Source organism: Vicia villosa, linkage group LG6 (genome assembly GCF_029867415.1).
Source record: "Vicia villosa cultivar HV-30 ecotype Madison, WI linkage group LG6, Vvil1.0, whole genome shotgun sequence".
Classification (NCBI taxonomy): Eukaryota; Viridiplantae; Streptophyta; class Magnoliopsida; order Fabales; family Fabaceae; genus Vicia; species Vicia villosa.
The window spans coordinates 18,422,891-18,494,979 of NC_081185.1; the positions used below are offsets into that span (position 1 = coordinate 18,422,891).

The window sequence follows — 72,089 nt, forward strand, 5'->3', positions numbered from 1 at the left end:
TCTACTAATTAAACTTAACTACCACGTAAATTTTCATCAAATTCCGGACAACCAAATATACGGCTTAATTCGGCTATTTCGGTCAAACGGGACCGGTTATAATATATATATTAAGCTTACAAGGGGGAGGCGGTTATCAGCACGGGTAATAAGTCTCACTTTGCCAATTTACCATTCACTAATTAAAATATAGGGTAGTGTTATTCCCTTATTCATTCAATTAAGCATATGTATAGTTTATTTCCATTTAACTTCTCTTATGATGCATATATATCTATATATACTCATGGTTAAATATGTTATACCAGCAACAAAAACTAAAAGAATGCTTTCAATTACCACTCACAGTTACATACGTAGCAACAAAAAAAAAAAGGAAAACTAAAAGGATGCTTCAATTACCAGGTTCACGTTTCCATACACACAGCGACAATAATAACACCAGCATAATACATTTTTCTTAATTTAATTCAATCAAACAAAGACAATAACAGCAATTAAAGAAGGCAGCATTTCAACTACATATTACTACTGTTATTCGTGGTAGATTTTCTATTTATTTTTTTTCAGCAACGATTAACACAGCAAAAGCAATAAATATGCACACCCAATTCCCCCACATACAAAGTTTCATAATCCCCATTATAGGAAGAGAATCCCACCCTTACCTTATCAATAGAAGCAACTCAAAGGGTCTCTAATTGCATCTTTACTTGACACCATGAATGAAAAATCTTCAAGCTTCTTCTTCTTCTTCTCCATAGTCTTGCCTCTTTCTCTTCTATTCTTGTTTCTCCAAAAATGACAACTACTCTTTCTCACCTCTAAAACCCTAATTTTATCATTCTAATTGGGCTTAGTCTTTCACTTCCTTTTTATTATCCTTCACAAACTAATTTAGGCCCAATAAGAGATATAACTCAAATAATCAATTATATCACTTATAATAATAATTTCTTCAATATAATAATTCCGACTTATAAATAATATTATTCTTAATATTATTTTCCGACTATCCGACTTCAATTTATATAATTCCAAATACGCCCTTAAATAACACCGACAATCCAAATTCGACTAAATCAAATATTTAAATCCTTCAATAATTTAATTAAGTAATTTAATTAAATTCGGGGTGTTACAACTCTCCCCCACTTAGAATATTTTCGTCCTCGAAAATTTGCTCAACACGATCCAAATACAAACCTCGTATCCAAATCTCAAATCTCCAAATCGCGCTTAGTAACACTTCGACCACTACATCTTCGTCACAACAATGATTCCAATGAACACAAACACAATACAGTTCTTACCAGTTTTGCAATAATCAACGACTCAATGTTGTATTCCTGGCGCATCACACGTATTCCAACAGTCCGTCAATCCAAGCATCAAGATAACTCATCTTTACCGACTTCTGGCATATAGTTTCATACTTCCTCAAGTCTTACAATAATAGTGCCACATAAGCTTCCGCTGCTCAATTCTGATAATTCTCCTTTAAGTCAACATTCTCGATAAAATTTTGTTAACTTATATGGTTCACAAATTCTCGATCCAATACAAACTTTCTTCAATACTCATCCTCACATCGTTGTTTACTTGATAATTCCAATCTTTCACTTTGTGACACTCGCTTGCATAAAACGTACCACACCGATTGTTAATCTCATCTAATTCTAACTCAACCATCCCTCTTACCAAGCTACACAAACTAATGGGCGACTATCTTCACGATAAAATATAGATATTCTTTCAACACTATTAAGACAACAAGACAAATCTATAACGTCCAACACGAGTTTCGTCTACCATTAACAATAGATTGAGGGTGATCAGTTCCCCAATTTGCCAATTAGTATCCGACAACCTTAGTGGAGTATAAATCGTTGTTACATCAAAATAACGTCCTTTCCGAATTTCCACTTAAATCCATTAACACGACGTAATCCAATGATTCACTTTAGGTTTTTACAATTCCTACAACATCTTACCTTATCAATCGATCTTGTCAATGAGACACCGACGTCCAAACATAATAAAAAAGTCTAATTCATAATCACTTAGCATCACACAAATTTTTTTTTGAACCGAAGTCATCCTCACGATAAACTGGCGATAGAAATTCCATACAGTCCTTTTATACACACCGCCACTTTTGGTATCCCAAATACGACTTCTATCATCCCTAAGTCTGAATTTTTCTTCACTACTACTTCACTCTTCCTTAAAAGTCATCAGTACTCAAATCATCTGTAATACCGAACATCTCGTTCTCTCATCTTAATCATCAACAACAAGTTCTGCTTAACTTCGCTTCAGACATTTGCGGTTATAACCATTCTTATTCAACAGGATTACACATTTCCATAAAGTAGAATACAACTTCACCTCTTCGTAGGCTCAAACGGTACGTCCAACTGATACTCGAAACCCAAGATACAAATCTCTAACGTTATTCGAATTGTAAACATCAACGTCAAGCATCGACAATTTTTATGTTATCTCCCAAACTCCTCAAATAACTTCGACGACAAACTACACCCCATCCCAACATCATCACGTCAAAATCAACTCTATTACGGTTGCGACAATCATTCTTATAATACACTTCATCTCGTTATCTTTCTGATGCTTCAAACGGAGTTCAAATCAGATATCCGAAACTCAAGCTACGCGCATTCTCGAGTTCCAACTCGGATTTGCGATTCACAACACTTCACACATCGACTACGTCCATTAATCACTTATGCGAGTCTAACATAAAGTCTACCGCAGCTTTATCACTTTAACACTTGTCAAACACCGGCATCAGACGCAAAGGTTAAACACACCGACAAGTTCTCAGTCCTCAACCGTGCTGAACATCGCCACTCAGCATACTTGACCATCCCTTACAACAGAAACATCTTCAAGAAGTAAAACTTCTCCCCCACTTGTAATCAAACCAATCCCTACAACAAAGCAAACAAGTACTGACAGTGTTTCACACACATGTCGCGTACTAAGGAATAAAACACTGACAACATTCAACTGTCACACAACTCAACTGACTCGACAACTTGGCCGGACGGACCGACCTGCTCTGATACCACTATTGTAACACCCCATTTCTACCCGACAAATATATATAAATCAGAGTTTTCAAAATTTCTCAATAAACAAATGAGGCGTCACATAATAAAAACAAAACAAATCAACTCGTCGCATAAAGCGGATACATAGCACCTTTGAAACAGAATAACTTATTTTATTAAAACACAGCGGAATCACTTAAACGAGTATTCAATAAAATATCTTCAGTTAACTTATTATTTTGTTCAACCAAGATAACACAATTAAACAACAACATCATGAATGACATAAATCGTTCCCCCCAGAGTGCTACGTATCAGAGCGACAACCGACTCGAGTAACGGCAACTAAATCTTCATACTTGAATACCTGCACGTTACCAATATAAAGGCAACGGCGAAACAAGAGAAAAGGGTGAGATATCAAATCATATAAGTGGGCATATGATAAATTGCATGCTAGGATTCAGACATATAAAATCATCACATCACAAGTATCAATAGCTACTATACACATCATACTTCTACAGTTCATTAATCTCACATACTTTTCATCACACAACAAGTCATAATCATGTAAATAGTATCCTCTAATAAATTTCACATATTCAAGTAAGCACAAAATTCAATAGTATAATACTCAAAAGATTCAATACTATTATCCCAAATATATACACAATCCATCATTATCACATATTCACACGTTTAACCAATTATATATCAAAACATCACCAATTTCAATTATCGCATCTCATGTACACATGACAATCACATAAATGCATATATTCAAACATCACTTAACCTCAATGTGACTCAATGCAAGACATGTGACCCTATGCATGTGGTACCCAATGTGGACCCAAAGTTCCACCGCTTCCGATTCATATCGAATCTAGCCACGCTTCAGATCCGGACAAGACCAAAGCCACCAAATGTAAACATATAGTTTACCGCTTTCCGATTCACTCTAGAATCCAAGCCACGCTTATGTTTCAAAGCAAACCACCTTTGTTTCAAGGCATCCATGATATGAATGTATGTACAATGTTAATCAAACATATGCAATTAAGATCATCTCTACCATCTTAATATTTAGCATATCACAATAATTCAACTCGATGAATTATCCACCAATTGTACACAACATTCACAACACATACATATCATTCACATATAAAAGGTCAATTAATCAATTACGATTCACAAAATCCAATTAACACTAGTAACCATACTATCTCATGTTAATTCTCATTTTGCCCATTATATATGAACATACACATTTAAAATCAAGCAATTAATCATTAAAATTAATGCTATCCAACTACCCACAGAGAATCAATATCAAAACAACATCATTGACATAATAATATATATTTCTCAACATACATATTCAATCAAAACACAATTACGGATAAATTCTCAAAATATCGTAATTTATCGACAAACCAAATAGTTAATCTAATTCCAAATTATATTCTAATCAATTAAACACATTGAAATTGATTCAACTATTAATTTAATCAACCAATTAATAATCACACTATATTAATTTAATTAACTTCTATTTCTACTCCATTTCCAATTTCTAGCATTCTATTGCTCAAAACCTTTTTTATTGAAAAGAATATCACGCTAGCTTTCTAACGCCTCGAACGGAGACTCAAACGGAGTTACGGTTCAAAAGATATGAATTGTTAAGGTTCTAATGAAAAAAAAACAAACACCGACGTTATACACTGACAACTCTAAACATGTCAGAATTACTCAAAACAAATAAAAATATGACTCTTAATAATTCAAAACAACTTCAACAATTTATTGTCGACTCTAACAACTCTATTGACAACTCTAACAACTCTATTGACAATTCTATTAAATTATTATAATTTATTTATAAAGAATATTTAAACCAAACACAATTTCAGTCGATTCGTAAAATATCACAATTTCAACAAAATAACACCACCATGTTAATCTACTAATTAAACTTAACTACCACGTAAATTTTCATCAAATTCCGGACAACCAAATATACGGCTTAATTCGGCTATTTCGGTCAAACGGGACCGGTTATAATATATATATTAAGCTTACAAGGGGGAGGCGGTTATCAGCACGGGTAATAAGTCTCACTTTGCCAATTTACCATTCACTAATTAAAATATAGGGTAGTGTTATTCCCTTATTCATTCAATTAAGCATATGTATAGTTTATTTCCATTTAACTTCTCTTATGATGCATATATATCTATATATACTCATGGTTAAATATGTTATACCAGCAACAAAAACTAAAAGAATGCTTTCAATTACCACTCACAGTTACATACGTAGCAACAAAAAAAAAAAAGGAAAACTAAAAGGATGCTTCAATTACCAGGTTCACGTTTCCATACACACAGCGACAGTAATAACACCAGCATAATACATTTTTCTTAATTTAATTCAATCAAACAAAGACAATAACAGCAATTAAAGAAGGCAGCATTTCAACTACATATTACTACTGTTATTCGTGGTAGATTTTCTATTTATTTTTTTCAGCAACGATTAACACAGCAAAAGCAATAAATATGCACACCCAATTCCCCCACATACAAAGTTTCATAATCCCCATTATAGGAAGAGAATCCCACCCTTACCTTATCAATAGAAGCAACTCAAAGGGTCTCTAATTGCATCTTTACTTGACACCATGAATGAAAAATCTTCAAGCTTCTTCTTCTTCTTCTCCATAGTCTTGCCTCTTTCTCTTCTATTCTTGTTTCTCCAAAAATGACAACTACTCTTTCTCACCTCTAAAACCCTAATTTTATCATTCTAATTGGGCTTAGTCTTTCACTTCCTTTTTATTATCCTTCACAAACTAATTTAGGCCCAATAAGAGATATAACTCAAATAATCAATTATATCACTTATAATAATAATTTCTTCAATATAATAATTCCGACTTATAAATAATATTATTCTTAATATTATTTTCCGACTATCCGACTTCAATTTATATAATTCCAAATACGCCCTTAAATAACACCGACAATCCAAATTCGACTAAATCAAATATTTAAATCCTTCAATAATTTAATTAAGTAATTTAATTAAATTCGGGGTGTTACAACTCTCCCCCACTTAGAATATTTTCGTCCTCGAAAATTTGCTCAACACGATCCAAATACAAACCTCGTATCCAAATCTCAAATCTCCAAATCGCGCTTAGTAACACTTCGACCACTACATCTTCGTCACAACAATGATTCCAATGAACACAAACACAATACAGTTCTTACCAGTTTTGCAATAATCAACGACTCAATGTTGTATTCCTGGCGCATCACACGTATTCCAACAGTCCGTCAATCCAAGCATCAAGATAACTCATCTTTACCGACTTCTGGCATATAGTTTCATACTTCCTCAAGTCTTACAATAATAGTGCCACATAAGCTTCCGCTGCTCAATTCTGATAATTCTCCTTTAAGTCAACATTCTCGATAAAATTTTGTTAACTTATATGGTTCACAAATTCTCGATCCAATACAAACTTTCTTCAATACTCATCCTCACATCGTTGTTTACTTGATAATTCCAATCTTTCACTTTGTGACACTCGCTTGCATAAAACGTACCACACCGATTGTTAATCTCATCTAATTCTAACTCAACCATCCCTCTTACCAAGCTACACAAACTAATGGGCGACTATCTTCACGATAAAATATAGATATTCTTTCAACACTATTAAGACAACAAGACAAATCTATAACGTCCAACACGAGTTTCGTCTACCATTAACAATAGATTGAGGGTGATCAGTTCCCCAATTTGCCAATTAGTATCCGACAACCTTAGTGGAGTATAAATCGTTGTTACATCAAAATAACGTCCTTTCCGAATTTCCACTTAAATCCATTAACACGACGTAATCCAATGATTCACTTTAGGTTTTTACAATTCCTACAACATCTTACCTTATTAATCGATCTTGTCAATGAGACACCGACGTCCAAACATAATAAAAAAGTCTAATTCATAATCACTTAGCATCACACAAATTTTTTTTTGAACCGAAGTCATCCTCACGATAAACTGGCGATAGAAATTCCATACAGTCCTTTTATACACACCGCCACTTTTGGTATCCCAAATACGACTTCTATCATCCCTAAGTCTGAATTTTTCTTCACTACTACTTCACTCTTCCTTAAAAGTCATCAGTACTCAAATCATCTGTAATACCGAACATCTCGTTCTCTCATCTTAATCATCAACAACAAGTTCTGCTTAACTTCGCTTCAGACATTTGCGGTTATAACCATTCTTATTCAACAGGATTACACATTTCCATAAAGTAGAATACAACTTCACCTCTTCGTAGGCTCAAACGGTACGTCCAACTGATACTCGAAACCCAAGATACAAATCTCTAACGTTATTCGAATTGTAAACATCAACGTCAAGCATCGACAATTTTTATGTTATCTCCCAAACTCCTCAAATAACTTCGACGACAAACTACACCCCATCCCAACATCATCACGTCAAAATCAACTCTATTACGGTTGCGACAATCATTCTTATAATACACTTCATCTCGTTATCTTTCTGATGCTTCAAACGGAGTTCAAATCAGATATCCGAAACTCAAGCTACGCGCATTCTCGAGTTCCAACTCGGATTTGCGATTCACAACACTTCACACATCGACTACGTCCATTAATCACTTATGCGAGTCTAACATAAAGTCTACCGCAACTTTATCACTTTAACACTTGTCAAACACCGGCATCAGACGCAAAGGTTAAACACACCGACAAGTTCTCAGTCCTCAACCGTGCTGAACATCACCACTCAGCATACTTGACCATCCCTTACAACAGAAACATCTTCAAGAAGTAAAACTTCTCCCCCACTTGTAATCAAACCAATCCCTACAACAAAGCAAACAAGTACTGACAGTGTTTCACACACATGTCGCGTACTAAGGAATAAAACACTGACAACATTCAACTGTCACACAACTCAACTGACTCGACAACTTAGCCGGACGGACCGACCTGCTCTGATACCACTATTGTAACACCCCATTTCTACCCGACAAATATATATAAATCAGAGTTTTCAAAATTTCTCAATAAACAAATGAGGCGTCACATAATAAAAACAAAACAAATCAACTCGTCGCATAAAGCGGATACATAGCACCTTTGAAACAGAATAACTTATTTTATTAAAACACAGCGGAATCACTTAAACGAGTATTCAATAAAATATCTTCAGTTAACTTATTATTTTGTTCAACCAAGATAACACAATTAAACAACAACATCATGAATGACATAAATCGTTCCCCCCAGAGTGCTACGTATCAGAGCGACAACCGACTCGAGTAACGGCAACTAAATCTTCATACTTGAATACCTGCACGTTACCAATATAAAGGCAACGGCGAAACAAGAGAAAAGGGTGAGATATCAAATCATATAAGTGGGCATATGATAAATTGCATGCTAGGATTCAGACATATAAAATCATCACATCACAAGTATCAATAGCTACTATACACATCATACTTCTACAGTTCATTAATCTCACATACTTTTCATCACACAACAAGTCATAATCATGTAAATAGTATCCTCTAATAAATTTCACATATTCAAGTAAGCACAAAATTCAATAGTATAATACTCAAAAGATTCAATACTATTATCCCAAATATATACACAATCCATCATTATCACATATTCACACGTTTAACCAATTATATATCAAAACATCACCAATTTCAATTATCGCATCTCATGTACACATGACAATCACATAAATGCATATATTCAAACATCACTTAACCTCAATGTGACTCAATGCAAGACATGTGACCCTATGCATGTGGTACCCAATGTGGACCCAAAGTTCCACCGCTTCCGATTCATATCGAATCTAGCCACGCTTCAGATCCGGACAAGACCAAAGCCACCAAATGTAAACATATAGTTTACCGCTTTCCGATTCACTCTAGAATCCAAGCCACGCTTATGTTTCAAAGCAAACCACCTTTGTTTCAAGGCATCCATGATATGAATGTATGTACAATGTTAATCAAACATATGCAATTAAGATCATCTCTACCATCTTAATATTTAGCATATCACAATAATTCAACTCGATGAATTATCCACCAATTGTACACAACATTCACAACACATACATATCATTCACATATAAAAGGTCAATTAATCAATTACGATTCACAAAATCCAATTAACACTAGTAACCATACTATCTCATGTTAATTCTCATTTTGCCCATTATATATGAACATACACATTTAAAATCAAGCAATTAATCATTAAAATTAATGCTATCCAACTACCCACAAAGAATCAATATCAAAACAACATCATTGACATAATAATATATATTTCTCAACATACATATTCAATCAAAACACAATTACGGATAAATTCTCAAAATATCGTAATTTATCGACAAACCAAATAGTTAATCTAATTCCAAATTATATTCTAATCAATTAAACACATTGAAATTGATTCAACTATTAATTTAATCAACCAATTAATAATCACACTATATTAATTTAATTAACTTCTATTTCTACTCCATTTCCAATTTCTAGCATTCTATTGCTCAAAACCTTTTTTATTGAAAAGAATATCACGCTAGCTTTCTAACGCCTCGAACGGAGACTCAAACGGAGTTACGGTTCAAAAGATATGAATTGTTAAGGTTCTAATGAAAAAAAAACAAACACCGACGTTATACACTGACAACTCTAAACATGTCAGAATTACTCAAAACAAATAAAAATATGACTCTTAATAATTCAAAACAACTTCAACAATTTATTGTCGACTCTAACAACTCTATTGACAACTCTAACAACTCTATTGACAATTTTATTAAATTATTATAATTTATTTATAAAGAATATTTAAACCAAACACAATTTCAGTCGATTCGTAAAATATCACAATTTCAACAAAATAACACCACCATGTTAATCTACTAATTAAACTTAACTACCACGTAAATTTTCATCAAATTCCGGATAACCAAATATACGGCTTAATTCGGCTATTTCGGTCAAACGGGACCGGTTATAATATATATATTAAGCTTACAAGGGGGAGGCGGTTATCAGCACGGGTAATAAGTCTCACTTTGCCAATTTACCATTCACTAATTAAAATATAGGGTAGTGTTATTCCCTTATTCATTCAATTAAGCATATGTATAGTTTATTTCCATTTAACTTCTCTTATGATGCATATATATCTATATATAATCATGGTTAAATATGTTATACCAGCAACAAAAACTAAAAGAATGCTTTCAATTACCACTCACAGTTACATACGTAGCAAAAAAAAAAAAAAGGAAAACTAAAAGGATGCTTCAATTACCAGGTTCACGTTTCCATACACACAGCGACAGTAATAACACCAGCATAATACATTTTTCTTAATTTAATTCAATCAAACAAAGACAATAACAGCAATTAAAGAAGGCAGCATTTCAACTACATATTACTACTGTTATTCGTGGTAGATTTTCTATTTATTTTTTTCAGCAACGATTAACACAGCAAAAGCAATAAATATGCACACCCAATTCCCCCACATACAAAGTTTCATAATCCCCATTATAGGAAGAGAATCCCACCCTTACCTTATCAATAGAAGCAACTCAAAGGGTCTCTAATTGCATCTTTACTTGACACCATGAATGAAAAATCTTCAAGCTTCTTCTTCTTCTTCTCCATAGTCTTGCCTCTTTCTCTTCTATTCTTGTTTCTCCAAAAATGACAACTACTCTTTCTCACCTCTAAAACCCTAATTTTATCATTCTAATTGGGCTTAGTCTTTCACTTCCTTTTTATTATCCTTCACAAACTAATTTAGGCCCAATAAGAGATATAACTCAAATAATCAATTATATCACTTATAATAATAATTTCTTCAATATAATAATTCCGACTTATAAATAATATTATTCTTAATATTATTTTCCGACTATCCGACTTCAATTTATATAATTCCAAATACGCCCTTAAATAACACCGACAATCCAAATTCGACTAAATCAAATATTTAAATCCTTCAATAATTTAATTAAGTAATTTAATTAAATTCGGGGTGTTACACATATCAAGGTCATATCACAGTGGGATAGGATCCAGTTTCCTTTTCAGGCAAAAACCCTATGAGTAGGGGCAAGACATGCCATAGAGGGGCAAGTTCTCCTCATAGTTTCAGACAGCTCGAGCGAGCCTTGATCGCACTTCAACAATCGTCAAGTTCGAAATGAGTATCGGGAAATCAGAATCCCCATAGGCCATAAGTAAAATCATTCAAAGTTGAATCACTACCAAAATTTTAATTCATGCATCATGACACGCATAACATATCCATGAGCGTGGAGTATTATGCTATACAAACTCAAAACATACATAGAAAAACATACATTCATAGCAAAATATGCACTCATAGCAAAACATGTAGGGGTGTACATGGGTTGGGTCAACCTACAAAATCCGGTCAAACCCACCCAAAAAATCCATAAAAGTGGGTTGGATCGGGTGATTGGGTGGATATGGGTTTAAAAATTTAAAAACTCATTAAAAAATTCGGGTTTTGGGCAAAATCAGACCCAAACCCAAAAAACCCATAGACCAATTAATCAAACATTTATTTTTACAATTTTAATAATTTTGATGAATAATAACTTAGTTGTTGCAATTTTATTCTCTTGAATAGTTACTATTTTAATGAACCATGATTTTAACTAATTTTAGATATTCCACCCTTTGGTTCTTTTAATGTTAATACGATTTTATGTCAATTTAGTTTGTTGCTAGTCTTTTATGATAATTTTTACTAGTTGATGTTGTCATTTATTAATTTGTGATGCTAAGAAATACTAAAAAATGTTATATATATATTTTTTAAGAAGATAAAATATCGAATAATTTTTATGAAAAAATATAAAATGACTTATCATTTAGTCTGAAAAATTATTTGGGCAACGCACAACCCAACCCAATCTAACCCAAAAATTAGTGGGTTTGCCCAAACCGGCCCATTGATGTAGTGGGTGGTTATTTTACCTTACCCAAATCGGAGTATCATATATGGATTATGTAACACCCCTCTAATAACCCGCGGCAATAGAATAAATATGAATCAGAGTTAACATGCAAGAGGTGTCACAATTCATAAATAAAGAAAAATACACGTTCGGCACATATCATGCATTCACTGAAAACACCTGAGATTATAACTCATTAATCAATTCATGTTTTACACAGTGGAAATACTTCATCAAGTCAAACATCCATCATTAATGTATAAGACTACAAATAACAAAACAAAATAGAGTTATAATCAAACTCCAAAACAACGCGTTCCCAGTGTTACATCTACCAGAGCATGACACCGACACTATAACTAAAAACCGACTTATGAGCTAATCCTCACCAAGTCGCGCCGCTATCCTCAATCTGAAAAAGACAACAAGTAAGGGTGAGTCTCATCACAGTTAACCAATGTTATTGCATCATAAATAATAACATATCATAGTGATATCATTCACCAACTGTTTCATATTCAGGCAATCATCATTCACACATCCACAGATAAACAGACAAGTCATCTTAAAACATACACCATCATGTTATAAACAAATCATGCACATGTATGAAACTGACACTATGCATGTGGTACCAAACATCACCAGTGGACATCATCCACCGACCGTTCTATCATCATCCAGATACGGCACTGCCAGCACAGATTCCACACAATGGGAATCCTGCCCTTCACTGCATCCTCTCATCTTTAGGATACAACCCTCATACTATGACTATGAATGCATGCAACATATATACAACATACCATCATCATCATCACACAATGAGTAGCCTCGTCTATACTCATATATCATCATTCATCATCATCATCATCATCAACAAGTATGTTCGTATACATATAAATTAGATTGCATCATTCAAATAATCATATAATAATAAATCATACAGATATACCAGCTCGAAAGTTACACGCCATTAACCTTCCAAAAATCACAAAACAGCAAAATCTGTCAATCACGCTGGCCATACGCGTACCATACGCGTACCAGCAGAGCCAGAATTTCACAAAAACACACACCATACGCGTATCATACGCGTATGGACAGAACCACATTTCCACACAAAACACAAGCATACGCGTATCAGCCTGCCATACGCGTACCTGCCAGACACCGTACGCGTACCATACGCGTATGAGCAGATGGTGCAACCTGATGCACACTAGGGAAACGTATCATACGCGTATCGTCCCCTCCATACGCGTACCGTACGCGTATCATACGCAAATGGGCAGCAGTTCACAAAAACCTGCAACTTACCCATTCGTTTTCCTCGCGAATCCACCTGCACAGTCTGCGATTTGGGTCTAAAACCAGCAAATTTCACATATCCAGACACACAACATTCATCCAACATCAATAGTATATGATCCTCTATTCGATTTTACTCATCACAACCTAATTCTACTCAAATATTAGGGAATTCAGATTCAATTCAATGATGAACACAACAGTAAAATCAGAATACATAACCTGTTGATCTAAACAATATTCCCAATCAATATTATCATTCACAACACGATAATAGAGATTAAATGGAGAGTCTCCCCTTACCTTAGACAATTGTTCTTGATCCTTGATCTCTCCCTCTACAGTTCTCCTTCACGTTCTTCGTGTTCTCAACCCTCTATTCTTTCACGTTCTTTCTTCCTTCCCAAATCCCAATTGTTTTATGAAAAATAATAATAATTTAGTAAAAAGGATTACAAAATCACTCCCCCTTCTTTTACTATTCCCTCATATGGCCCAAATGCCATAAACCATTATTTCCATTATTTTCCACAAAATTCTTAATAATTCTAATTATTAATTCAATGTTCCAATTAAATTAATATTAAAATTATACGGGTGTTACAGATTAGGTATCGGGTTTAGCCAAACCCAACCCGAACCGGCCCATGTACACCCCTAAAAACATGCATGCATGGCATAACATAAGGGTCCATGATCCCTTGAAAAATCCAAGATCAGTCCCTAGCTAAGTCGATGACAACTCTCTAACTAGGTTTATCCCTTTATTATCTTTCATCCCATTGAGTATGTGTTTCAGACATTCTCCAGCGAAACTAGTTACAAACCCCAATAAGCTTATTTCAGCAAGTAGGCTTATTGATTTCCCTAATAGACTTCCTCACAGAGTCTCATCTGAATTGCTCCCCAACAACCCCTTCTCCCGAGGAATTCTTCTAGAACCTTCCCTAGTAAAGGATCATCCTAAAGTGTTAGAACAATATTTGATTCTGCACTCTATCTTTAGGTTTTGATGATAACATCACATATATTTTATATGTAAACAATTTTGTTTCTAATGGTTTCTTGAGTGTGCAGATTAGAAATGCTTATTGATTCAGGACTGTTGTCTAAAGAATCATCAGATATGCTTGGCACATCAGAAAGATTATTCTCTTCTACTCCTGAAGAAACATCAATAGTTCTGAAGAATGTTGAATGTTAACTATAAAGAAGATCTCCTATGTACTTCTCAAGAAGTTATTGCTTCAGAAGTCTCAAGTGTCTCCAGAAGAAATGATTCTATAAGAAGTTGCTGCTTCAAGATCAGACAATAAGTCTACATTAAATGTCAATATATGTTCGTTAGAAGAGCTATTGCTTTCAAATCTGATGACATAGTCAAGATCAGCTGATAAAGATCAAGATAAAAAATAGAGATTAATTGTCATGACTCAAAGTTCAGATATTATGACTTGTCTTTAGAAAAGGTGTTGCTTTAGATATCTGAAAACATTGTTCTATTTCTGAAAGATTTTGACACTATTGCATATAATGTTATATGGATTCTTTCTCACTCCTAAAATCAGTTATCTTAGACTTTAGATACAAATTTGATCTAGGAAGTTTTGCGTTGTATTTCATAAAAGTTGTTGCTACCAATTCTGAAAGACAAGGTTCCGTTCCTAATGGCTATGATGTTTTCATGCTATCATAACATAGTAGTTTCTAAAATACTTATAAGAAAACTCATCAGAAAAACAAAGACAAGAAGTTGGTCTCTTCCAAGCTTATTAATTCATATCAGAAGTACATCATTTGAAGATAAGATCAAGAAACTTTCTCAAGAAGATTTCAGTACAACGGTATGCTTAAACAAATTTAAAATACATTTATACTATTGAGAAGTTGTCTTCCACATTTTTATGATAAAGCTGCAAGCTACTGCTTTAGCAGGTTATACTCACAAACCCTTCTTATACAAGAAAAACTGAAGTTTAAGGTTGACATTTAACCAAACAATAGACAATGGAGTGAAACAGTGAGTCTTTCTTCCAAATGGTAGATCGATGTGGTTTGTTGATGATAGAAGCTTTGAATTCGTTGGATGATGTTGAGAGAATGTGAGTTAAGAGAGTTTGAGAAACTTAAGAGACTTAAAGTTTGGTATTTTCAGAAGTGAGAAAGGAGAAGGATCTGTTACATTTTTTATTAAAGCAACGCCAGAAAATGCATCTCCAAAATATACACAAAGATGCATTTCGGTCATGTTTTTTAACATAAACTTAGAGCATGGTTCATGAACATATGTGTTTAAGTGCATCCGAAAATATATATACGAATTCTAGGGATATTTTTATTTTTCTCGAGGGTGTGGTAACAATTTTAATTATAAACACTTGTAGATCAAATTAGACCAACTCCCAAATAAGCACTATCAATAAATATTTTACACTAAAGTCTCTTGCTAGTTACACCCCCTAATTGGACATGATACCAATTTATACCTGAGATTTTGCTAGTTACACCCCTTAATTGAATACGTTACCAATTTCTAACATCACATGTTATTTACAAATATTATCCAATTATAAACTATAATCTACATCTCAATAAATAAATAAATGTCCATTCATCAAATTATCAACCATACACCTAAGAATAGTAAAAAGTTATTACCATCCACATAACATTCTTGGTCAACCGTTTAATGTGTCTCTCCTACAAAACATCATAACCTAAGAAACTTTCAAACAATATTAATCTTCCACGTAGCACCTTAAACATGTGGTAACAGTTTGAGAAACTCACATATAAATATCATAGTGCATGAGCATTAACCTTCATCTCAAACTTGAATTATCATATCTTATCTCACTCTTCAACCTTCAATCTTCAATACTTTCATTTCATTACATTTTTGAAAAATGGATTCCCAGAAGTTGAGCCACCAAGCTGGACAGGCCCACGGCCAAGCTCAGGAGAAGTTGAGCCATCACACTGGACAGGCCCAGCAGAGCTTGAGCCATCAAGCTGGACAGGCCCAGCAGAGCTTGAGCCATCAAGCTGGACAGGCTCAGCAGAGCTTGAGCCATCATGCTGGACAGGCCCAGGGCCAAGCTCAAGAGAAGGGTAGCAACTTGATGGACATGGCTAGCAATGCTGCTCACACTGCAAAAGAAACTGCTCTAGAGGTTTGAATTCAAAATTTATTATATACTTGATCTGCATGTGAAATAATTTTACACTGTCTTCTCGTCTACGAAAAAATCATCATTATGTCAGTGTAAAATTATTTTATGGTATTTTTGTTTTATTTTGTGTAGGCTGGTCACCAGGTGAAGGCATCAGCACAAGGAGCAGCTGAGGCTGTGAAGAATGCAACTGGCTTGAACCAGAATCAGAAGTGAAGCAATAAAGCTTAAGGAACCCTAATAAAGCAGTTTTATTCAGTTTTTTTCTTTTTGTTTTCTAGGGCATTATGTATGAAATGATGCTCTAATTTAGTTTGTTGCTCCTTATTAGGAGTCATGTGAATAATTCTTTGTTTAGATTAGAGAACTATGATTTAGTTCTCTTTTTATTCATTGATCAATGAAATATATATATTAGAATACTCAAGTGTTTTTTTATTTATATTTATGTGTTTTAATCATGAATGGAACTTTTAAAATGGAACTAAGTCAAAAATGTGTTTATAACAATCCTTGAACATGCAACAAGAAGGCAATTGAAAGAGTGGAACTAGTAGATCATTGAATCATTTACATGTATAACATTAACAACTAAATATGATGTAATAAGATGTAAGATGAAAGGCCAAAGCATTCTAAAATATCAATTACTATAGTATTTAGGGTTTTAAATTGGGGTCCGTCGTAACTGCAATTGCTGTCGCAATATTGTTGATGCGGTAGTCTCTACATTATGCATCGGATGCAATCACATTATGAACCGCATCAGACTATTTTGCCCAAATTTTTTTAAGTATTTTTGTCAAAAATCAAAATTTAAAACTCTAAAACTCAATTTAATTCAGAAAAATCTTGACATTAACTATTTTTTAATGGTGTATTTTAAACTCATCTCAATTAAAATTCACGCTGCAATAACTGCAATATCTGCATTGCATCAATTGCAATAACCGAATGACAATATATTAAAAGACATAATAAAGTTCACAGATCTCATCTCAATCGGTCGAAATCGATATTGTTAGATTGAATGTCTTCAATGAGATTCGAATCCTGATGTGTGTGAGTTTCTAGTAGTTATTATCCCTTTCTGTATAAAAAAAATACACCACAAATAATTCACCTATATATTATTCTCAACTATTGAATATTCCATGGAAGCCAAACAACTATATATCTTAAAATAGGTTAATTAAAAGTATTAACTTAAGAACAACCTATATATAACTTTATTCCCAATTATTTTTTCTTCACTTAGGATCTTGATAGATAAAACTCATAACACTATTTCCAGAAGTGATTCCACCATCAACAGAAAGATTATGAGCAGTTACAAATCCAGACTCATCACTAGCCAAAAACAAAACAGCCTGTGCAACATCCTCAGTTGTTGCACCTCTCCCTTTAAGCAAACTTGCATTCATACCAATAAACTCACTCAATTGTTCACTAGTCATATCAACCTCACCAAAACACTTAAAAGCATTCAAGAGCATCTCGGACGGAACGCCGTGCGGCGAAACGCAGTTAACGCGAATCAAATGGACGCCTAGTTCGCACGCGGCGCTTCTCATTAGTCCATCCATGGCTGATTTTGACATTGTGTATGCATGTGAAGCAAATCCACCTATAGTTGCAGCTGCACTTGATGTGCAAATGATTGAGCCTCCTTTTTTTCCTTTGATCATTGCTTTTGCTGCATGTTTGATTCCATGGATTGTTCCAAAGAGGTTGATTGAAAGTAAATGAGTTAGCTTTTCCATGTCAAGTGTTGTTATGCTTCTTCCTTCAAAGCCTACAACAAATAAAACCACACGAATTCGAAGATTCGACCCAAATTAGTTAACTTTCGTTATTTTTTCATGTTCCGATTTAAACACGAACTTTATTAGTTTAAGTATCGGTTTCAACTTATTTAAAAGCGATCACCTAAAACAAGATTAATTTTTTTAAAACACGATATCCAGCACTAGCACCGATTAATTCAGGAGATCAATTTCACCGAATGCTTGTGAGCTCATTTAAACCAGAGTAAAATTCTATATGAACTTATCTAACACATAAAATTTTAACACTGAAGTTTTTCAAGCAAAAATTTGAATGAACTGATCCAACACATAAATTGTTACACCACTTAAGCTGCACAGACATAAATTGTCAGCACTTAAGTCGCAAAAGCAAAATTCTATATGAACTGATCCAACATATAAATTGTTAACAGTTAAGTCTTCAGAGTAAAATCTTGAATAAACAGATCCAACACATAAATTGTTATCGCTTATGTTGTCGAACACATAAATTATTAGCACTTAAGTCGCAAGAACAAAACTCTGAATAATTTTACTCAACGCATAACTTGTAACCACTTAGCAGGATTTGAACCTGAGACATTGAAAAGTGAAGGCAAACCCTATTAAAGGTAACTCATTACACTAACTAACTCGATCTACCTGCGATTCCTGCATTGTTGAACATTATGTCTAATTGACCTTTCCATGACATTGAAAGATTTATTGCTGATTCAATGTCAGATTCTTTGGACACATCACAATGTATGTAGAGTCCTTCAATTAATTCAGCAACTTTTGTTCCTTCTTCATCTAGAACATCAGCAATGATGACATGTGCTCCATTTTCTGCAAATAATTTTGCTGTGGCTGCACCAATTCCTCTTGCACCACCTGTTATAATTGCCACCTTACCTACTAACCTTAACAAGATATAAAAAGAAAGAAAAATTATGGAATTGATTACATGAAATCTAATAGTTTTAGTTGAAATTTTTTATCATATGATATAGGTAAATGAAAGCAATCTTTTTAAATTGTGGTTGGAGTGGACCGGTTTTGAGGGAGTGCAACTGCAAGTTGAATTATTGCACGGAATCTAAAATATGTCTCGGTTTAACCGTGATTAAATAGGACCTCATCGTTTGTAAAAAAAAAATAGGACCTCATAAAATATTTATCATGGTTAAACCGTGAAAAAATAAATCTCATTTGTTTTTTCACGGTTGAATCATAACGAACTTACATAGAACCTCCAAAAATTTAAGATGACTTTGAGTACAATGGGTGATGCCGTCATATTTGTTGCGATATATGATCACAATGCAATTGCAAGATAATGCGGTTGCAGACACTACCACAAATACAATAAAGTAGCTGCATCGCGTGATAAGCTTCGCAAATTAAAACTCTAAACAAGACTATGTATCAACAAGATTACTAACCTTTTTGAAGCTGAATTTTGAGCTTCTACATTCTGAATCATAAGTGGCTCCATTTTGTTTTTACAATATGTCGTTTTTTTTAGTTTTATTTATTTAATAATAGAGATGGATATTGTAAACGGATCAATGAAATGTTATAGGACTGAATATGCTATAATGGCCAAGAAATGCTTTGTTCTTTATGTAAACAATGAACATGCTTTTTCTACTTAATAACTACTTCTCTCTCTCTCTCTCTCTCTCTCTCTCTCTCTCTCTCTCTCTCTCTCTCTCTCTCTCTCTCTCTCTCTCTCTCTCTCTCTCTCTCTCTCTCTCTCTCTCTCTCTCTTTTTTTTTTTCTTCTCTCTCTTTTTTTTTTTTTGGTTTTATCATAAGGGTTTTGAGAATCTGGTTACTCTTTTTTCATGCAAATGTCATGTTTCAAATAAGAATCTCTTTTGATTGGTATGTTTATTAAACTTTTTAAAAATAATTTTTATTTTTATAATATTAAATATTTTTTTCAATTTTTTAAAAATGAATTTAAATAATTTTTCATGATTTTTAGAATATTTCATTCTTTTGCTATGATTTTTTCCAAATATTTAATTTCATTAAAATGTGAAACTATTTTGAATAATTTTTTTTATAAAACTAATTTTTCAAAATATTATGTAATATTTTTATGATGTAAAATATTTTAAGATTGTTCGCCCTCAAGCATAAACTCAATTGTTAGAATTTTTTTTATATAAAATTAATTATTTTGATCAAATGTGAAGTGCAACAAATCAGATGTGATGTTTTAAACGTGTAAATGGTGTAAGGTTGAATTTTGATCAAATGGGAAGTGCAACAAAAATCAGTTATTTTTTTTTAAAGTCTATTAAGCTTCCTCTAGACTGTTTTCTTACTCCATAAAAAAATTTGGTGTCAGAATTAATGAGCCAATAGATGGACACATATACCAATCGATTGGTTGACATAAAAATAATCAATTAATAAATTTTAAAAGACGAGAAAAGATATATAGTCGTTGTCTATCATTAAGGTATCCTCCTAACCGCGCTTAGAGCTTATTTTTGTACTAACCCAACCAATTAAGTGAAGTGTCAATTGATAGGCAAGAAAAAAAATTCCTAGAGTTTTTTCTTACAACTCCCAACTCAGCTAGAATGACTTTTAGGCAATTTAGGAAGTAATTACTTAAGAGAAATAAGTTTGAAAACTTGTTTATGGTGTGTGGTTCAGCCATAGATTTTGCAACAAAGTCCTTATGCTTTTATAGTGTTTATTCATGCAGGCGTACTTGGACGAGCTTTCACACACTTCATGGCTTATCAGATTATTTCAATTTTGTAGACTCTTGTTTGAGATTTACTTTGAGATGAGACTTGAGTTATATTCCATTTAGATGCCATCATCAGAGAATTCCACTTGTCAAGCACTATTAATCTGGTTGAATCTTTAACCGCTTTATGCTTTACTTTGGATGGTATCAAGGACTAGTTGTCATCATCAAAAGCATGTTCATCTTCAATAAACCTTTCTTGATCAATGAAACGCAAAACATGGTTCCACAGTTAACAATAAAAAAGGTAAACTGATGTTTCAAAAACCCTTTATAATTTATTCAGGCATTGAGGACCGTACGATCTACACTGCACCACCAACGATTTAGATCTTCTCGAAAAGAGTTCAGAAACACTTAAGTACTTTAAAGAAAGAGAAACATCATCCCTAACTAGCACTAGATACGTGTCAGTCATTCCTAGCGTCACATTACATCTTACAAGAATGTCATTTAATGCACCGATTTCCAAGAATGACAACGTACCATATAGGACTTCCACGCCCTGGATTCAGTGGCCGAGTAAAGATGCGTGTCACAAACCCTCGCCCTACAAAGGAGAAAAAAGGCTTGGGGAAAAACTATTTCTAACCACCCACAAGGCCTAGAAGACAAAAGCCTAATGAAGGAGTAGCGAGACATGGAATTCATAGCAGGTAGACCAATTCTCACTTTAGAGCAAACAATCCTTCACATGAAAATTATGCTAATTGCCTAGATGAATCCAACGACTGACCATATCTTACGATGTTTCACATGCGTGCAGTTACCAACCATTTCTTCATTTAAAGAGGAAAGCGCATCACTTCACAGATATTCAAATCTTTTCTCATTCAAACACAACTTTTCAATCTCATACTCACTTAAGCGTCGGAGTGTTAACCTTGCAGGTTAGCCCGCTCTACTACATCAGAAACTTTGAATCACCACAACAAATTCTAATTTTATACATTCCCATCCGATTTAACTCCAGCAAGGAATATACTTTCCTATGAACAAAACTAAATAAAGCTCTTGAACAGGAAGAGGAGCTTAAAAGTTAACCACTTGAATAGCTTGTCTCATTAAAAGCCTGCTCCAATGCACTTCATTTTCTTGAACTTTAATATGTACTCTCTCTGTCCCACAATGAATGACCCATTTAAAATAAAATTATGTCCCAAAATGAATGACTCATTTCAATTTCCAATACACTTTTTCCAATTTTATCTTCTATTTCCAATACATAATAAGGGTATTAAAGTAAAAATATTATTTTCTCTCTTATTTTTAATCACTTTTTTTAATCCGTGTGAAAATCCGTGTGAAATGGTGGGCTGAGTCACTCATTGTAAGACGAAGGAAGAATTATTTTTTTTCTACAAGCTTCCTAAACTATACACATCTATTTCATTACTAGCCCTTCAAGTGATAGGACATTCATGAGCCATATATCCAATAGTTCACGCTAAAGTTGTTGTTTGTGCACCTTTTGCATGATCCGCAACCCTTATTAAATCGTAGTCCCTGCTTAAGCTGTTGTTTGTGCACCTTTTGCATGATCCACAAACCTTACTAAATCGAACATTGTTGTTGATTGCTTCTATATGTACCGACTCAACATGGTCGTAAAAAGCACAAACCATGATGATGTTATGATGTCTCCGTCTTCGATTTGCCAGTAGTAGCAAAATCTGGCAGATATAGTCTGAGATCAACTATAGAATCAAAAGGTTGTTATCAAATGACCATGGTCCATTTTTTAGAACCCTTTGGATATCAGATGATGACCGAATTGGAAAGTGAAAATAACATCATATTTCGGGTAAATATAGAACATAGGTTGTCTTAATTACATCTTTTTGTAGAACAAAATACTAAAGACAGACTAGCTGCTAATTTACAAACCTATCTGTAGACAATTCCTTACTTTGTAGGTACAAAATTACAATTTAGCGCCATATGTTGTAACCAAAAAAAACATAGTAGACACTAGACACCATAACATATTATACTATGAGCCAAAGAAGCATTGTAAACCTGAAATACTTGCTTCTGTATCCTAATGATAAAATTCAAGTATAGCAAAAGAGACTCCTTTCTTAAAACCGTACAACCTCTCAAGCACTGCGCCATTTTCCATAAAATATTTAGCCAAAAACAACTCATGCTCGGATCCATAGACCCTTCCAAATTTCACAACTTGGAGACTTGATGCCAAACACTCGGGCACAGCAGCAGAATTCAGAAGCTCTTGGTCGAATTTTGATATTTCCTAATGATTAGTAACCATACAAAGTCCAAATAAGATAAAATATAGATTACAACTTAAAGTGTAATAAATGAAAATTACCAACCTTTAAAACTAGAGTGTTGAGAATAGGAGACTTTTGAAGCAAGCTCAACAGAACATCACCAGTAATAACGCCAAGATCCAAATGGCTCAACATTGCAAATCTTGGTAGAGCAATCATATTTGGTTGAGTGAGAACCTGAATGACAAACATTAAGGAAACTTGCTTGTATTGGAAAAACATATCTTTTTAAATATACTAATGTGTTCGCATAAACACACCCTAAATTTTTGCCAAGACATTCAATTCAACCATTGTAGCTTCGTAAATCAATTGAATACACTAGTCATTAGTGTGCCACTATTTACCAGATATTACTTAAATTGTTTGTGTAGGAACTATAAACTGATAACGATATGTTAAATGCATACATGAGATGCTATATATAGAGTAAATGATTTGATCTTACCTCTGATTCGTGAAATTCGATACGCTTTGCTTGACTAAATTGTTTGAGAAGGAGACAAGTGCGTGATCCAGTTTCCTGAACATAACTCCCATCCCTATGCAACATAATCTTAACAGAAGCGTACCGGGCGGCAGATGGATTTGACAGAACAATGGACTGTGATATACTACCATATCCTTCATAAGTGAATTCTTTCATACATGAATCAGAAAATTTGATTGTGCAGCTACGTGGCTCACGAGTTACTGACTCACGGTCTTGTACTATTAAAACACTCTGAAGTAGAGGTGCTTCAATCGTGACATCATGAGCACTTAGCCAAGAGCAGTTTTTTATTTCAAACTTTTCCAATGATTTTAAAACAATGTGTAAAGGTTTGTCCATGGTAAATATAACTCCACGCAACTTGAATATTTTTAGGCTTCCCAAAAAAATATAAGTGCTGGGAGGAACTTTGATGGGACAAGCACAACGATACATCTCTAACACCAATTCTTCTTTATAATAGGAGTGACGGAAAAGGGATTGAGATGTTAGAGGAGAGAAAGGGACTCCAAAATTAGTGAGAACATGAAGTTTTTTTACTCTCCAGACTCAAGATGCAAGAGATCCATGTATTAACCATAGTTGCATCATACTCGTTGTTAGTGAGGAAAAGAGAAAAACTTTCCACATTATGAACCTTAGCAAAAATAAGAGTTCTGTAGACAAAGTTTATAAAGTTTTGTTTGCCACTTGATTTCTTCCTCTCGCGAGAGTAAAACACACTGTCATCAAAATCCATCTTCGTGATTAATGTCCATCTTTCTATCCATCTTTTAGATAACACACTTGTCCGAACCGCGTCTTTTGTAGGAAGAATAGAGAGAATATGAGTTATAAGTGAATCAGGTAGCTTACTGATTATATCCTCTTTTGCCTTATCATTCGTCTTAGGCCTAACAGATGATGAAGTACTACTAGCCATGCATTCCATTTATATAATAGTTTCCAACTACCCTTTCACTCATACAAACTTGTCTTTCCAGTTCTTATAATGTTTAGAGTGATGTTTGAATAGGGCCTTTCCCAAAAGGCCACCTAAGGTTACCCAACCCCCCTTTAAAGGCTTACGGCCGTAAAATGGGAAGAACACCCAACAGTGGAGGAAACTTCCAGCCCTTGGCACACTATTTCGAATGTCCTAACAAAGCCCTAACTATTAGAACTAGCTGGGAAGACACAATATTGTGAACTCTCAGGACTTCCACCTTAAAAGGAGAAAATGGAAAATAACCCCATGTCCTTGATGGGTGGAAGTAGAAGTAGATGTACAGAAAGGGGATTATAAGGTATGGCCATGGTAGCCTGTCCCATGGTGAACATGCCTCCAAAATGACCATATGTTTATCTTTTGAAGAAGAAATAACCAACTCCGTCCGAAAGGAGGGGATCTTCTCCTCGACGGTATAAGAGGATTCAATATCTTCGACTTCTTTAGACACGACAGAGGGGGCAACCATTATCTCTTTGTTCCTAGAAACACAAAAGAACAAAAAAAAATCACTACCATCATCACACTCGCTAATAGGACTACTAAAGCATGCCAGCCTAAAACCCTACTAAAAGCCTTTTGTCTAAAATCCCCAAACATAGCTTTTATGAGGGAAAAGATAGAAGGGATAAATACCTAGAAAGGTTTTGAATAAAGAGCACGTAAACCAATTCTCTCTTTAGAGCAAAAAATCCTTCAAATGAAAGCTATGCTAACCGCCTAGATCAATCCAACGACTAACCACATCTCACGTTGTTTCACATGCGTACAATTACCAACCATTTCTCCATTTAAAGAGGAAAGCACACCACTTCACAGATATTCAAATCCTTTCTCATTCAAACACAACTTTTCAATCTCATACTCACTTGAGCGTCGGAATGTTAACCTTGCAGGTTAGCCTCATCTCCACTACATCAGAAGCTCTGAATCACTGCAACAAATACTACTAGAAAATTCGCTTTTAGTGAACGAATTAGAGATCGAAAAAACTTAAAATCGGTCACTAAAACATTTTGCAACCGATTTAGTGATCGTTAATTTTTGGTGTAAAAATTGTTAGTCGCTAAGCTTTTGCGATGAATTTAGTGATCAAAATTTAACGACCGATTTTAGTGTTCTTTTTTGTAAATTAAAATTAAAAAAATATGATACCTAAGAATTGAACTCATAATCTCCATGAACTTTAATTAGACTTTGTCACCGCACCACTTAACATCTATAGTTATATTTTATATTTAAAAACATATATACATATATTTTATATAAATATATTATTTGTTAAAATATAAAAAAAAAACATAAAACGTTTAGTAAAAATTTAAATTTTGATGGTTAATTCTGACCAAAATTTTTCGATCACTAAATTGATCACTAAAAAACAAATTTTTTAGTAGTGAAATTCCAATTTCATACTTTCCGATCCAATGTAGTTCCAGCAAGGAATATTATATTCTTTCCTATGAACAAAGCACTTGAATAGAAAGAGGGGCTTAAAAATTAACCACTTGAATAGCTTGTCTCATTAAAAGCCTGCTCCACAATATGCACTTCATTTTCTTGAGCCTTAATATGTACTATTTTTTTTCTACAATCTTCCTAAACTATACACATCTATCCAATAGTCCCTACTAAACTGTTGTTTGTGCACCTTTTGCATGATCCACAAACCTTATTAATTCAAAATCTCCAAGTTTTGCATTATACTCTGAATCCAACATGATGTTGCTTGCTTTTATGTATGTACAACAGACAATTCTCATTCTTCATGCAATATAACAATGTAGATGCAAACCGAAACAAAATACATCCACCATCTTCCTAATTCCCAAATCCATTAGATATTTGATTAGTCGTAATAGTCCCATTACTTCTCAATGGTGCATTAGAATTTTGGAAGAGTGTAACACACTAATTGGCGAAGTAATCATTGTTGTTGGTTGGTTCCATCTGTACCGACTCAACATGGTCGTAAAAAGCACAAACCATGATGATGTTATGATATCTCTGTCTTCGATTTGCCAGTAGCAGCAAAATCTGACAGACATAGTCTGAGATCAACTATAGAATCAAAAGGTTGTTATCAAATGACCATACATCAGATGATGACCGAATTGGAAAATGAAAATTCTGGTTTTAAGAGAAACCCATAATGTAAAATAACATCAAATTTCAGGTAAATATAGAATATAGGTTGTCTTAATTACATCTTTTTGTAGAACAAAATACTAAAGACATACTAGCTGCTAAATTACAAACTTATATGCTGCTAAATTACAAACTTATATGTAGACAGTTATTTACTTTGTAGGTACAAAATTACACCTTAGCACCATAAACTGTAACCAAAAGCATTGTAAACCTGAAATACTTTTAGCAAAAGAAACACTATAAACCTGAACCACTTGCTTATGTATCCTAATGATAAAATTCAAGTATAGCAAAAGAGACTCCTTTCTTAAATCCATACAACTTCTCCTTAAATTCTTCAATGGCCTTAGATTTACTCAGCCATAAATTGACAGCGAAACTCATCCTCTCAAGCACAATGCCATTTTCCATAAAATATTTAGCCAAAAACAACTCATGCTCGGATCCACGGACACTTTCAAATTTCACAACTTGGAGACTTGATGCCAAACACTCCGGCACAGCAGCAGATTTCAGAAGCTCTTGGTCGAATTTTGATATTTCCTAGTGATTAGTAACCATACAAAGTCCAGATAAGAGAAAATATAAATTACAGCTTAAAGTGTAATAAATGAAAATTACCAACCTTTAAAACTAGAGTGTTGAGAATAGGAGACTTTTGAAGTAAGCTCAACAGAACATCACCAGTAATAATGCCAAGATCCAAATGGCTCAACATTGCAAATCTTGGTAGAGCAATCATATTTGGTTGAGTGAGAACCTGAATGATAAACATTAAGGAAACTTGCTTGTATTGGAAAAACATATCTTTTTAAATATACTAATGTGTTTGCATAAACACACCCTAAATTTTTGCCAAGACATTCAATTCAGTCATAGTAGCTTCGTAAATCAATTGAATACACTAGTCATTAGTGTGCCACTATTTACCAGATATTACTTAAATTGTTTGTGTAGGAACTATAAACTGATAACGATGTTAAATGCATACATGAGATGCTATATATAGAGTAAATGATTTGATCTTACCTCTGATCCATGAAATTCGATACGCTTCGCTTGACTAAATTGTTTGAGAAGGAGACAAGCGCGTGATCCAGTTTCTTGAACATAACTCCCATCCCTATGCAACATAATCTTAACAAAAGTGTCACTGGCTGCCGATGGATTTGAGAGAACAATGGGTTGTGATATACCACCAACACCTTCATAAGTGAATTCTTTCATACATGAAACAGAAAATTTGATTGTGCAGCTACGTGGCTCGCGAGTTACTGCCTCAAGGCCTTGTACTATTACAACACTTTCAAGTCTAGGCGCTTCAAGTGTGACATCATAAGCACTTAACCAAGAGCAGTTTTCTATCTCAAACTTTTTCAATGATTCTAAAACCATGTGTAAAGATTTGTCCATGGTAAATATAACTCCATGCAACCTGAGTACTTTTAGATTTCTAAAAATGAAAAAACCATAACTTGGAGGAGAAGGAACTTTGATAGCACAAGAATCCATATCCAACTCCAATTCTTCTAAATTATAGGAGTGATTAAAAAGGGAGTGACATGTAAGAGGAGAGAAGGGTAGTTTAAAATCTGTCCAGATTCGAAGTTTTTTTACTCTCCGACTCAAGATGCAAGAGATCCATGTATTAACAATAGTTGCATCATACTTGTTAGTGAGGAAAACAGAGAATTTTTCCACATTATAAACCTTAGCAAGTGTTCTATAGACAAAGTTTATAAAGTTTTGTTTGCCACGTGATTTCTTCCTCTTGCGAATGTAAAACACACTGTCATTAAAAGTTATCTTGGTGATTAATGTCCAGCTTTCTATCCATCTTTTAGATAACACACTCGTACGCACAGCAGCTTTTGTTGGGAGCAAAGAGAGAATGCGAGTTATAAGTGAATCAGGTAGCTTACTGATTATATCCTCTTTTGCCTTATCATTCTTCTTAGGCCTAACAGACGAAGTACTAGCCATAGATTCCAACTGCTTATTGATTTTCTGCATTTTCAAACAATATCCAGTATTAAAAAACAATCTGATGATCCATGCATGCATATCATCTTGTTATATGAATCAAAATATTTAGAAAGCAAAGAATCATTACTCAACATATACCCAAATGCTATCTAATTGAAACATGCAATCTAAAAAACATTCATTATATATGAAATTAATTAGTATGTGATGATGATGATACTCACCTTAGTTTAGCAAGATGATGATGATCAAAGTAGATTTTTCTCTTTCAGCTTTCGATTAATCTTCATCGTTACCGCTTCGCCATTGCATGTCCTCGTTAGTAGCTCATCTTCTCTACTACTCCTAGTACTCTCCTTTGGCTTTAGATTATTTATCAAAGTGGAAGTGGCGATGAAGTAAGGTAGTGGAGATTAGCCTAGTCTACTAATCTATCATATATTAGCTAGTACTAATTTTGCTAATTGTCATTATAAAAAATTTTAATTCTATAAATATATCAGTTTTTAATTTTATTTTATTTTTGAAAATTTATTCTCTACATTTTTAATAATTCATTTTTTTAAAACTCAAGTTGTATATTTCAAATAATTTTTTTATATATAGTTCAACAATTTAATATTTAATCAAGTTTAGAGATATATTTAAAAAAAATTACATACTAATAAAAAATATAAATATAGGACAGGATCTGACGAAGTGTATTAATTCTGTCGAAGTAATAAAATAAAATTCATTTTCACAAGAATCATCCTTGTGAATAACTATGTGTGAATTAAAGTAAATAATAAGGGGGACTCAGAGTTATTCGTTTCGAGAATAAAAACAAGAAATTAACTGTGTTGATTTTAATTACTCAGGGCGGTTAGATCATCTTTTGACTTTCTTACTTTTACTTGTTAATGAACTGCGCACTAATCAAATTTAAAGTATTATGGCGAATTAACACGGTCACTACACTCAATTCTTTGGTGTACATATCACTAATCTACACAATAATTTCGTAATTCCTTATGTCAATTCATAGTTAAATTAGGCATTCTTATAAGTTCATTAATTCAAATAACTTATAATTCCGTATTCCGAGTTAATTACTAAACTGAATAATTGCCATAGATCAGATCAGTAGATTAACGAACATAAATCTCTACTCATTTGATATTAATTCACGCATTCTTCAATACATAAAAAGCAATGAGATCAAGAAAAATTAAATAATAAAAATAACATAAAAAAATTCAATTATCATCAAACACCCATATGGTCTTACAAGTACAAGTAGTTTTGTCTAAAAAGACATAATCTAATTAATCTAGCTACTCGTAGTGATTAGAAAAATTATCATAAGTCTAGATGGAGAGAACATGAAAATAAAAAAAGAATAAGGTTTTCAATGGCTTTTAAAACCCTCAAAATTGTCACTTTGGTACACCTAGCTGCCACTTTCTCTGTTAATTTCGGAACCCTAAAAAAGTAGCCAATATTCTCATTTAAAGCTTAAAAGTGTGTCACAATTTATTGCAGCATCGCGCCATGATGATTATCATCGTGGCGCGATATGCCTTTTGTCGCACGCTCGCGAAATGATGAACAGAGTCGCCACCAATATATTTATCCCAAAGAGGGAAAGGAATATCAGAAAACTTAGAATAAAGAAAGGAGAAGAAAAGAGGTCTTTCGACCAGAGATAGGGTACGGGAGTCGGTTACGCAAGGGGAAGGTACTAGCACCCCTCACGCCCATCGTACTCGATGGTATCCACCTATGTTTGTTGCTATCTAAAGGGTGTGTAAATCTATAGCTTAATTACTAAGGGAATGCATGCAAATGAAAGAAAAAGAAACACGGGGAAAAAAAGGTTTATAAATAGTTGTGCTCGCTTAGGCCCCGCGACCTAATGCCTATGTATCCTTTTCAGGAATCAGAGCGCCGTAGTTCGGCTCTTTAGTTTTTGTTTGTTTTTGTGTTTTTTAGTTGAACAGTTACATTCGCACTCCGCTGCTCGACCTCTGGAGTCTTAAGCTAGGAATGGAGCGGAAATAACATGTCCGATTAGGAGAAAGAATACCCTGAAGGCAAGAGAAAGAATGCCTCGGAGGCAAGAGAGAGAAGAGAGAAAATTGGTTTGTGTCTTTTAGATGTAATTCCATGATGAACAAAACCCAATACAAGGCTTCGCATCACTTCCTTACTTTGTTTAGGTCTGAGCCTTTATTAAGTGTTTTAGATGTTTTTGGTTGGGTATTTTTTAAGGGGAATTAATCTGCGAGTTGAATCACATAAAAGTGTATAATGGTAGAGAAACAGATTAGGGAATGAATCCCACTCATTTCTCTACATAATGATCGAGAAACAGATTAGGGATTGAATCCCACTCATTTCTCTACATAGCAATCGAGAAACAGATTAGGGAATGAATCCCACTCATTTCTCTATATAGTGATCGAGAAACAGATTAGGGAATGAATCCCACTCATTTCTCTCCCACTAAGTGATTGAGAAACAGATTAGGGAATGGATCCCACTCATCTCTCTCCCACTTTTAGTGAAGTGTGATCCGCCTCTTCCTTTATTAAATGTTTTAAAGTTGAAAAGAAAAAAGGGGAAGAAAACTAGCCTAAAATGAATAACTAGCCTAAGGTTATGAAGGGAACTTCTAAGTCCTAATGTTGTCATGGTCTCTACCTAAAGTTAGGAGTAAATGAACGAAATTACAAGCACAAGCAGAGATCAAAATTACAAGTAAAATTTACAAGTAAACAATGATACAAAATTAGTGCAAAAATGACTAAAAGAATGACTTGAAATATGGTACAAAACATGGAAGCAAATGATGCAAAATATAGTACCAAAAGTGAATTAAAGGACTATTATTTTTATTGATTTTTATATGACAAAGAACAAGAATTCTAATCAAGCCAAAGAATTAAAGTACAAGCCTAAACTAATATTTTTTATGGTTATTTTTAATGTCAAGATTATGTAATGAAGTCTAAAATGATGGTAGAAAATTAGTGATTTGTTTACTAAAAGAAAAGGGAAAAAAAACTAATTAACCCTAAATTTATTAATTAAACAAAATATGAACAGGGGGTGCAAACTGAATACAAGGGTGTACATAGAGATTAGGGCGCAGGGCCCATCTGGGGGAAGCCCACACAGAATTCATTTTTGTTATTGTCCTTCTTCTAACTTAAGAGAACATGGGCCAAAGGGGGGTATGCGTAAGCAATCTGGCCCAAAGGTTTGTATATTGTAGATTTGCCTAAAACGGCGTGGGCCTAAAGGGGGTGTGACAGAAGCAATTTCGCTCGGCCCAAGCTTATTGCTGATCCAGATCCATTTCTCATTATTATTGATTATTATGCCAAAATGATTCAATTAATCAGATTAATCTAATTATCCATTTTCAATAATGATTAATTAAAGCTTATAACATTCAATTAATATGGACCTTAGGCTATTTAACATTCAGATTAAATTAACAAAGATAATTGAAATAAAAAAAGGAATTAGGGTTAGATATTGTAACCTTTGAGCTTTCAATCTCGTTTTCCCCCTTCTTCAAACGCACAGACGGCGACGATTTCTAGAGCTCGTCCCCTCAAAGTGAACCTTTGGTCTTTCCGTTCAAACTCCGATCATCAAACTCCGGTCACTCTATGACGCTCCCATCCGATTCAATTTCGTTTCCAGGAGTAGCGCACGAGAGCTAGTAGTCGAAGAAGAGAGGTTCTGAAGACTTAGGCGCGAAAATAAGCGCAATGGATGAGGAGCTTCTTCAGGTGATTCTTGCCTTGTTCTTTGAATTTCTATGTTCGATACTTCTTCTTCCACTTTATTTCTTTACGTTCTCTGAGTGCTGTGAAGGTTGTTGTATGTGTGACGATTGTTGTGAGGGTGATGACTGATGAGGTTGTTGATTAATTCGCAGAGATCGATTGAGGACCATGAGGGACGTTGAAGTGAGAGATTGAATTCAGAATATTGGGATTGGTAATGAAGGTTGGAAGAAGGGTGAGGAATCCGAACTAGTTGAAAGAAGCTGGTGAGTTGAATGCTCTGCAGCGGAGGTTGAATAATGGTGATGGAGGAGAAAGTTGGTTTGAAGCAGAGAAAATGATGGAGGTCAGATAGAAGAAGATGAAGGTGGAATGAAGATGGATGAAGGTTCTTGAAGATTGTATGAAGAGTTGGTAAATGATGAAAAATGGAAGAGAATGAAGAATTGTGGAAACTGAAGGTTATATAGAGGTTAGTTCATTCTGTTTTTCTGTTATGATTTGGTTGAAACTCTGTTAGGAATTGGTTATGTGTGTATGGATTCTGTTTGTGACTGTTAGGTTTGTTAGAAGTTAGTTAGTAACTGTTTAGTGGTTAGTTATCAGTTAGATGTAGGTTGTTATTCTGTTTGTAGGTTGTTAGAGATCGGTTAGGATTAAGTTAGAGAACTGTTAATTGGTTAGGAGCTGTTTGGTAGTTATAAAGAAGTTAGGGAGAGGTTAGAATTCAGTTAGGAGATAGTTTGAAATATGGTTACAATTCTGTTTTTATGGCTAAAACAGTTAGTGCTAAATTAACTGTTAGAGGAAGTTAAATGTTAGTTAGGCCAATCAAAATAGTTTAGTAAAAGGCTAGAAATTGTCAATTGAACTATCAAGAATTGGTTTATTGTGTTAGGGACTGTTAACAACAAGGTTGGGAGTTAGGTTAGTAATCCTTTTCTGTTGTGGTTAAGTTAGAAATTCTGTTAGGAAATGTAACTGATTTTTGGTGGTTGTTAGGGTAGTTATAAGATGGTTGAGGTTAGTTAGGTAGTAACTGAATTAGTGAAAGAGGTTGGTTAGAAAGTTGTACTAGGTTGTTAGAAGTTAGGATATTTCTGTTAGTTGGTTAGAATGGTTAGAAACAGTTATAGGTTAATAATAGAACTGTTAGGAAATGATAGTTGAGGTTAGAAACTGTTAGAGGGCTTATCAGTAGATCTGTCATGCTAGTAATTTCTTTTGAGATTAGTTAAATACAGGGCTGTTTTTGTGTTGGTTTTATGAACTGTGTATGATTCAATGGTTATTTGTGAACTGGTTGTAACTATGCTGAATGATGTATATGGCAGCAGCTCTGTTTTCTTTTGTTTTCTCTTTTTCCGATTCCGTCTCGAGCTATTATGATATGGTTTTCAGTTTGCTGCAGGGCTGAATGTTGTTGGCACGGACAGGTTTGGAAACGTGCATCAATTAGCTTGCAGCCGATACATTGTTGAGGATGGGTGGAAGACGGTCTATGGAAGTTTGAAGATCGGCAATTTGTCACTTAGGATGAAGCATGACATTGGAAACAATAGGCTATTATTTATAAACTTTGAAGCATAATGTAATGGATTTTTGAATCTATATTGTAATAGATAGAAACCTGAAGTAAATGTTGAATGGGCTTTTAGAAATGAATTTGTCTTGAAGATCGTGGATGACTCTTGGATTCTGTAGTCTTAAATTATAGTGTATGTTGAATGGTAATAGAAATATTTGAATGGTGAAACTTGGATATGGAATAGCAAATGTTGTTTGAATGATGAATGTGTCTTAAAAATGTAATAAAATTTGAATTTCTTTTCTTGCGAACGGTGATGGAATGATATAGAATTGATGCTTGATTTGCTTTTGCACCAGGGACTTTGAGCAATTCAATACCTTAAGTCAACAAAACTTGTACTTTGAGAACTCATAGTTATGAGCGGAAACTTGACTTGAATAAAGCAAACCCTTTTGATCATGAGGAACCTTTAATTAATATTTTACACTAATCCCTTGAACCCAAGATGACTCAAATGAATGCATGATATGTTGAGGACCTAATAGAATGCAAATGAGATGAGAAACATAACCCAGATGGATGTAAAAATTGGGTGGGCAAATTTTGGGGTGCAACAGCTGCCCCTGTTTAATCGTCTTGAACCTGAAGGTGAGATTGGCGCTAGCCTTTCGATCATTCAAGGTGGAAGAAGATTAAATATCAGTGGAACCTGAAAATTTGCCTGATGAGAAAGATGAGATCCACTGGGGTGAAGGTGATGTCAACTCCATTGAGGAAAAATGTATCAACTCTGGATTGAACAAATTAACTCTGGGTTAGAAATGAAATAGACCTCAACTCTGGGTTGAAGAAGAAAAGTGAGTCGACTCTGGGTCGAAGAATGAAGGAAAGTCAACTCTGGGTTGAAAAGGAAAAACGGGTCGACTCTGGGTCGAAAAATAAAGGGAGGTCAACTCGGGGTTGGATAAGCGGTAAACATCAATTCTGGATTGAGAACGGAAATGGAACTAAGTATTAGTGGGACAAGATATGGGTATGAACTCTGGGTTGAGAAAGAAAGCAAGGAAATCAACTCTGGGTTGAAAGAGGACAGATGAATGATTAGGAATAACCGTCAACTCTGGGTTGAGTGGGGGAGAGAAAAGATAATCGTCAACTCTGGGTTGAGTGGGAAAAGACAAGAGAGAACCGTCAACTCTGGGTTGAGTGGGAAAAACGAAAGAAAATCGTCAACTCTGGGTTGAGAGAAAAACAAAAAGATAACCGTCAACTCTGGGTTGAGTGGGAAGATATAATTAACTCGGGGTTAAAAGATTAAAGGAAAACCAACTCTGGGTTGAACACCTAAACATAAACTCTGGGTTGAAAAAGGATACATGATTGACTCTGGGAGATGACACCACAATAGTAACTCTGAGTGATCCAGTGGAATATCAATTGATTGCTCGTAGGGACCTCATCTGATGAATAACTTGGCTTATGCTTCATATGCAATGCTTGATTAGTTTTATGCACTTCTGGAGATGCAATGCAATGAATTCTATATGCAGTGTACTGATTGATTGGGGTTTCTGCTTTGTGTGGAATTGATTGGATGGGGTTCAGAAAATCTGTTTGAGAATCAAGGTAGGGTGGATGCCCCTGATTTGTTGATGATTGGATCATGTGGGAGAAATGATAATGAAAATGCAATGATATGTATAATGCATGTATGATTATGAATGGAATGATCGTTTCCAGGATACAAGGAGTGGATGGAGTGTGCCCTTGCGGAAAGGTTGTTGCTTAAAGGATAGAACTTGTGAAGGTGAGGTGTTTGGTTTGACTCCTCGACACCTGTCTTGATATGTGACACTTGATTGAAGATGAGGAGATGAATTGTTACTAGCTTGCCCCAGCTTGTAAGATCTCTTGAGATAGAACTTTGATAATGCTCGAATCCTGGAGATTTGTAATGGTCTGCCCCAGTGTAGATCATGGGATGATTGAATGCCCCAGATTGAAAGGAACTCTTCCACTTAATGGATTCTTTGGATATTTGCTCAGCGGATGACTAACCTTTGCCTTTGTGAGACTACTCGACGGAATTTCAATGTTGGACTTTCCTTGGTATCAAGTACTTGCTTTCAGATTAGAGACAATTCTGTTTTGAAAAGGATAATGAGAAATGCAATGCACATGTTAATCTCAAGGAAAAGTTTTATTTGTCTAAATGTTGTACTGATACTAACACAAATGACACAGCAACATTAGGAGTCAGTTTGACATGATTTCACAGTTTGTATACTTTCGGAACGAACCCTGCTTCAATTAGGACTTTTGAGGGTTGTAACGTGGCCGGGTTCACGGTTTGAGAAACAAAGGATAAAGGCTCAAGTTCTAATTAACCCACCCCTTCTTCGTGATGTTCTCCAGTCCTACGTTCAGCTAGTTTGACACGAGTATTCGCCTTTCAGGAAGGATTGTGATGGATGAGGATCCTTTATGGCTTTGATGGAGGTGGCAGTCACCCTTTGGTGCTTTCTTTGATGGTCATAACAACTTGTCCCTCGGAGGATTTTTCTTTTACATTTGCCTTTTGCTTTCCCTAACTTTTGCCTGGACAAAAGTTTCTTTTGATTTTGGTTTTCGTTGTCCAGCGGGATATGCCCTAATTTTTGCCTAAGTCATTTGCTTCAAAGCTTTTCTTTTTGACTTAGCGGGCTATTGTTTCTTTCTCTTTTTTTTATCATAACTTTCTTTTCATTCTTTTTTGTCTCGTTTGGGAACAAGTTGCATGACTTTTGCGATTGACTTGATGAAAAGGTTGTGACTGCCCTTTTTTAGTGAATGAGAGACATCCATTGTAGATTGTGCTCTTCTTCTTTGTTGTGAGATATGAGATATGATTGATCCTCTGAGGAGTTACCTGAAAGTTGAGCGCTTGGTCGCACTAACTGAAGACTACCCTGCCCCTGGTTAAGATTGAGGGTTTCGTTGTATTTTTTGAAAAGAAACTACTACTCCTTAGGCTCAAAGGGGTTGACGAAGGTTTCACTCCCTTATAACTCCGGTGTTTGGGAATTGAAACAATGCCTGTACATCCTCAGCAGGATCTTGTTCCAAAAGCCTACAACTAGTGATTCATGTGTTTTTTGATTTTTCATCATTCTCCTTTTTTAGTTGCTTAAGACAAATGAGTTGAATATCAATGAACATAACGACAAAGATGAAATGATTTGAGAAAAACATGTATATTGCATTATTTTTATTTATTCAAACAGAATGAGTTTCTTACAATGAATAGTACTTGATAACAACAAAAGTAATACAATTGAAAATACTAGAGAATCTATACAATGGCAAGCTTGGCCTTATTCTGATGCAAATGAAATGTTCTCTGACAAACACAAAGTCTTTAGGCTCCTTTGGTGGAAGGTACCCTCATGAGGAGGCGTGGGGTCCTTAGATAGTAGCTTGATTTTTTTGTAATTCCCCATGATTTTTTGTCGGTGAGCTCTTGTCAGATATCGGTGTGGAGGAATTGTCTTGTCTGATCTGATGGAGAGGAAGAATGTAGGAGTCTTGGTAACCATGGATGCATATGCATGAATGCAAAAATGTTAATGATGATGCAAATGCAGTTGGAATCAGGATCATGGATCAAGGCCTCTTGTGATAATAACTTCTCATGGTCAATAAGATATGGTCGAATCCTCTAGATTCAGAGGTTCGACGTTGCATTCTTGATAACTAGGCGGTGCATAAGTCAAAGATGGTCGAACCCTCCAGATTCAGAGGTTCGACGTTGATTGATTCTGATAGATAACTGATGTAGAACTTCTGTATAAGTCAAAGATGGTCGAATCCTCCAGATTCAGAGGTTCGACGTTGATTCAGGATAGATAACCTTTGCATAAGTCAAATAAGGTCGAACCTTCCAGATTCAGAGGTTCGACGTTGATTATGATAGATAGTATGAATGGGCATAGGGTGGGATGGAGGTATGTTTTCCTGCAAAACAAAGTTTCCCAACCCATCTCACAGGTGTGATCTAGTACAAGGTAGGTCAAAAGGTCTCCAGCGTTAACAGTTCTCCTGAAACACCATCATTGTTGCAAATACATGCCAACAATGGTATCCCATTTGAACCTCAACTGGTCGTGGGTCTCATGATCGCAATCAACAGAACCTGACATTCTGTTGGCGTCATGACTATCCACTCTATCCTAGGTAGCCTAAGTATCACTCTGGCCTGGGTATTGGGCCTTTTACCTCAAATCAGTAACATCCCATCCCAACAAACAGCAGAATAATAATCATAGTATATGAAAATAAAATGCGATGCATAAAGAAATAAAGCAATAAAGCAATAAAGTAATAAAGCAATAAAGCAATAAATAAACACCCAAAGAAAAGAAAACAAACACAAGCTAGGATCGACTCGCTAAGAATGGACCAGCACAGGTCTATCACATCCCCAGCAGAGTCGCCAGCTGTCGCACGCTCGCGAAATGATGAACAGAGTCGCCACCAATATATTTATCCCAAAGAGGGAAAGGAATATCAGAAAACCTAGAATAAAGAAAGGAGAAGAAAAGAGGTCTTTCGACCAGAGATAGGGTACGGGAGTCGGTTACGCAAGGGGAAGGTACTAGCACCCCTCACGCCCATCGTACTCGATGGTATCCACCTATGTTTGTTGCTATCTAAAGGGTGTGTAAATCTATAGCTTAATTACTAAGGGAATGCATGCAAATGAAAGAAAAAGAAACACGGGGAAAAAAAGGTTTATAAATAGTTGTGCTCGCTTAGGCCCCGCGACCTAATGCCTACGTATCCTTTTCAGGAATCAGAGCGCCGTAGTTCGGCTCTTTAGTTTTTGTTTGTTTTTGTGTTTTTTAGTTGAACAGTTACATTTGCACTCCGCTGCTCGACCTCTGGAGTCTTAAGCTGGGAATGGAGCGGAAATAACATGTCCGATTAGGAGAAAGAATACCCTGAAGGCAAGAGAAAGAATGCCTCGGAGGCAAGAGAGAGAAGAGAGAAAATTGGTTTGTGTCTTTTAGATGTAATTCCATGATGAACAAAACCCAATACAAGGCTTCGCATCACTTCCTTACTTTGTTTAGGTCTGAGCCTTTATTAAGTGTTTTAGATGTTTTTGGTTGGGTATTTTTTAAGGGGAATTAATCTGCGAGTTGAATCACATAAAAGTGTATAATGGTAGAGAAACAGATTAGGGAATGAATCCCACTCATTTCTCTACATAATGATCGAGAAACAGATTAGGGAATGAATCCCACTCATTTCTCTACATAGCAATCGAGAAACAGATTAGGGAATGAATCCCACTCATTTCTCTATATAGTGATCGAGAAACAGATTAGGGAATGAATCCCACTCATTTCTCTCCCACTAAGTGATTGAGAAACAGATTAGGGAATGGATCCCACTCATCTCTCTCCCACTTTTAGTGAAGTGTGATCCGCCTCTTCCTTTATTAAATGTTTTAAAGTTGAAAAGAAAAAAGGAGAAGAAAACTAGCCTAAAATGAATAACTAGCCTAAGGTTATGAAGGGAACTTCTAAGTCCTAATGTTGTCATGGTCTCTACCTAAAGTTAGGAGTAAATGAACGAAATTACAAGCACAAGCAAAGATCAAAATTACAAGTAAAATTTACAAGTAAACAATGATACAAAATTAGTGCAAAAATGACTAAAAGAATGACTTGAAATATGGTACAAAACATGGAAGCAAATGATGCAAAATATAGTACCAAAAGTGAATTAAAGGACTATTATTTTTATTGATTTTTATATGACAAAGAACAAGAATTCTAATCAAGCCAAAGAATTAAAGTACAAGCCTAAACTAATATTTTTTATGGTTATTTTTAATGTCAAGATTATGTAATGAAGTCTAAAATGATGGTAGAAAATTAGTGATTTGTTTACTAAAAGAAAAGGGAAAAAAAACTAATTAACCCTAAATTTATTAATTAAACAAAATATGAACAGGGGGTGCAAACTGAATACAAGGGTGTACATAGAGATTAGGGCGCAGGGCCCATCTGGGGGAAGCCCACACAGAATTCATTTTTGTTATTGTCCTTCTTCTAACTTAAGAGAACATGGGCCAAAGGGGGGTATGCGTAAGCAATCTGGCCCAAAGGTTTGTATATTGTAGATTTGCCTAAAACGGCGTGGGCCTAAAGGGGGTGTGACAGAAGCAATTTCGCTCGGCCCAAGCTTATTGCTGATCCAGATCCATTTCTCATTATTATTGATTATTATGCCAAAATGATTCAATTAATCAGATTAATCTAATTATCCATTTTCAATAATGATTAATTAAAGCTTATAACATTCAATTAATATGGACCTTAGGCTATTTAACATTCAGATTAAATTAACAAAGATAATTGAAATAAAAAAAGGAATTAGGGTTAGATATTGTAACCTTTGAGCTTTCAATCTCGTTTTCCCCCTTCTTCAAACGCACAGACGGCGACGATTTCTCGAGCTCGTCCCCTCAAAGTGAACCTTTGGTCTTTCCGTTCAAACTCCGATCATCAAACTCCGGTCACTCTATGACGCTCCCATCCGATTCAATTTCGTTTCCAGGAGTAGCGCACGAGAGCTAGTAGTCGAAGAAGAGAGGTTCTGAAGACTTAGGCGCGAAAATAAGCGCAATGGATGAGGAGCTTCTTCAGGTGATTCTTGCCTTGTTCTTTGAATTTCTATGTTCGATACTTCTTCTTCCACTTTATTTCTTTACGTTCTCTGAGTGCTGTGAAGGTTGTTGTATGTGTGACGATTATTCTGAGGGTGATGACTGATGAGGTTGTTGATTAATTCGCAGAGATCGATTGAGGACCATGAGGGACGTTGAAGTGAGAGATTGAATTCAGAATATTGGGATTGGTGATGAAGGTTGGAAGAAGGGTGAGGAATCCGAACTAGTTGAAAGAAGCTGGTGAGTTGAATGCTCTGCAGCGGAGGTTGAATAATGGTGATGGAGGAGAAAGTTGGTTTGAAGCAGAGAAAATGATGGAGGTCAGATAGAAGAAGATGAAGGTGGAATGAAGATGGATGAAGGTTCTTGAAGATTGTATGAAGAGTTGGTAAATAATGAAAAATGGAAGAGAATGAAGAATTGTGGAAATTGAAGGTTATATAGAGGTTAGTTCATTCTGTTTTTCTGTTATGATTTGGTTGAAACTCTGTTAGGAATTGGTTATGTGTGTATGGATTATGTTTGTGACTGTTAGGTTTGTTAGAAGTTAGTTAGTAACTGTTTAGTGGTTAGTTATCAGTTAGATGTAGGTTGTTATTCTGTTTGTAGGTTGTTAGAGATCGGTTAGGATTAAGTTAGAGAACTGTTAATTGGTTAGGAGCTGTTTGGTAGTTATAAAGAAGTTAGGGAGAGGTTAGAATTCAGTTAGGAGATAGTTTGAAATATGGTTACAATTCTGTTTTTATGGCTAAAACAGTTAGTGCTAAATTAACTGTTAGAGGAAGTTAAATGTTAGTTAGGCCAATCAAAATAGTTTAGTAAAAGGCTAGAAATTGTCAATTGAACTATCAAGAATTGGTTTATTGTGTTAGGGACTGTTAACAACAAGGTTGGGAGTTAGGTTAGTAATCCTTTTCTGTTGTGGTTAAGTTAGAAATTCTGTTAGGAAATGTAACTGATTTTTGGTGGTTGTTAGGGTAGTTATAAGATGGTTGAGGTTAGTTAGGTAGTAACTGAATTAGTGAAAGAGGTTGGTTAGAAAGTTGTACTAGGTTGTTAGAAGTTAGGATATTTCTGTTAGTTGGTTAGAATGGTTAGAAACAGTTATAGGTTAATAACAGAACTGTTAGGAAATGATAGTTGAGGTTAGAAACTGTTAGAGGGCTTATCAGTAGATCTGTCATGCTAGTAATTTCTTTTGAGATTAGTTAAATACAGGGCTGTTTTTGTGTTGGTTTTATGAACTGTGTATGATTCAATGGTTATTTGTGAACTGGTTGTAATTATGCTGAATGATGTATATGGCAGCAGCTCTGTTTTCTTTTGTTTTCTCTTTTTCCGATTCCGTCTCGAGCTATTATGATATGGTTTTCAGTTTGCTGCAGGGCTGAATGTTGTTGGCACGGACAGGTTTGGAAACGTGCATCAATTAGCTTGCAGCCGATACATTGTTGAGGATGGGTGGAAGACGGTCTATGGAAGTTTGAAGATCGGCAATTTGTCACTTAGGATGAAGCATGACATTGGAAACAATAGGCTATTATTTATAAACTTTGAAGCATAATGTAATGGATTTTTGAATCTATATTGTAATAGATAGAAACCTGAAGTAAATGTTGAATGGGCTTTTAGAAATGAATTTGTCTTGAAGATCGTGGATGACTCTTGGATTCTGTAGTCTTAAATTATAGTGTATGTTGAATGGTAATAGAAATATTTGAATTGTGAAACTTGGATATGGAATAGCAAATGTTGTTTGAATGATGAATGTGTCTTAAAAATGTAATAAAATTTGAATTTCTTTTCTTGCGAACGGTGATGGAATGATATAGAATTGATGCTTGATTTGCTTTTGCACCAGGGACTTTGAGCAATTCAATACCTTAAGTCAACAAAACTTGTACTTTGAGAACTCATAGTTATGAGCGGAAACTTGACTTGAATAAAGCAAACCCTTTTGATCATGAGGAACCTTTAATTAATATTTTACACTAATCCCTTGAACCCAAGATGACTCAAATGAATGCATGATATGTTGAGGACCTAATAGAATGCAAATGAGATGAGAAACATAACCCAGATGGATGTAAAAATTGGGTGGGCAAATTTTGGGGTGCAACAGCTGCCCCTGTTTAATCGTCTTGAACCTGAAGGTGAGATTGGCGCTAGCCTTTCGATCATTCAAGGTGGAAGAAGATTAAATATCAGTGGAACCTGAAAATTTGCCTGATGAGAAAGATGAGATCCACTGGGGTGAAGGTGATGTCAACTCCATTGAGGAAAAATGTATCAACTCTGGATTGAACAAATTAACTCTGGGTTAGAAATGAAATAGACCTCAACTCTGGGTTGAAGAAGAAAAGTGAGTCGACTCTGGGTCGAAGAATGAAGGAAAGTCAACTCTGGGTTGAAAAGGAAAAACGGGTCGACTCTGGGTCGAAAAATAAAGGGAGGTCAACTCGGGGTTGGATAAGCGGTAAACATCAATTCTGGATTGAGAACGGAAATGGAACTAAGTATTAGTGGGACAAGATATGGGTATGAACTCTGGGTTGAGAAAGAAAGCAAGGAAATCAACTCTGGGTTGAAAGAGGACAGATGAATGATTAGGAATAACCGTCAACTCTGGGTTGAGTGGGGGAGAGAAAAGATAATCGTCAACTCTGGGTTGAGTGGGAAAAGACAAGAGAGAACCGTCAACTCTGGGTTGAGTGGGAAAAACGAAAGAAAATCGTCAACTCTGGGTTGAGAGAAAAACAAAAAGATAACCGTCAACTCTGGGTTGAGTGGGAAGATATAATTAACTCGGGGTTAAAAGATTAAAGGAAAACCAACTCTGGGTTGAACACCTAAACATAAACTCTGGGTTGAAAAAGGATACATGATTGACTCTGGGAGATGACACCACAATAGTAACTCTGAGTGATCCAGTGGAATATCAATTGATTGCTCGTAGGGACCTCATCTGATGAATAACTTGGCTTATGCTTCATATGCAATGCTTGATTAGTTTTATGCACTTCTGGAGATGCAATGCAATGAATTCTATATGCAGTGTACTGATTGATTGGGGTTTCTGCTTTGTGTGGAATTGATTGGATGGGGTTCAGAAAATCTGTTTGAGAATCAAGGTAGGGTGGATGCCCCTGATTTGTTGATGATTGGATCATGTGGGAGAAATGATAATGAAAATGCAATGATATGTATAATGCATGTATGATTATGAATGGAATGATCGTTTCCAGGATACAAGGAGTGGATGGAGTGTGCCCTTGCGGAAAGGTTGTTGCTTAAAGGATAGAACTTGTGAAGGTGAGGTGTTTGGTTTGACTCCTCGACACCTGTCTTGATATGTGACACTTGATTGAAGATGAGGAGATGAATTGTTACTAGCTTGCCCCAGCTTGTAAGATCTCTTGAGATAGAACTTTGATAATGCTCGAATCCTGGAGATTTGTAATGGTCTGCCCCAGTGTAGATCATGGGATGATTGAATGCCCCAGATTGAAAGGAACTCTTCCACTTAATGGATTCTTTGGATATTTGCTCAGCGGATGACTAACCTTTGCCTTTGTGAGACTACTCGACGGAATTTCAATGTTGGACTTTCCTTGGTATCAAGTACTTGCTTTCAGATTAGAGACAATTCTGTTTTGAAAAGGATAATGAGAAATGCAATGCACATGTTAATCTCAAGGAAAAGTTTTATTTGTCTAAATGTTGTACTGATACTAACACAAATGACACAGCAACATTAGGAGTCAGTTTGACATGATTTCACAGTTGGTATACTTTCGGAACAAACCCTGCTTCAATTAGGACTTTTGAGGGTTGTAACGTGGCCGGGTTCACGGTTTGAGAAACAAAGGATAAAGGCTCAAGTTCTAATTAACCCACCCCTTCTTCGTGATGTTCTCCAGTCCTACGTTCAGCTAGTTTGACACGAGTATTCGCCTTTCAGGAAGGATTGTGATGGATGAGGATCCTTTATGGCTTTGATGGAGGTGGCAGTCACCCTTTGGTGCTTTCTTTGATGGTCATAACAACTTGTCCCTCGGAGGATTTTTCTTTTACATTTGCCTTTTGCTTTCCCTAACTTTTGCCTGGACAAAAGTTTCTTTTGATTTTGGTTTTCGTTGTCCAGCGGGATATGCCCTAATTTTTGCCTAAGTCATTTGCTTCAAAGCTTTTCTTTTTGACTTAGCGGGCTATTGTTTCTTTCTCTTTTTTTTATCATAACTTTCTTTTCATTCTTTTTTGTCTCGTTTGGGAACAAGTTGCATGACTTTTGCGATTGACTTGATGAAAAGGTTGTGACTGCCCTTTTTTAGTGAATGAGAGACATCCATTGTAGATTGTGCTCTTCTTCTTTGTTGTGAGATATGAGATATGATTGATCCTCTGAGGAGTTACCTGAAAGTTGAGCGCTTGGTCGCACTAACTGAAGACTACCCTGCCCCTGGTTAAGATTGAGGGTTTCGTTGTATTTTTTGAAAAGAAACTACTACTCCTTAGGCTCAAAGGGGTTGACGAAGGTTTCACTCCCTTATAACTCCGGTGTTTGGGAATTGAAACAATGCCTGTACATCCTCAGCAGGATCTTGTTCCAAAAGCCTACAACTAGTGATTCATGTGTTTTTTGATTTTTCATCATTCTCCTTTTTTAGTTGCTTAAGACAAATGAGTTGAATATCAATGAACATAACGACAAAGATGAAATGATTTGAGAAAAACATGTATATTGCATTATTTTTATTTATTCAAACAGAATGAGTTTCTTACAATGAATAGTACTTGATAACAACAAAAGTAATACAATTGAAAATACTAGAGAATCTATACAATGGCAAGCTTGGCCTTATTCTGATGCAAATGAAATGTTCTCTGACAAACACAAAGTCTTTAGGCTCCTTTGGTGGAAGGTACCCTCATGAGGAGGCGTGGGGTCCTTAGATAGTAGCTTGATTTTTTTGTAATTCCCCATGATTTTTTGTCGGTGAGCTCTTGTCAGATATCGGTGTGGAGGAATTGTCTTGTCTGATCTGATGGAGAGGAAGAATGTAGGAGTCTTGGTAACCATGGATGCATATGCATGAATGCAAAAATGTTAATGATGATGCAAATGCAGTTGGAATCAGGATCATGGATCAAGGCCTCTTGTGATAATAACTTCTCATGGTCAATAAGATATGGTCGAATCCTCTAGATTCAGAGGTTCGACGTTGCATTCTTGATAACTAGGCGGTGCATAAGTCAAAGATGGTCGAACCCTCCAGATTCAGAGGTTCGACGTTGATTGATTCTGATAGATAACTGATGTAGAACTTCTGTATAAGTCAAAGATGGTCGAATCCTCCAGATTCAGAGGTTCGACGTTGATTCAGGATAGATAACCTTTGCATAAGTCAAATAAGGTCGAACCTTCCAGATTCAGAGGTTCGACGTTGATTATGATAGATAGTATGAATGGGCATAGGGTGGGATGGAGGTATGTTTTCCTGCAAAACAAAGTTTCCCAACCCATCTCACAGGTGTGATCTAGTACAAGGTAGGTCAAAAGGTCTCCAGCGTTAACAGTTCTCCTGAAACACCATCATTGTTGCAAATACATGCCAACAATGGTATCCCATTTGAACCTCAACTGGTCGTGGGTCTCATGATCGCAATCAACAGAACCTGACATTCTGTTGGCGTCATGACTATCCACTCTATCCTAGGTAGCCTAAGTATCACTCTGGCCTGGGTATTGGGCCTTTTACCTCAAATCAGTAACATCCCATCCCAACAAACAGCAGAATAATAATCATAGTATATGAAAATAAAATGCGATGCATAAAGAAATAAAGCAATAAAGCAATAAAGTAATAAAGCAATAAAGCAATAAATAAACACCCAAAGAAAAGAAAACAAACACAAGCTAGGATCGACTCGCTAAGAATGGACCAGCACAGGTCTATCACATCCCCAGCAGAGTCGCCAGCTGTCGCACGCTCGCGAAATGATGAACAGAGTCGCCACCAATATATTTATCCCAAAGAGGGAAAGGAATATCAGAAAACCTAGAATAAAGAAAGGAGAAGAAAAGAGGTCTTTCGACCAGAGATAGGGTACGGGAGTCGGTTACGCAAGGGGAAGGTACTAGCACCCCTCACGCCCATCGTACTCGATGGTATCCACCTATGTTTGTTGCTATCTAAAGGGTGTGTAAATCTATAGCTTAATTACTAAGGGAATGCATGCAAATGAAAGAAAAAGAAACACGGGGAAAAAAAGGTTTATAAATAGTTGTGCTCGCTTAGGCCCCGCGACCTAATGCCTACGTATCCTTTTCAGGAATCAGAGCGCCGTAGTTCGGCTCTTTAGTTTTTGTTTGTTTTTGTGTTTTTTAGTTGAACAGTTACATTCGCACTCCGCTGCTCGACCTCTGGAGTCTTAAGCTGGGAATGGAGCGGAAATAACATGTCCGATTAGGAGAAAGAATACCCTGAAGGCAAGAGAAAGAATGCCTCGGAGGCAAGAGAGAGAAGAGAGAAAATTGGTTTGTGTCTTTTAGATGTAATTCCATGATGAACAAAACCCAATACAAGGCTTCGCATCACTTCCTTACTTTGTTTAGGTCTGAGCCTTTATTAAGTGTTTTAGATGTTTTTGGTTGGGTATTTTTTAAGGGGAATTAATCTGCGAGTTGAATCACATAAAAGTGTATAATGGTAGAGAAACAGATTAGGGAATGAATCCCACTCATTTCTCTACATAATGATCGAGAAACAGATTAGGGAATGAATCCCACTCATTTCTCTACATAGCAATCGAGAAACAGATTAGGGAATGAATCCCACTCATTTCTCTATATAGTGATCGAGAAACAGATTAGGGAATGAATCCCACTCATTTCTCTCCCACTAAGTGATTGAGAAACAGATTAGGGAATGGATCCCACTCATCTCTCTCCCACTTTTAGTGAAGTGTGATCCGCCTCTTCCTTTATTAAATGTTTTAAAGTTGAAAAGAAAAAAGGGGAAGAAAACTAGCCTAAAATGAATAACTAGCCTAAGGTTATGAAGGGAACTTCTAAGTCCTAATGTTGTCATGGTCTCTACCTAAAGTTAGGAGTAAATGAACGAAATTACAAGCACAAGCAAAGATCAAAATTACAAGTAAAATTTACAAGTAAACAATGATACAAAATTAGTGCAAAAATGACTAAAAGAATGACTTGAAATATGGTACAAAACATGGAAGCAAATGATGCAAAATATAGTACCAAAAGTGAATTAAAGGACTATTATTTTTATTGATTTTTATATGACAAAGAACAAGAATTCTAATCAAGCCAAAGAATTAAAGTACAAGCCTAAACTAATATTTTTTATGGTTATTTTTAATGTCAAGATTATGTAATGAAGTCTAAAATGATGGTAGAAAATTAGTGATTTGTTTACTAAAAGAAAAGGGAAAAAAAACTAATTAACCCTAAATTTATTAATTAAACAAAATATGAACAGGGGGTGCAAACTGAATACAAGGGTGTACATAGAGATTAGGGCGCAGGGCCCATCTGGGGGAAGCCCACACAGAATTCATTTTTGTTATTGTCCTTCTTCTAACTTAAGAGAACATGGGCCAAAGGGGGGTATGCGTAAGCAATCTGGCCCAAAGGTTTGTATATTGTAGATTTGCCTAAAACGGCGTGGGCCTAAAGGGGGTGTGACAGAAGCAATTTCGCTCGGCCCAAGCTTATTGCTGATCCAGATCCATTTCTCATTATTATTGATTATTATGCCAAAATGATTCAATTAATCAGATTAATCTAATTATCCATTTTCAATAATGATTAATTAAAGCTTATAACATTCAATTAATATGGACCTTAGGCTATTTAACATTCAGATTAAATTAACAAAGATAATTGAAATAAAAAAAGGAATTAGGGTTAGATATTGTAACCTTTGAGCTTTCAATCTCGTTTTCCCCCTTCTTCAAACGCACAGACGGCGACGATTTCTCGAGCTCGTCCCCTCAAAGTGAACCTTTGGTCTTTCCGTTCAAACTCCGATCATCAAACTCCGGTCACTCTATGACGCTCCCATCCGATTCAATTTCGTTTCCAGGAGTAGCGCACGAGAGCTAGTAGTCGAAGAAGAGAGGTTCTGAAGACTTAGGCGCGAAAATAAGCGCAATGGATGAGGAGCTTCTTCAGGTGATTCTTGCCTTGTTCTTTGAATTTCTATGTTCGATACTTCTTCTTCCACTTTATTTCTTTACGTTCTCTGAGTGCTGTGAAGGTTGTTGTATGTGTGACGATTATTCTGAGGGTGATGACTGATGAGGTTGTTGATTAATTCGCAGAGATCGATTGAGGACCATGAGGGACGTTGAAGTGAGAGATTGAATTCAGAATATTGGGATTGGTGATGAAGGTTGGAAGAAGGGTGAGGAATCCGAACTAGTTGAAAGAAGCTGGTGAGTTGAATGCTCTGCAGCGGAGGTTGAATAATGGTGATGGAGGAGAAAGTTGGTTTGAAGCAGAGAAAATGATGGAGGTCAGATAGAAGAAGATGAAGGTGGAATGAAGATGGATGAAGGTTCTTGAAGATTGTATGAAGAGTTGGTAAATAATGAAAAATGGAAGAGAATGAAGAATTGTGGAAATTGAAGGTTATATAGAGGTTAGTTCATTCTGTTTTTCTGTTATGATTTGGTTGAAACTCTGTTAGGAATTGGTTATGTGTGTATGGATTATGTTTGTGACTGTTAGGTTTGTTAGAAGTTAGTTAGTAACTGTTTAGTGGTTAGTTATCAGTTAGATGTAGGTTGTTATTCTGTTTGTAGGTTGTTAGAGATCGGTTAGGATTAAGTTAGAGAACTGTTAATTGGTTAGGAGCTGTTTGGTAGTTATAAAGAAGTTAGGGAGAGGTTAGAATTCAGTTAGGAGATAGTTTGAAATATGGTTACAATTCTGTTTTTATGGCTAAAACAGTTAGTGCTAAATTAACTGTTAGAGGAAGTTAAATGTTAGTTAGGCCAATCAAAATAGTTTAGTAAAAGGCTAGAAATTGTCAATTGAACTATCAAGAATTGGTTTATTGTGTTAGGGACTGTTAACAACAAGGTTGGGAGTTAGGTTAGTAATCCTTTTCTGTTGTGGTTAAGTTAGAAATTCTGTTAGGAAATGTAACTGATTTTTGGTGGTTGTTAGGGTAGTTATAAGATGGTTGAGGTTAGTTAGGTAGTAACTGAATTAGTGAAAGAGGTTGGTTAGAAAGTTGTACTAGGTTGTTAGAAGTTAGGATATTTCTGTTAGTTGGTTAGAATGGTTAGAAACAGTTATAGGTTAATAACAGAACTGTTAGGAAATGATAGTTGAGGTTAGAAACTGTTAGAGGGCTTATCAGTAGATCTGTCATGCTAGTAATTTCTTTTGAGATTAGTTAAATACATGGCTGTTTTTGTGTTGGTTTTATGAACTGTGTATGATTCAATGGTTATTTGTGAACTGGTTGTAACTATGCTGAATGATGTATATGGCAGCAGCTCTGTTTTCTTTTGTTTTCTCTTTTTCCGATTCCGTCTCGAGCTATTATGATATGGTTTTCAGTTTGCTGCAGGGCTGAATGTTGTTGGCACGGACAGGTTTGGAAACGTGCATCAATTAGCTTGCAGCCGATACATTGTTGAGGATGGGTGGAAGACGGTCTATGGAAGTTTGAAGATCGGCAATTTGTCACTTAGGATGAAGCATGACATTGGAAACAATAGGCTATTATTTATAAACTTTGAAGCATAATGTAATGGATTTTTGAATCTATATTGTAATAGATAGAAACCTGAAGTAAATGTTGAATGGGCTTTTAGAAATGAATTTGTCTTGAAGATCGTGGATGACTCTTGGATTCTGTAGTCTTAAATTATAGTGTATGTTGAATGGTAATAGAAATATTTGAATGGTGAAACTTGGATATGGAATAGCAAATGTTGTTTGAATGATGAATGTGTCTTAAAAATGTAATAAAATTTGAATTTCTTTTCTTGCGAACGGTGATGGAATGATATAGAATTGATGCTTGATTTGCTTTTGCACCAGGGACTTTGAGCAATTCAATACCTTAAGTCAACAAAACTTGTACTTTGAGAACTCATAGTTATGAGCGGAAACTTGACTTGAATAAAGCAAACCCTTTTGATCATGAGGAACCTTTAATTAATATTTTACACTAATCCCTTGAACCCAAGATGACTCAAATGAATGCATGATATGTTGAGGACCTAATAGAATGCAAATGAGATGAGAAACATAACCCAGATGGATGTAAAAATTGGGTGGGCAAATTTTGTGGTGCAACACCTTTCATCGCGTCACAATAAAATGCATCGCGCTTGTGTGAAATCCAAAGGCTGAATCGGTTCTTTTCTTACTTTCTCTTCAATATTTTCACTAAGTCCCAATTCGTTCACTCTTAGTAGTTTTTGCTATATTCCTCGCACTTTGATTTAAATTTTGATCATTATTTCCATGCTTTCATCCAATTTTGCTTGTAAAAATCGTGTATTGATGACTATCATCACAGCGTTGGTTTTACAGGCGATCTCACTTGATATGTTTATGTTGTTAAGATTAGTTTTGTCAGCTCATATTTTAATACTCGTGTGGCGATGTGGTACGTCACACCTATTCGTAGGCGACTTGATGTCCTTTAACCTCTTGACACGATAGCCTAGTTATTTTCGAGCATCAATTCATAAGCATGTGATACAATACGCTTTGACATTCTTGTTATTTATACATATTATTTATGCTCATCACTATTTCAACATAAGAATTTATAACAAATAGAATTTCTCTTCCTAGAACAACGACTATTATTTTAATGTGTTTGGCTCAGCGGTGAAATTAGCATAATCACATTTGTTTTTCAATAATAAAATATATGACACGCCCAATAATATAATTGAAAGAATAACATTCATGCGTCTTCATGGTTACGTTGAAATAATATGGCATAAAAATAGAACTTATGAAACCAAAGTCATGCTTGCTTTCGCGATGGAGCGAACCTTTTATTAGTCTCTGCTATGATCATCTATTAACCAAACATTTACTGACTAAGTTTTCCGCCGTGCTTTATGGAGATTCGTACTTGTAATAGTGGTTGATTAAGAGTGTGTTATCTAAAACATGGATAGAAAGCTGGACATCAATCACCAAGATGGATTTTAAATGACAATGTGTTTTACTCTCGCAAGAGGAAGAAATCAGGTGGCAAACAAAACTTTATAAACTTTGTCTACAGAACACTTGTTTTTGCTAAGGCTTATAATTTGGAAAGTTTTTCTCTTTTCCTCATTAACAACATGTATGATGCAACTATGGTTAATACATGGATCTCTTGCATCTTGAGTCGGGGTGTAAAAAGACTTCATATTCGCACCAATTTTGAAGTCGCTTTCTCTCCTCTTACATCTCGTTCCCTTTAATAACTCCAATTACTTAGAAGAATTGGTGTTAGAGATGAGTCCATGTGGCATCAAAGTTCCACCCTGCACTTGTATTTATTTTGTAAGCCTAAAAATACTCAAGTTGTGTGGAGTTATATTTACCATGGACAAACCTTTACACATTTTTTTAAGATCATTGGAAAAGTTTGAAACAAAAAACTGCTCTTGGCTAAGTGCTCATGATGTAACTATATATGGGCCTCTACTTCAAAGTGTTTTAGTAGTACAAGACCTTGAGTCAGTAACTCGTGAGCCACGTAGCTGCACAATCAAATTTTCTGCTTCATGTATGAAAGAATTCACTTATCAAGGATATGGTGGTATATCACAGCCCATTGTTCTGTCAAATCCATCCGCAGCCCGTGACGCTTTTGTTAAGATTATGTTGGATAGGAGTGGGAGTTATGTTCAAGAAACTGGATCATGTGCTTGTCTCCTTCTCAAGTGTTTTAGTCAAGCGAAGCGTATCGAATTTCACGGATCAGAGGTAAGATCAATGTTATGTTGTTAATCATGAGTATTGGGCATCAACCGATAACTCGTTATCAGTTTATAGTTCCTACTTCCTACACAAACAATACAAGTAATATATAGTAAATAGTTGCACACTAATGACTAGTATTCAATTGATTTATCAAGCTATTATTGTTGTATGTGTTGGCAAAAATTTAGGGTGTGTTCATCTGAACCTATTAGTATATTTAAAAGATATGATTTTCCAATACAAGTAAGTTTCCTTAATGTTTATCATTCAGGTTCTTACACAAGCAAATATGATTGTTCTATCAAGATTTGCAATGTTGAGCCATTTGGATCTAGGCGTTATTACTGGTGAAGTTTTGTTGAGCTTACTTCAAAAGTCTCCTATTCTCAATACTCTTGTTTTAAAGGTTAGTAATTTTCATTTTATTATACTTAAACCTGTAATTTAAATTTTCTCTTATTTGGTTTTTGTATGGATTACTAATCTTTAGGAAATATCAACATTCGACCAAGAGCTTCTGAATTCTGCTGCTGTGCCCGAGTGTTTGGCATCAAGTCTCCGATTTGTGAAATTTGGAAGTGTCGATGGATCCCAGCCAGAGTTATTTTTGGCTAAATATTTTATGGAAAATGGCGTAGTGCTTGAGAGGATGAGTTTCTGCATTGTCAATGGATGGCTGAGTAATTCTAAGGTCATTGAAGAATTTAAGTTTAAGTTGTATGGATTTAAGAAAGGAGTCTCTTTTGCTATACTTGAATTTTATCATTAGGTTACAGAAGCAAGTATTTCAGGTTTACAATGCTTCTTTTGCTCATAGTATAATATGTTATTGTGTCTAGTGTCTACAATGTTTCTTTTGGTTACAGTATATTTGTGCTAAGGTATAATTTTGGACCTACGAAGTACTAGTTAGCAACTAGGCTGTCTTTAGTATTTTGTTCTACAAAAAGATGTAATTAAGACAACCTATGTTCTATATTTACCTGAAATTTGATGTTATTTTACATTATGTGTCTGTCTTAGAACCAGAATTTTCACTTTCCAATTCTGTGATCATCTGATATTCGTAGGGTTCTCAAAAATGGACCATGGCCATTTGATAACCACTTTTGATTCTATAGTCGATCTCAGACTACATCTGCCCGATTTGTTACTACAGGCTTATTTTACGACCATGTTGAATAATCGACAATAATGACTACTTAACCAATCAGTGTTACACTTTTCTAAAAGCTGAGCTGACATCGTCTGATATGTTATATTGCATGAAGAATGCGAACAGTGTGTTGTATGTGAAGACATAAAAGTAAGCAACATCATGTTGGATTCAGAGTTTAATGCAAAACTGGGAGATTTTGATTTAATAAGGTTTGTGGATCATGCAAAAGGTGCACAAACAACAGCTTTAGCAGGGACTATTGGATACTTGACTCATGAATTTGCTATCACTGGAAGGGCTAGTAATGGAACTGATGTGCTTAGTTTAGGTGGCTTGTGGAAGAAAACCAGTACATATTAAGGCTCAAGAAAATGAACTGCATATTATGGAGTAGGTCTTCAATGGTACGATCTATACATGTGCTTAATTTTTAAGCTCCACTGCCTATTCAAGTTCTTTATTTAGCCTAGTTTAGAGGATGGTCTCTTTTGTGCTAGAATTTGATTTGATCGGAAAGTATGAATTCAAAGTTTGTTGCGACGCTTGAGTATGACATTGAAAAGTGGTGTTAGAAGGAGAAAAGATTTGAATACATGTTAGAAGGAGAAAAGATTTGAATACATGGGAAGTGATGTGCTTTCCTCTTTAAACAGGAGAAATAGTCAGTAACTTCACGCGTGTGAAACGACATGAGATACGGCTAGCCATTGGATTGATATGGGTGGTTAGCATGATTTTCATGTGAAGGATTGTCTGCTCTATAGAGAGAATGGGTCTACTTGCTCCGCGCGCCATGCCTTGCTGCTCCCTCATTAGATCTTTGTCTTCTAGGTCTTGCGGGCAGCCCGAAATAGTTGCCCAAGCCCTTGTTTCTGCTTTGCAGTGCGAAAGTTTGTGACAGGCGTCTTTACTCGATCATGGAATCCAGGGCGTGGAAGTCCTAGATGGGACGTTGTTATTCTTGGGAACAGGCTCATTGAATGTCATTCTTGTAAGACGTAATAACTGTTGGGAATGATGTTTCTCCTTCTTCAAAGTACCTAGGTGCCTCTGAACTGTTTAAGAGAAGATCTCGACCGTTGTAGTGCACGGTGGATCATATGGTTGGCAATACCTGAATAGAGTATAAAGGGTTTTTGAAACTTTATTTTACCTTTCTTTGCTCTTAACAACCAGCGAAAAGAGCATTTCAACTTCCTTCATCATTTTTCTTTGAGAGTGTTTTGTCTTAGTATTGAATCAAGTTTAGACAATTTTGTTCTTTGACACTGGTTTTGCATGTTTGATTGTTCATTCCTCTTAGTCTTGAAATTTACGTTCTCTTTTCGCTCTCATTCCATTTCTATAGGACTTTCAAGATAGTGATCGTCTGAACTTGTTAGTTTGGTTCGTTGTACCTGCATCAATTCCTTTTACAACATATTTTAACCATGGTGATAGTGTTAACTTCGATCAAGAAGGCTGGTAAGGATATTTTAGGCGATTGGGTGAATCCCGACATACTGGGATTGTTTTTCTTTTGTTCGTAAAGATGTTGACAAAGATTTGATTGGCATGGGTCCCTCAACATGAGGGTGTTTCCTCTATATGAAAATAAAAGGACTTGCAACTGATTCGATGGGTGTGCTATTCCTTTTCATGAAGGCATATTCCTTTTCTTACTGCCCTTTCACAGTTACATCCAGTGAAGTAGACATTTGTAGCTGATTCAATGTCAGATTCTTTGGACACATCACAATGTATGTAGAGTCCATCAATTAATTCAGCAACTTTGGTGCCTTCTTCATCTAGAACATCAGCAATTATGACATGTGCTCCATTTTCTGCAAATAATTTTGCTGTGGCTGCACCAATTCCTCTGGCACCACCTGTTATAACTGCCACCTTACCTACTAGCCTTAACAAGATATCAAAAGAAAGAAAAATTATTGAATTGATTACATGAAATCTAATAGTTCTAGTTGAAAATTCTTATCATATCAAATTGCAGGCTAATGCGGTTGCAGACACTACCACAATATACAATAGCTGCATCTCGTGATGCGATTCGCAAATTATAACGCTAAACTTGATTATGTATCAACAAGATTACTAACCTTTTAGAAGCTGAATTTTGAGCTTCTACATTTTGAATCATATGTGGCTCCATTTTGTTCTTGCAATATGTATTATTTTATTTTATTTTTTGGTTTTATTTTTCAACAATATAGATGGTTATTGTAAACGGATCAATGAAATGTTATAGAACTGAATATGCTATAATGGCCAAGTAATGCTTTGTTCTTTATGTAAACAATGAACATGCTTTTTCTACTTAATAACTACTTCTAAATATATCTCTCTCTTCTTCTCTCTTTTATTTTTGGTTTTATCTCAAGGTTTTGAGATTCTGGTTACTCTTATTTCATGCAACTGTCGTGTTCCAAATAAGAGACTCTTTTGAGGAAAATACTTATTAAACTTTTTAAAAATTCTGTGTCCATGCAAGAATTGCTCCTCTTTTGATTGGTATGTTTATTAAACTTTTTAAAAATAATTTTTATAATACTAAATATTTTTGAAATTAAACTTCTTAAAAATTAATTTAAACAATTTGTCATGATTTTTAAAACATTTCATTCTTTTTGCTATAATTTTTTCACAATATTTAATTTCAAAAAATTGTTAAAATGTTAAAATATTTTGAATAATTTTTTTATAAAAATATTTTTTCAAAATATTATGTGATATTTTTATGATGAAAAATATTTTAAGATTGTTCGCCCTCGAGCATAAACTTAATTGTTAGAAACTTCTTTTATATAAAATTAATTCTTTTGATCAAATGGGAAGTGCAACAAAACAGGTGTGATGTTTTAAACGTGTAATGGTGTAAGGTTGAATTTTGATCACATGGGAAGTGCAACAAAAATCGGTTGAATTTTGTTTTTTAAGTCTATTAACCTTCCTCTAGACTGTTTTCTTATTCCATATTCCCACCTAATAGAAAGGACCTCTATTTATAGGCTAGAGGTTGACACAAATAAAAAAAAATTGGTGTCAGAATTAATGAGCCAATAGATTGACACATATACCAATCGATTGGTTGACATAAAAATAATCCATTAATAAGTTTAAAAAGACGAGAAAGGATATATAGTCGTTGCCCATCATTAAGATACCCTCCTAATCGCTTAGGGCGTATTTTTGTACTAACCCAATCAATTAAGTGAAGTGTCAATCGATTAGCAAGAAAAAAAATTCCTAGAGCTTTTCTTACAACTCCCAACTCAGCTGGAACGACTTTTAGGCAATTTAGGAAGTAATTACTTAAGAGAAATAAGTTTGAAAACTTTTTATGTTGTGTGGTTGGCCATAGACTTTGCAACAAAGTCCTTATGCTTTTATAGTGTTTATTCATGCAAGCGTACTTGGACGAGCTTTCACACACTTCATGGCTTATCAGATAATTTCAATCTTGAAGACTCTTGCTTGAGATTTACTTTGAGATGGGACTTTAGCTATATTCCATTTAGATGCCATCATCAGAGAATTCCACTTGTCAAGCCCTATTGATTTGGTTGAATCTTTAACTGTTTTATGCTTTACTTTGGTTGGTATCAAGGACTAGTTATCATCATCAAAAGCATGTTCATCTTCAATAAACCTTTCTTGATCAATGAACCGCAAAACATGGTTATGCAGTTAACAACAAAAAAGGTAAAATGATGTTTCAAAAACCCTTTAATTTATTCAGGCATTGAGGACCGTACGATCTACCCTGCACCACCAACGATTGAGATCTTCTCGAAAAGAGTTCAGAAACACTTAAGTACTTTAAAGAAGGAGAAACATCATCATCCCTAACTAGCATATATCACGATGTTTCACATGCGTGCAATTACCAATCATTTCTTCATTTAAAGAGGAAAGCGCACCACTTCACAGATATTCAAATCTTTTCTCATTCAAACACAACTTTTCAATCTCATACTCACTTAAGTGTCAGAGTATTAGCCTTGCAGGTTAGCCCGTCTCTACTGCATCAGAAACTCTGAATCACCGCAACAAATTCTAATTTTATACTTTCCCATCCAATTTAACTCCAGCAAGGAATATACTTTCCTATGAACAAGACTAAATAAAGCTCTTAAACAGGAGTTTAAAAATTAACCACTTGAATAGCTTGTCTCATTAAAAGCCTGTTCCACAAACCATGATGATGTTATGATGTCTCCGTCTTCGATTTGCCAGTAGTAGCAAAATCTGGCAGATATAGTCTGAGATCAACTATAGAATCAAAAGGTTGTTATTAAATGTCCATGGTCCATTTTTGAGAACCTTTTGAATATCAGATGATGACCGAATTGGAAAGTGAAAATTCTGGTTCTAAGACAAACACATAATGTAAAATAACATCAAATTTCTGGTAAATATAGAACATAGGTTGTCTTAATTACATCTTTTTGTAGAACAAAATACTAAAGAGAGACTAGTTGCTAATTTACAAACTTATATGTACACAGTTACTTACTTTGTAGGTACAAAATAACACCTTAGCACCTTATGTTGTAACCAAAAGAAACATTGTAGACACTAGACACCATAACATATTATACTTTAAGCAAAAGGAACATTGTAAACCTGAATCACTATGACCAAAAGAAGCATTGTAAACCATTTGGTTATGTAACCTAATGATAAAATTCAAGTATAGCAAAAGAGCCTCCTTTCTTAAATCCGTACAGCTTCTCCTTAAATTCTTCAATGGCCTTAGATTTACTACTCAGCCGCCATACATTGACAAGGAAACTCATCCTCTCAAGCACTATGCCATTTTCCATAAAATATTTAGCCAAAAACAACTCAGGCTGGGATCCACGGACACTTCCAAATTTCACAAATCGGAGACTTGATGCCAAACAATCGGGCACAGCAGCAGAATTCAGAAGCTCTTCGTTGAATGTTGATATTTCCTAATGATTAGTAACCATACAAAGTCCAGATAAGAGAAAATATAGATTACAGCTTAAAGTGTAATAAATGAAAATTACCAACCTTTAAAACTAGAGTATTGAGATTAGGAGACTTTTGAAGTAAGCTCAACAGAACTTCACCAGTGATAATGTCAAGATCCAAATGGCTCAACATTGAAAATCTTGGTAGAACAAACATATTTGCTTCTGTGAGAACCTGAATGACAAACATTAAGGAAACTTACTTGTATTGGAAAAACATATCTTTTTAAATATACTAATGTGTTCGGATGAACACACCTTAAATTTTTGCCGAGACATTCAACAATAGTAGCTTCATAAATCAATTGAATACTAGTCATTAGTGTGCAACTATTTACTAGATATTACTTATATTGTTTGTGTAGGAACTATAAACCGATAACAAGTTATCGGTTGAAGCTCATGATTAACAATATGACATTGATGTTAGAATTCATATTGATTATTGAACAATTGATAAAAGATGTTAAATGCATACATGAGATGCTATATATAGAGTAAATGATTTGATCTTACCTCTGATCCATGAAATTTGATACGCTTCGCTTGACTAAATTGTTTGAGAAGGAGACAAGTGCGTGATCCAGTTTCTTGAACATAACTCCCATCCCTATGCAACATAATCTTAACAAAAGTGTCACTGGCTGCCGATGGATTTGAGAGAACAATGGGTTGTGATATACCTCCAAAACCTTGATAAGTGAATTCTTTCATACATGATGCTAAAAAATATATTTTGCAGCTACGTGGCTCACGAGTTACTGACTCAAGGTCTTGTACTACTAAAACACTCTGAAGTAGAGGCGCTTAAATCGTGACATCATGAGCACTTAGCCAAGAGCAGTTTTTTGTTTCAAACTTTTCCAATGATTTTAAAACAATGTGTAAAGGTTTGTCCATGGTAAATATAACTCCACACAACTTGAGTATTTTTAGGCTTACAAAATAAATACAAGTGCAGGGAGGAACTTTGATGCCACATGGACTCATCTCTAACACCAATTCTTCTAAGTAATTGGAGTGATTAAAAAGGGAATGAGATGTAAGACGAGAGAAACCGACTTCAAAATTGGTTCGAATATGAAGTTTTTTTACTCCCCGACTCAAGATGCAAGAGATCCATGTATTAACCATAGTTGCATCATACTCGTTGTTAGTGAGGAAAAGAGAAAAAACTTTCCACATTATGAACCTTAGCAAAAATAAGAGTTCTGTAGACAAAGTTTATAAAGTTTTGTTTGCCACTTGATTTCTTCCTCTTGCGAGAGTAAAACACAGTGTCATCAAAATCCATCTTCGTGATTAATGTCCAGCTTTCTATCCATCTTTTAGATAACACACTTGTCCGAACCGCGTCTTTTGTTGGGAGCAAAGAGAGAATGTGAGTTATAAGTGAATCAGGTAGCTTACTCATTATATCCTCTTTTGCCTTATCATTCTTCTTAGGCCTAACAGACGAAGTACTAGCCATAGATTCCAACTGCTTGTTAATTTTCTGCATTTTCAAACACTATCTATCAAGTATCAAAAAACAATCTGATGATGCATGCATATCATCTTGTCATATGAATCAAAATATTTTGAAAGCAAAGAATCATTACTCAACATATACCCAAATGCTATCAAATTTAAACATGCAATCTAAAAACATTCGTTGTATATGAAATTAATTAGTATGTGATTATGATGATGATACTCACCTTAGTTTAGCAAGATGATGATGATGATGATACTCACCTTAGTTTAGCAAGATGGTGATGATGATGATGATGATCAAAGTTGATTCTTTTCTTTCAGCTTTCGATTAAACTTCTCAGTTACATCTTCTCCATTGCATGTCTTTGGTAATATTTCATCTCCACTACTCCTAGCACTCTCATTTGGAATTTGGCTTTATATTCTTGATCAAAGTGAAAGTGGCGGTGACGTAAGTCTATGAGTCTATCACATATTATATTACTACAAATTGTGCTAATTGTCATTTGAAAAAGAATTTAATTCATTATAAAGTATATCAATTTTAAATTTTTCTTCAAATTTGTAATTATTCCTTTTAGTTTTTTTTTTTTTATAAATTCGAGATGTATATTCAAAATATTTTTTTTCAAATTTTTATATATATATATATATATATATATATATATATATATATATATATATATATATATATATTCTTGTAGAACGCCTAGATTCAAATGGTTCAACATTGCGACTCGATTTGGTAATTTTTCTAGCGGCAATGATTTTCAAAACCGTAAAGCAACAATTTTAAGACGATTCGAACTGTCATGACTACTGGAGAAATTATTGATATTTTTGCGGCTGTTGTCTTTGAAAAACCGTTCAAATTTGAGGGAGGTCACTTCAAACGTTGGCAACATAAGATGAAGTTTAAAATTGATAAAGGTTGTCAATGTTCTAGTTGAAAACATTTAGTTGTTCCTTTTGGATCAATCGAACAAACTATCGGTAAGGAACCTGGAGATTCAGATGGAACACTTAATAGTGTTGAACCTGAACCTGTTGTACAAATTAAAACGAACAATTTAGAGCCCAGGAAAGAAATTACCTTATGGAAAGAGAATGATTATCCCTACCAAATCATATTCTGATTGGACTCACATATGATCTGTATAATTATTACAATAACCACAATATTGCAAAAAAAGTTTGGGAGGGTCTAAAAAAGAAGTATGACACGAAGAAGCTGGAGCAAATAGGTATGTTGTTAGTTGATACCTCAAGAATTAGATGGTATAGATGAAAGCACTACTACAGGAAAACCCAATTACTTTGTTACTTCATTCTATCTCATTCTTTGTATTTTTCACCTCTATCACAAACAAATATTACTTTGTTATTTCTTCCTCTCTTGCTTGTTTTGGTACTTGTACGAGTAATTATAACAGTCACTTTATTCTTGATTTCAACCTCCTAAATCCACCTAGTCGCCTCTTCTCGTGTAGCAATTTTTTGTGTAATTAAAAATATATCAGTGGTATCTACACATGTCTAGTTTTTATCGCATATCGTCAAAAGAATACATATATCATTTAAATATAAATAAAAAATTAAACAATAAAACATTAAAAAAAATCAAGCAAACCAAAATACTTATAATAAAGAAATTCGGTTGGTAAAAAAATAATCACCGGAAAACTTGAATAGATGTTATCCGGTTACTAAATAAAGTGAATTGTAATACATAGAGGTAAGTTATCCGAATGACTTTATTGAACCATATAACTACATTACATGTGTTTTCGAATTGTGCAAAAATTAAACCAAATTTCATTTAGCAAGTAAGATTATCTGGTTTAGAAATATAACATACCAGATGTCTTTAATGTAAGTTATCCCGCACACATGAGTGAGATACAAAATTGTTAATTTTGGATGAATGGTAAAAATTAAAAGATTAATATGAAAAAAAATAAAAATATTTATAAAATTGTTGGCCTAGGAGGATAAGTGTAGGAGTATAAAATAAAATTTTATTGATTAATTAAGATGGAGGAGCCCAACAAATTCAGAAGCCCAAACCAAAAATTAAAAAAAAAAAACCAAACCCCTAAAACCCTAATTTTCATTTCTCTATCTCTCTCACTCAAATTCTCACTTCATTTCTTCTCAATTTTCAAATCTCAATCCCTTGATTCATCCTTCACAACAATGAGACACCAATGCCGCATTCTCCATCTTCTTCTCCGCACTCACCATAAAATCCCCAATCAATCTCAGGTACTCCGCTCTTTCTCTCACACTCCTCTTCGTTTCAACCCCAACCACTCCAAATTCCCCATAAACCCTACTTTCCGTCATTTCTCTTCCGAACCAGTTCTCCCCGACGTAGATCCCGATCACACTCTCATCGTCGATATATTCTCGAAAACTCGAGATCTCGACGATGTTAAGAACCAGCTCGATTCGAGTAATGTGTCGATTAGCCACGACGCGGTGAATGCTGTTTTGAGGAAGCTTCAGTCTGATCCCGATTCGGCGAGGAGGTTTTTTCGATGGGTTTCGGAGAATCATCCCGAGAAATTAAGCTCCAGATCATATAACGCTATGCTGGGCGTTTTGGGGATAAATGTGGCTGTTGAGGAGTTTTGGGATTTGGTTGGGGTTATGAAGAAAAAGGGTTATGGGGTTTCGAAATGGGTGAATGATAGGGTTTTGGAGAGTTTTGAGAAGGGGGGATTGGATGGTGAGGTTGTGAAGTTGAAGGGGTTGTTTGATAAGGAAACTGCTGAGAGGAAGTTTCATAATTTGTGTAGGATTGTGAGGAGAAATGTATGGAGTGATGAGGTTGAGAAGGAGATTAGGGATTTGAATGTTGGGTTTTCGAGTGAGGTGGTTAAGTTGGTTTTGGAGAGTTTAGGTTCGGAGCCGAATAAGGGGTTGATATTTTTTAGGTGGGTGGAAGAGAGTGGGTTGTTTAAGCATGATGAGGGTACGTATAATGCGATGGCGAGGGTTGTTGGAAGGGAGGATACGATTGATCGGTTTTGGAAGGTTGTTGCTGATATGAGGAGTGCTGGATTTGAGATGGAGGTGGAGACGTTTGTTAAGGTTTTGGGTCGGTTTTGTAAGAGGAGAATGATTAAGGAGGCTGTTGAGCTTTACGAGTTTGCTTTAGCTGGTGCAAACAGGCCTACAGCAACGAGTTTTACCTTTCTGTTGAAAAAAGTTGTTTCTTCTAAGGAGTTGGATATTGATTTGTTTTCTAGGGTTTTGAAGGTTTTTACCGGAAATGGAGGTACTTTGACTGATTCCATTGCTGATGCTGTATTGAAATCTTTAACAAGTGTTGGTAGGATTGGAGAGTGGAATAAGGTTTTGAAAGAAATGGAAGATTGCGGGTTTGTTGCTAGTGGTAGTTTGCGGAGTAAAATTGCATTTCGACTTGGGGCTACCGGTAAAAAGGAACAAGCTAATGAGTTTGTGGATAGAGTTGAAGCGTATGGGTCTAGTCCAGATCACAAGATGCGTAAATCGTTAGTCGAGGGGCATTGTGTAGGTGGGAACCTTGATAAGGCGTTTGAATCTTTCAAAGAGATGGTTGAGAAAGAGGGAGTTGCATCTGCAGGATATACTTTTGATTCGTTAATGAATTCGTATTGCCAAATGAATAGGGCAAAAGATGCGTACAAGATTCTATGTCAATGGGTGAAAGAGAAAGAGTTAAAGCCTCGGCATTCAACTTACAAGCTTCTGATAACCAAGTTATTGGCTCAAGGAGGATTCAAAGATGCCTTAAATCTTTTGGCTGTAATGAGAACGACTGGATTCCCTCCTTTTACCGAACCCTTTATTGAACACGTATCAAAGCGTGGAAGTGGTGATGATGCTGTTCTGTTACTCAAGGCAATGACCTCGAAGAAGTTTCCTTCTACGTCTGTTTACCATGTAATGTTTAACGCCTTCTTCAAGCAAGGAAGGCATGGAGAAGCACAAAATTTCCTCTCCAAATGTCCAAGCTACATTCGTGACGATGCCGATGTTTTGGGTCTCTTTTATTCAAAGAACTCCAAAGAATCTAAAGAAGCTGCTGCTTCTGAAGTGTTGGCTGCTTAAGTTTACAAAATGTATCTCATATTGTACTCTCGAGAAGATTGTGCAATGGCATTTGTTCAGGAATTTTGGTGAGAATTTATTCTTTGTCCTTGATCCAAATTATTGATCTAAGAAGTTGAATCTAGCTTTGAATCAGGCCAAAGAATTCAAATAAAAATTTGACAATCTAATTTCTTTCCATGCAATTTGTGTTTCACATGTACGTCACAATAAATGTCTCAAGCATCATTATAATGTTGATTTAAAGACAACAAACATATGCTTTGGTTGGTGCCTCATATCGACGATGGACTTTGTAGTTTTCTCAACATTCTGGTTTTGATCGACGTAATATAGATTGTAGATCAAGATGATATATTTCGGTTCATGGGTTGTTTTGAACAGCATTATCAGAGATTGATGTCTTTAATTTACCCTGTAACTTGTTTTGCCTTGGACTGAACAATTTTCAAAAGAGACAGTGTTTTGCCTTGGTATTCTACACTTTAGTAATTGGATTTGGGCATAGCCATGATAGCAGTTTTAACTATGCAACAGAAAATTGCCACAAAATCCCACATATCTGTTGGTCATGTTTTGATTAGTATATTTTGTGATATGATATGAGCCATTGTTACGTTTTACTGTGTATTGTAGGTAATTTTCTCTTAATGTCAGTCCCATGAAACTACATACATTGATGATTGGTATTTTATGTTATGTATGGGTTGATGGAATACGTTGGAATGAAGCGGAATGAAATGGAATATGTAGGATGGAGTGTACCGCCATTTTCTTACTCTCCGATCTGCTCTGAATGAGAACATGGTTTTGTTATTTATGTGTTAAAATATTTAACGAAATGCGATCTGCACTCAGAATGGATCCTCTCCTGATGCCTCTCTTCAATTTTTAGTGATGCTCCAAATCCAATGGCTGATATGCATTTTAGAAATGTGAATCAGCATATTAGTACACGTAGATTAGGATCTAATGGATGCAATTAGTGCTGAACAGAAGCAATAGAGATAATGCTGCAGAGGATCCTGATTCATCTGCGCCGAATGAGAACATGGTTTTGTTATTTACGTGTTAAAATATTTAAAGAAATGCAATCCACTCGGTTCTATTCCATTATGCTTCTTTCCATTCCACTTTTTTTGTTTTGAAATTTTTAGAGTTGTTAATATTCTTAATAAAGAGGTAACTATGTATGCTTCTTGTATCATCTAGTTAGGATTTAGTAATATTAATTACAATCACTTGAATATGAACCTAGTGGTAGATATTTGAGTAGATATTATAAGTTTCAAACTTCATTATTACAATTGCACATATATATGTAATAAAATGTTAACAATGTTTACCAAGAAACTCTCTTTTCCTCACGCTATGGGTATGTATTGGATCCTGGTCTCTACCATGAAATGGACACTAAAGAAGCCGATTCTTATATTATATTACTCCCTTTGTTCCAGTGACTTAGCACACTATTTCACACATATTAAAAAATGGTATAAAAGTAAGAGAGAATGTCGTTTTTACTATAGTACCCTTATCATGTATTGAGAATGGTGAAACTTTTAATAATTAGAGGGTAAAATTAGAAAAAGTGCATTGAAAATTGAAATGAATAATTCATTTTGAGACACTATTTTATTCCAAATGAGTAACTCATTGTGAGACGGAGGGAGTATGTTGGTGGCTTAGGGCCTGTTTTTTTGGTTTTAAAAAAAAAAGTTTTTTTTATATTTTTAAAAATTAATTATTTTTTTTTCAAAATATTATAAATTTTTATATTTTTTTAAATAAAAAAATTATTTTGACATTCTATAACACAAACAAACATTATTAAAGATTAAAACATTTGAAATCACAATTTTTTCAAAATGTAATATCTAAAAAAAATTGATTTGAATTAGCTTTAGGATTAAATAATTTTTTGAAAATTTAATATTCAAAAAATATTTTAGTAAAATAATAAAATATTTAAAATAAAATTTTAGGAGTAACTATTTAAATTAAATTTTTATGAAAATAATTTTTTTACACAATTATGTAACACTAAAAATTATTAAAAAAAAGGCTAAAAATCGAATAAATTGAATTTTTTTTAAAAATATAACATTATAAAATTTTGTCCTTAATCTAAATTACGTAACTGAGAAAATAATTAGGCAAAAAAAACCCAAATAAATTTGATAGTATGAGATTTGTTTTTCCTCATGCAATTTGAGTTTTTCATTATTCTAACCATTGTTTTAAATTGCCTCTACAATAGCAATTGCAACTATAATATTGCTGATGCGAATGATTGCCATTAAAAATCACTTCAAACAATTTTGTTCATGTTATTTTAAGTATTTTTTTATCTAAACTATAAATTTCTTAACCTAAAAACTCAATTTATTTTTAATGTAATGAAAAATTTTAACATCAAATATTTTTTAATATTTTAAGTGTATATTTCAAACATCTCTCACTTAAAATTTCTGCCACAATAGCTATAGTGTGCATCACAACACTGGCAATAATCACAATAGTAACATTCTCATTTGCTATGCAATCACAAATTTAAAACTATGATTTTGATTGTCTCAAGTAAAAAACATATGCTTTGGTTGGTACTTTATTTCGAGGGTCAATTTTGACTTCAAGTAGTTGCGTTGCGGAGATCGAACGGTAGTTTTCCCTATTAAATTTAGTGTCAATTTCTATTTAATCAACTAACGATTGGTTGATTGGTTGGTTGGTACTTCATTTTGATTTGACTTTTTTGACGGAGAAATCCAGAAAGCGAGGAAGAGAAAGATATTGTGATGCAATCTTTTATTAATCTTCATGAGCTTTACATATATGCTTGGAAGAGGTGAAAATTGAGTAGTTGATTAAAAAAGGATTCTAAAAAAATATATGAATAAGGATGATTTCAGTGTTATTATTAAATTTTAAATAGATTTGCTTATAAATGTTTTTATTAGTAAATTAACTATGATCTTTTCAATGCGTCTTCTTTTATTTTTGTTAGAAGTTTTCAATGTGTTTTATACATTTCTAATTTCATTTGGTTCCGTGGACATATTGTCAGTTGATTAGGCCTATTACAGCATATTGGGATTTTGAAGCCCAATGTAATGTAACTTTTAAAAGATATAATTTTTTTTCATATGTATCAATCTTTATAGAAAGGAATATTTTATACTCTCTCCGCCCTAAATTATTTGTCGCAATGGTTCAGTTCACATAGATTGAGAAACATTAATAAATGAAAGAGAGAATGATAACTTTACCAAATTATCCTGATTAACTATTGGTGTATTCGAAATAACATTAATATTAGGTGAGAAAACAATAAATTAAGAGTATTTATTAGATGGTATAATTGGAAGATTAAATATAAAATTGCATTAGTAATGTAAAGTGACAAGTATTTTTAGACAATTTTTTTTACCAAATGTGGCATTTATTTTAGAACAGAGAGAGTATATAACTAGACGTGTTTAACTTAATCCAAGATAAAGTTAGGAAAACTCACTAGAGTTGGTTTGTTGGGAAAATTTTGGACAAAATTTGGACCCTAGATCCTAAGACGTGTTTAAATGACCTAGTAGGGGTGGTAGACGAGTATGTTTGCCACGTTTGAGTTAATTCTACAAAAATTTATAAAAAAAATAGATGTCATATTGTTTATGAGGGTTCAGATCTAAAATCTTAGTCAGTTTTGTAAAAAATGAAGGCAAAGCAGATATGCGAATATTGCACATTTTTACTAAAAATGACAAATTTATATTAATATTTGCATCTGCAAAAGTCAACAAAAAAGATGGGACAGAACGAGACAAATATATTAGAGGATGCACACCTAAAATTTTGCTTCATCTTTGAAAAAGTGCGTGTAAAACAAATATTTTCAATTGATCAAATTTGTTTTGCCATACATATCCGCTAGTAAATGGTAGAATTGATTTTCTTAAATTATCCGCGAATAGATGATTGATCCTCTTATATTAAACTCTTCATTGTAATAATCTAAATGAGTTAAATGACAAGAGTAACCTAAATTTGGGAGTAGGACTATCAATGACATGGGTTCATTTTGTCTAATTTTCATGTCACACGTTTGCTTGATAAAATAATATGGGCAAAGCTATTACCAACCATGAGGTGTGTGTCCTTACTTAGTATATAAGTTTTTCTTTCTTTCTTTCTTTTTCCAATCAACCTAAATATTATATCTCCAAATTCACAAACCTAAACTAATTTCTAAGTTATATAAACATTCTTCCTTTATTTGAAAGCAAAGTTGAATTTTCACTTTTCATGGTATACAATATTTTGGGCAGGTTCAGGTTTGATGTGATTCAACAACTAATCACCAAATCTAAAACTAACACGTTCTTAACTAATACATCTACCCCAGTGATAAAAAAAAATACATCTACCCAAAAATGATAATAATCAAACAAAATGTTGACGTGGCTGGAAGCCCTTAATTACTCATTAAGCAACAATTAGAATTTTAATTACCTATACTACTTTTATTAACATAAACAAAATCTAAATTTTCACTATGTGCAACTTGAAATTTCTAGGTCATCTTATCTTCTTCTCTTCTTAAATATAAAAATGGAACTAATTCAATCAAACATGATATTAATTGGCTCGGACAATGAAGTTTTAATTTATTCTATTTGAAAATTCGTCTCGGACAATGAGTTTTTAATTTATTTTATCTGAAAATTTGTCTGCATAAACCAATCATAATTGATTTACATATTTTTGGAAACTAATATGAATTTTCCAGAAGAAAATAATAAAGTATCGATTGTTTGTTCACGTCTGATAAAACAAAAAATTAGGAATTTTTGGCCCATTTGTTTAAGTTTTTTTTTTAAATTGATTTTTATAGTGTAACATGTTTTTGTTGGAAATTTTTTTATAATTTTTTAGAAAAAGACTTTAATTAAAAAATTTGTTTAAATAGTTATTCATCCTTTTGGTATAATATTTTTGGATATCAAATTTTTTAAAAATTATTTAAATTTGAAACTATTTCATATAATTTTTTATAAAAATTATTTTAAGATAATTTCATTTAATTGTGATTTTGACAATATTTTAAACTTTTAATAATATATATTTATGTTATAGAATGTCAAAATTTGTCTTTAAATTTATAAAAAGCATATTTAAAAAATTTGTAATATTTTGAAAAAACATTTTTATAAAAATTATTTTTAAAAATACAAAAAACTTGATTATTTTTTATTATCCTATTGTTTTTATAAACACATATATCCTAACAAATGGCTAATGGCAAACTCAAAAAATTTGCATTAGATATTTTTGAATATGCTATATGATACTATTTGCCATAAATAACTAAATTTCATATGATTCAAATCCTTCAAAAAAGGTAAAGAAAAGTAGAGTAAAATAAAATGTATATATATGAGGGGACCAAAACATATGCTTTTTTTTTTTTTTTTGTTGATATGTAAAATACGAAAATTTCTTTAGCCACCTCCCTATGGGGGTCACCCCTAGCGAAAATCCCAAAATACCCCTGCTTCGGAAATGAACTTCCGAAGCGCTTTTTTTTTAAAATTTTTTTTTCACAATTCGGAAGTGCATCTCCGAAAACACCTCATGGGGGGTGTTTTCGGAGATGAACTTCCGAAAACACCTCATGGGGGTAAATTCGGAAATGAACTTCCGAATTATGCAGAAACTGTGTTTTTTTTTTAATGTTTTTTCTTAAACTGTCTCGCATTTTAATTAAACGCAAACGCCAAATAAAAATAAGCAACAGATAAACTGAAAATACTAAGATGATAAATCCAATCCAAAAACACTGTGCGAAAGATACAATCCGAAATCAAAACAAAGACACGTTATTCTGCCCGACGAGCGTTACAAAATACACATCAAACAAAACAAAAACACGTTATTCTTCCCGACGAGCGAACTCCTCCGAATGAAGATAATTATACCAATCCTCATCCCACTCAGTCTCAGAACCATCAGCGTTGATCACGCCTGAAGACTCAGCCTGCACGTCCGAGCCATGGACCCCCAGGGGACGAGAAGCAGAACCAGTCAAAACCTTCTTCTTCTCCTTCACCTCCTTCACCTCCTTCTTTGAAGAACCCTTTCTTCCCTTAGCGCCACTCATTCCTGCGTAAAAATGAAGAAAGAAAGGTCCATGAGACCTCCTTTTATAAAAGAAGAAAGGGGACAAAAACGCTTGGGAAACAGACAAGTCATTAAAGAACAAAGACGTTGGAAACCAGCGACACGCCGTCAAAGAAGTCAGAACGCATGCACACAAACTTCAAAGAAACAGGCACAATAAACAAAGGCGTTAAAAATAAAGTACTTGCAAATTAAAACGGACACTCCCTACCCTCTCTAGCCGACGCAGTCTTGCTCTCCCTTCCCTGTCTGATGCGTGCTGGTTGGTTGTCTGACATGTTCCTGTAAACAATTGAAATCGATTAATATGCGAGACAAAATAAAAAACAAAAAAATTTGAACTTCTGATACATTTCGGAAGTTCATTTCCGAAAACTGGGATGGAGGTGTTTTCGGAAATGAACTTCCGAAACACCCCTGCGATGGAGTTTTCTGCAACTTCCATGGCAGACCCCTAAACCAAACTTCAAACCAAATCAAAATGCTTCTAAACAACCTAAATACTACTAACAACCTAACCATATATCATTTATGCAATTAAAACCCTAAATAACATGCATTTGAATAATGAATCTAAAAATTTCAAAACTTACAAAGTGTTAGGATTGAGGGCTTTTGAATGTTGTTTAGCAGTGTGATTGGAGCCTTGATGCAGCCTTGGAATTCTGTTTGCACCAATTTTCGCCTTTGCCACTTTTTGTTTTGATTTAGGGTAAATGATTGGGGGAGGGGGAGTGTTTTGATAAATCTGCAGAAATCGCAGTATTTCGGAAGTGCACTTCCGAAATGATGTTTTCGGAAATGAACTTCCGAAATAAGACAATTTTTTCAAAAAAAAAAGACGCTTTCGGAGATGCATCTCCGAAAACGCCTTTTTCTTGCATTTCGGAAATGAACTTCCGAAGTCAGGGGTAGTTTGGATTTTTCACCAGAGGTGGACTAGAAGGTTGGGAGGTCTATAGAGAAATTCCCTATTTTAAACCTAGCAAAGTTTTGTCATGGCAAGGAAAATAATTTTTAAAATTCTCTTT

The 72,089-nt window shown here is 34.7% G+C and overlaps 7 protein-coding genes and 1 pseudogene across 8 annotated transcripts; 3 read left to right on the plus strand and 5 right to left on the minus strand.

The window, feature by feature from the left end:
• The first annotated feature begins 16,323 nt into the window (after positions 1–16,323).
• On the plus strand, positions 16,324–17,093 carry LOC131611304 (uncharacterized). The gene is made up of 2 exons (XM_058883361.1): positions 16,324–16,666; positions 16,799–17,093. The coding sequence occupies exons 1-2, from the start codon at positions 16,400–16,402 to the stop codon at positions 16,880–16,882; spliced, it is 351 nt and encodes a 116-aa protein (XP_058739344.1). The 5' UTR covers positions 16,324–16,399; the 3' UTR covers positions 16,883–17,093.
• Positions 17,094–17,916: 823 nt separating this feature from the next.
• LOC131611303 (short-chain dehydrogenase reductase ATA1-like) lies at positions 17,917–19,951 on the minus strand (annotated as a pseudogene).
• Positions 19,952–23,269: 3,318 nt separating this feature from the next.
• Positions 23,270–24,354, minus strand: LOC131613284 (putative F-box/FBD/LRR-repeat protein At5g22670). The gene is made up of 3 exons (XM_058884967.1): positions 23,971–24,354; positions 23,565–23,699; positions 23,270–23,482 (listed from the first exon to the last, which is right to left on the minus strand). Exons 1-3 carry the CDS (start codon positions 24,352–24,354, stop codon positions 23,270–23,272), a joined length of 732 nt encoding a protein of 243 aa, XP_058740950.1.
• A 785-nt stretch (positions 24,355–25,139) lies between these two features.
• On the minus strand, positions 25,140–29,137 carry LOC131613285 (F-box/FBD/LRR-repeat protein At3g14710-like). The gene is made up of 4 exons (XM_058884968.1): positions 28,184–29,137; positions 27,780–27,914; positions 27,474–27,697; positions 25,140–25,485 (listed from the first exon to the last, which is right to left on the minus strand). The coding sequence occupies exons 1-4, from the start codon at positions 29,135–29,137 to the stop codon at positions 25,140–25,142; spliced, it is 1,659 nt and encodes a 552-aa protein (XP_058740951.1).
• A 23,633-nt stretch (positions 29,138–52,770) lies between these two features.
• LOC131613286 (uncharacterized) lies at positions 52,771–54,670 on the plus strand. Its single transcript, XM_058884969.1, has 5 exons — positions 52,771–53,154; positions 53,423–53,557; positions 53,642–53,842; positions 54,018–54,032; positions 54,434–54,670. Exons 1-5 carry the CDS (start codon positions 52,771–52,773, stop codon positions 54,668–54,670), a joined length of 972 nt encoding a protein of 323 aa, XP_058740952.1.
• Positions 54,671–55,936: 1,266 nt separating this feature from the next.
• On the minus strand, positions 55,937–56,459 carry LOC131613287 (short-chain dehydrogenase reductase ATA1-like). Its single transcript, XM_058884970.1, has 2 exons — positions 56,407–56,459; positions 55,937–56,207 (listed from the first exon to the last, which is right to left on the minus strand). The coding sequence occupies exons 1-2, from the start codon at positions 56,457–56,459 to the stop codon at positions 55,937–55,939; spliced, it is 324 nt and encodes a 107-aa protein (XP_058740953.1).
• A 2,524-nt stretch (positions 56,460–58,983) lies between these two features.
• On the minus strand, positions 58,984–60,778 carry LOC131613288 (F-box/FBD/LRR-repeat protein At5g53840-like). The gene is made up of 4 exons (XM_058884971.1): positions 60,484–60,778; positions 59,824–59,999; positions 59,348–59,482; positions 58,984–59,265 (listed from the first exon to the last, which is right to left on the minus strand). The coding sequence occupies exons 1-4, from the start codon at positions 60,776–60,778 to the stop codon at positions 58,984–58,986; spliced, it is 888 nt and encodes a 295-aa protein (XP_058740954.1).
• A 2,119-nt stretch (positions 60,779–62,897) lies between these two features.
• Positions 62,898–66,045, plus strand: LOC131608948 (small ribosomal subunit protein mS81 (rPPR8)-like). Of its 2 annotated transcripts, none has more exons than XM_058880543.1 (2): positions 62,898–64,952; positions 65,616–66,045. In XM_058880543.1, the coding sequence occupies exon 1, from the start codon at positions 62,980–62,982 to the stop codon at positions 64,882–64,884; it is 1,905 nt and encodes a 634-aa protein (XP_058736526.1). In that variant the 5' UTR covers positions 62,898–62,979; the 3' UTR covers positions 64,885–64,952; positions 65,616–66,045. The 2 variants fall into 2 exon arrangements, with proteins under 2 accessions (XP_058736526.1, XP_058736525.1); XM_058880542.1 differs by lacking the exon at positions 65,616–66,045 and adding an exon at positions 65,108–65,600.
• Positions 66,046–72,089: the final 6,044 nt, after the last annotated feature.

Excerpts from the sequence above, each read along its gene's own strand:
- LOC131611304 (XM_058883361.1), top strand. The coding sequence starts at position 16,400 with ATGGATTCCCAGAAGTTGAGCCACCAAGCTGGACAGGCCCACGGCCAA. Across the intron at positions 16,667-16,798 it reads CAAAAGAAACTGCTCTAGAG|GCTGGTCACCAGGTGAAGGC; the intron begins GTTTGAATTCAA and ends TATTTTGTGTAG.
- LOC131613284 (XM_058884967.1), bottom strand. The coding sequence starts at position 24,354 with ATGGACAAACCTTTACACATTGTTTTAAAATCATTGGAAAAGTTTGAA. Across the intron at positions 23,700-23,970 it reads TCGAATTTCACGAATCAGAG|GTTCTCACTCAACCAAATAT; the intron begins GTAAGATCAAAT and ends TTTGTCATTCAG. Across the intron at positions 23,483-23,564 it reads TCAACACTCTAGTTTTAAAG|GAAATATCAAAATTCGACCA; the intron begins GTTGGTAATTTT and ends ACTAATCATTAG.
- LOC131613285 (XM_058884968.1), bottom strand. The coding sequence starts at position 29,137 with ATGGCTAGTACTTCGTCTGTTAGGCCTAAGAAGAATGATAAGGCAAAA. Across the intron at positions 27,915-28,183 it reads TCGAATTTCATGGATCAGAG|GTTCTCACTCAACCAAATAT; the intron begins GTAAGATCAAAT and ends TTTATCATTCAG. Across the intron at positions 25,486-27,473 it reads GAAGAATTTAAGGAGAAGTT|GAACAAAGAGATAATGGTTG; the intron begins GTATGGATTTAA and ends TTGTGTTTCTAG.
- LOC131613286 (XM_058884969.1), top strand. The coding sequence starts at position 52,771 with ATGGACAAACCTTTACACATTTTTTTAAGATCATTGGAAAAGTTTGAA. Across the intron at positions 53,155-53,422 it reads TCGAATTTCACGGATCAGAG|GTTCTTACACAAGCAAATAT; the intron begins GTAAGATCAATG and ends TTTATCATTCAG. Across the intron at positions 53,558-53,641 it reads TCAATACTCTTGTTTTAAAG|GAAATATCAACATTCGACCA; the intron begins GTTAGTAATTTT and ends ACTAATCTTTAG.
- LOC131613287 (XM_058884970.1), bottom strand. The coding sequence starts at position 56,459 with ATGGAGCCACATATGATTCAAAATGTAGAAGCTCAAAATTCAGCTTCT. Across the intron at positions 56,208-56,406 it reads CAAAATTCAGCTTCTAAAAG|GCTAGTAGGTAAGGTGGCAG; the intron begins GTTAGTAATCTT and ends TATCTTGTTAAG.
- LOC131613288 (XM_058884971.1), bottom strand. The coding sequence starts at position 60,778 with ATGGCTAGTACTTCGTCTGTTAGGCCTAAGAAGAATGATAAGGCAAAA. Across the intron at positions 60,000-60,483 it reads TAAGGTTCATAATGTGGAAA|GTTTTGGAGGTATATCACAA; the intron begins GTTTTTTCTCTT and ends TCACTTATCAAG. Across the intron at positions 59,266-59,347 it reads TCAATACTCTAGTTTTAAAG|GAAATATCAACATTCAACGA; the intron begins GTTGGTAATTTT and ends ACTAATCATTAG.
- LOC131608948 (XM_058880543.1), top strand. The coding sequence starts at position 62,980 with ATGAGACACCAATGCCGCATTCTCCATCTTCTTCTCCGCACTCACCAT.